We start from the raw sequence: 72,089 nt of genomic DNA on the forward strand, positions 1-72,089 counted from the left end.
ACAAAGGACTTCTTCTTTTCAGGGAAAATTAGGAAAAAGAAAAAGGAAGGGCAAAGGAAAAATATCTAAAATTATATAAACACACAGAATAGCTAAGATGATTGTGCTACAAATTCTGTAAGTCCTTGAAATAAAATAATTAACATTCATAGGACTGTACCAATTGTGCACATTAGTGTATGGTGATCTGAGGAAATCTTGAAGATCATTATGTAAAATAACAACTCTAGTTATGCTCATACCACCTTGTTTTGAAGGCCTGTATTGTCAGTGTTCTGGGCTCTTTGCTATTGTATACATGTCTTTTTCATTTCGTGTTTTTCTAGGAATGTGTTTTGTTTTGTCCCACATTGTTTTGTTTTTCCCTCTAATACAGAAAGGAGAGGTAGACATGTTGAGACTCATACATGTGTAGAACTTCTAAACAGTTTATGAGAGTCAACTATATAATGCATGATGAAATGAACAGCTACTTTGAAGAAAAAGAGACACTAAGGTACCCAGTGCTGATTCCGTAGCATCATGATGTGAAATCCAGCATACCATTATTCTTTATTCAGAGTGATTTTAGTCTGTTTTGTATTGTTTAATTGCAACATCCTTGAAGGTATGGACAGCTATTTTGAAGGGAATGAGAGACATCATGGCAGCCATGTTGATTTTCCTACAGTCTGATTTTGAAGACCTAAAACTCCTTCCTCATCCTTTTATGATCAGTTTTTTTTTTGTTATTCAGTATGAATTCACTGTGTGTGAAGATGTGGATTACTATTTGGAAGAAAACAAGAGACAGTATGATAGACAATGATCATCTCCAGTTGTCTTGCTTTGAAATCTGTGTCTCTTACATTGTTACCTTATGATCTGTTTTGTTCTATTTTGTTATGTTTAATTTTACCCTTTTAAAATAAAATTAAAAACATAAAGACTGAATGGCGTGAAAGAGGGGCATGGTGCAGGAAAGCTCTTCATGGTATGTTAGTCAGGAAGCAGAGAGAATGAAAGGCAAAGCTGGGGAGGGAGATAAACTCTTCCAGGCCTTGCTCCCCTCCTCTTCTGATGGGATCCTCCCTCCTCAGAGCCAGTCAGCTATAAACTCCTTTAATGTAGTCTCCTCCTAAAAGCCCCAGCTTATTGGTGCACAAGGCTCTTGGGATATATATTTATACGTAATTATTATATAATAACAAATCTTTAATTTTTGCTTTTGAGAGTTATATAAAAATTATTCATTTCCATGTTATTTTCTTGAGATATCCATCTGTTGCTTGTTTTATGCATTCTCATTGCCTTTGGAATTCCATTGTATGCATATACATCAGCACACTTTTATACCTTCTACTGTGGATGAACATTTAGGTTCTGTTTTTAATCTATGTAGTGTGCTTTTTTGTATACCCGTTATGTTGCTAGAGAAGCTGGAGAATTTTTCATACATATATTTCAATGTGTAATCTTTGATATTAATAGTACCTAATTATTTTTCAGAGTGGCTGTACCGTTATACTCTCAGTGACAGACTGCTTTCTTTTCTTTCTTCTTTCTTTCTTCCTTTCTTTCTTTCTTTCTTTCTTTCTTTCTTTCTTTCTTTCTTTCTTTCTTTCTTTCTCTGACCCAATCTAGTGAGGTAGAAGTGATTTTTTTTTATACTTACTGGGTAAATATGTGCCAAGGACTCAGGGGGTTCTGTAGGAGTCATAGTGGGGATGGGGTTGAGGAGGGGGCCCAGCACTACCCTGCTTCCTGCAGCATTTCTTGCTCCCTGAGGTGTGGCCACTCTGACCTTTCTTAGCTTCAGTTTGTCTCAGTGTGTGTCTTGAATGTTGGAGGCTCACTCACGTTTGAGGGTGAAGGACCAAGTGTATTTGGGAGCTCTGAGTTCAGCAGGAAGATGTGCTGGCTGTTTCCCTGCTAGGTGAGGTGTGCCTGTGCGCTGGTTGTGGCCTCCTTGGTCAGTACCTGTGGACCTGCAGCTGTTTGGATGGAGCAGAGCACAGCTTTTGACTTTGGGTAGCAGTTTGGGAGGAGGGAGGCTGGTGGCCTGCCCTGTAGTCTTGGAGCTCTGAGGGAAAGACTGGGGAAGATAACAGTATTTATTTAACCATCTGTGAGTTTTGCTGGGGTACCCATGTCTGCCATTCCATTTTCAACCTTATCAGGCATTGCCAGATAATTCTTCAAAGCAGCTGTTACTGAACTGATTTCTTTTTTCTTTCAATGCCTGAAGACCTCTCCTTAGAAGAGAAAGAGGAATTTTTGGACATTCAATGAAGAAAAAAGGAACTTATTAATGACATTGAGGTACAGATAAAACAAAACTCTTAGTTTTTATTTTTGGGTGAAATCCTGAAGAGCTTCAGGGAAATGTGAAAAATGGGTGTAGTGTGTGTATGTAAGAACTATGCAAAGAAAGAAAACAAAGAGTCATCTGAGCTAGCAATGCAGACTCTCCATGCCAGACCACACAGGGTTGGGCAGAAGTCACAATGGTGGAACCGGAGCCTAGACCTGTGGGTCTGGAGTCACAGTGGCAGCAGCAGCAGCAGCCTACAGCACCTTGTCTGCCACAGTCGTATAGTAAAGGCGGTTGTGGTGACACTTGCATAACCCTGGTCCTCTGAGAGGCTGGGGTCTGGCTGTTCCCAGTCCGGTAGCAGCCTGCACATGGCACTGGTTCCCAGACTGGCCTTGTTTGCTGATGCACGAATGGTGCCAGTTCACAGGAGAGGCTGGAGTCTGGCTGCTCCCAGTCCTGCGGTGGTCCACACATGGTGGAGTTTCCAAGACTGGGTTTGTTTGCTGCTGTGGCCTTGTTCTCTCTTCTCCCAGTCTGCAAATGGCCGTTGCCATTATACCTTTCCTACTAACAGTATATGAGGAGCATAAACATATTTGTTTACTTTTATATATATACAACTTTGTAATAGTACTCTTACCTTTCTTCCTTTACCAGTTATAGATACCCAGTCTACAGCCATGGATAGGCGGAGCTAATTTTCATAAAGAATGTTGTAATGGGTCCAGTTTTGTCATTGATGATGTGTCTGAGAATGGCAGGATTGAGGCCTCAATGTGACAGTGTAATGTCAGACAAGTCCTCTGAGATCACGTCACTATGAGAGAGCCTGAAAAGGAAATCTTGTGCCAACCTTGATCCTTTCCCAGGAGGAATCAATCTACAAAGGAATAATTAAATTTGCATATAGCCCACCCATAATACAGATCGCTTCAAATCTGTCAGTGACTCAAACCTCCTTTCTCAAAATGAGGGGCATGAGCCTCTGGAATGCAAATAGGAATTTCAGGTTTAAAAACTACAAGATTGTGTCTGACAGAATACAATTTAAGGTTTATAAGACAAATTGTCCTTTAGGCAATTGTACTTTCCAAATCTGATCTACAGCTGACATACAAGGCTAGAATCTTGCTCTGGATGAGCTACACATAAATGTTGATATACAAAATGAGAAATAATGTGCTCAGCCTGTTCTTGTAGATGCATTAAAATTTATGAGCCAGGCAAAATAGAACATGTAGGATTATTCCTTTCTATAAGATGCAAAATTTCTGGGGGCCTGTTCATCCATAGAGAAGGTCTAAGTTAGGGTAGATTAGGTATGTACATGAGGATCAATACTCTTCTCCCTGAGCCACAAGAATGCATACTTTAACTGCTATGACAGCAAGCACTGCAAAGAAAACATTGTGAGTGATTGAATCAAACCCTGTTGGTTAACTTGGTAGTGAGCCTCACAAACATCTGCGGCAAGCCTTCCCAGGACAGTGGATGACATGCTGGTGGGTTCATTGCTTGAGGCCTCAGTGGAGGGCTTGATGTTTCATGTGGGTGAGCAGGATTCTGGCTGCAGAGCAGCTCTGATGATCCTAATATCTCTCATTTGTTTGTGGAAATTCAAGCATGTCTTTGGCCCCAATTTAAGAGTGATGCTGGATCATTCCACACACATGTTTGGAGGTCACACCAAGCAGGATTCAGAAATGTAAAAATAATACATGCAGCATTTGAGGAGAAATGCATTTGAGGAGAATTTTGACCTTGTGTTTCCCTTTTCTTTTGTTTAACTAGTTGATTTTTTTATTGTAAGATGAGTACATTTGAATATTATTTGACTTTGAGAATTATAGGGGATCCCCATAATATGCTTTGTATCCCAGTTATCAATAAAACTCGAAATATATTTACAAGTATAGGCAGAGCCATTATAAGTTTTTATTTTTTATGACATTCCTAAGTAGCAAAGGCTGATACACAATGCTGTATTACATGTCAATTTTATTTACCTGAATGACAGGTGGCATGGATCATATGCAAGAGAGGGAGAGGGTACATGCATATGCAAAATAGTATCTATAGAGGCATGAATATATTTAAGTTTGTTAAAAATAAGTAATATCAATTTGCCATAGCTTTTTACTTGTTGAGAAATAGGCCTACGAATGAGCTGACAGGCAGGATATGACATCCTGATTTGTGTAGCTTGTGTTCTGGCAATTTTTAATTTCTTTTGTAGAGATTTAGCATTTGAATTAAAAAATTCATGGGATCATCTCACTTTTTCAAAAATGGAAACCACATTAACAAGAGCATCTGCATTATAATTAACTAATGGTAACAGACCTGGATGATTAGAATGTGCTTTAATATGATCAATAAATAATGGAGCGGTTCCACTTAATGTAGCTCTTAGGGGTTTTAGAAATAGTTGTAAGAAAGTATGCTCACAATGACCTAATTGTGGCTGCTCTTCCACCAATGTTGATAAAATCTTTAGCTTCTCCTGAGATAGGGATCATTGGGGGAAACCCTTTTTAGCTCTCCAGTTTTCCACTGAATTGGCAATGCAGAAATAGCTAAAGTACCAATAGTCTTCATTATAAATCCAATTCCAGATCTATTTTGCTTAATTAAAGGTTCAATTGGAAGAGTACACCCCACAAGTTTTTACCCAAACCTTTGTTTTCTTGATAACCCATCTTAGTCATCTTGCTAGATGGTGACACACACTTATTAGGGGCAGAAGTAATTAAGACAGTGCCCCATCAAGGTCTCTTGCCCCATAGATTTATGGGAATGGGTGCAATAAATGGTATTACCATGGCTCTCTGTCCAACAAGGTTGAAACAGTGAAGTTGCAGTGCACGCTGTGAGACAGACTGAGGGGAGCCTAAGCCTATCAGAGCTGTAAAAGCGGATCTCATCAGCCAAGCAGACATCTATTTACTATGGGGGATCAGCTCTTGTATCCATCAATCCAATAACTGTCCCACTTAACTTACTAGTACAAGTAGGCTTATGAACTAAAATATCTTGCAAAAAATAAATTTCCTTGCTTAAAGGCTCATCTCTTCCAGGTTGACATGCAGGATTAGGGGGAGGGGTTGACTGAATCTTAGGCAAGAGTATGGCATTTTTATGAACTTTTGATTTAAAATCTTTTTCCCGGTGTAAACTCTTCATGGAATGTAGACATGGATTAGACCATAAATTGGGCCATGCTCTAGTAGCAGATTGTATAGCTGAAGGAGTTGGTGCCTTTGAAGGTGATCTACAGTGCCAGCAGGTGGGTCCCTGTTTGCTACAGTTAAAGAATTTAATCATATCAAGTTTATCAACAATGGCAACAATGTTTTGGGATATAGTCTTGCCATGAGGGCAGAAACATGAGCAGTAGATCCAATATTTTGTCATGCATAAACATAAGCAGATAAATCTTTCATGTGAAGAATAGAGCTAAGACTCCTTTACACTCATTATTGGCATTCTCATACTCTCATTGGAGAATGAGTATTTTAGCTGCATTGTTATGAAAAATCTGCCTATTGACAATCCTTGGAACTGCATAGAAGGTTCTGTCAGACCCTCTAGTGTCTGGGTAAGTGATTTATTAGTTATGCCTTCTCTGAGACAGAAATCTATGCATGGTGCAGAAGTTCTTTACACTGCATGAAAAGAAGAGCCAGTGCTCATACTTGAACTTTTAACTCAGCATATTGTCTGCATCTCATAACATTTCATGCATACTAGCTTTAAGATTTTCATCTTCACTTTGTAAATTTGTTCCTGATGTGATTAGTGCCCTTAATTGTGACTCCAAATGTGCTGTGCTGATGATAAACACATGCAATTGAAATGGGTTACATTTCCTGGCACCATTTGAAACCTTTATTTGATATTATCTAAGCAGCCCAAGGTATAAGGGCCCTGGACACTATTGTCCAGAACGCTTTGTCTCAACTCTTTTAATAGTAAGAAATTAAAAGCATTATGCAAATTGTGTTGATAATTAGAGTTTTCTGGATCTGTCTCTTTAGTGACTGGACAACACATTGGTCATGCACATCTAATCATATCATGGTATTTTGGCTGTCTTGTGGCCAGAAAGGAGGGGGATCATCTGTGAGGTGATTCTTTGGTATGGGGGAGGCAGAGGCTATGGGAAGAGAAGGCAGAGAATAGGGTACAGGAGCATTATCTTTTCAAATGGATGTGGAAGGTGAAGCACAGTGTGTTAATAAAACATAAGTGCGCTGTATTTCTTTTTCTTTTCTTTTCTTTTTTTTTCTTTTTTGGTCCCAAGGATTGAATTCATGACCTCATGCTTGCCAGGCAGACATTTATGCCACTGAACTAAATCCCTAGCCTTTTGTGCTGTATTTCTTTAAGAATATTTTTTAGCCGAGGATTTAGCTCAGTGACATAAGTGCTTGCGTGGCAAATGCTAGGTCGTGAGTTCGATCCCTGGTACAAAAAAAAAAAAAGAATATTTTTTAAAAGTGAAATCACCTGAGGAGGAGCAAAGATGGTGGATAGATAACAACTGACTACAGAGACTCCCTGGGATAGTCAACTTAGAATTCAACATAATACAGAGTGGGGAGTCCCAAACAGAGGGAGATGAATTCTCTCATCCCAAGAAGAAATTAAGGCAACTTGTCGACCATCTGAGGTCCCGTCACAACTTGCCGAGCTCCCACCATGACTTGCCAAGGTCCCTCCGCGACTTGCCGAGCTCATTCTGTTTTTCTCATGGGATGAGTAATTTTTCCCTGTTCTGGGCAAAATACAGGGCACAAGATGGTGTCAGTTATGCCAAGCTACAACATTCTCCACTGATTTTAGTACATGAATCAAATATTTGATTCCTGGTCATCTTCTTTTAATCTAAAAGTCATTTCTTATCTGAATTTTGTAAATCCCGGTATCAGGAATGTATAAATTTAATAGATTGGACTTGGCCTTGGATATAATGCATTAAACAATTTATCATGCAGGGGTCAATAATGATGGCCAGTAAGAGGAAAACCAAGGGTTCTACCAGAGCCAGGAGTAAGGAGGTCAGCCATGGGATGGCAGAGAACAAATTTTTATACCAGTTTTGTTGATGATCTCTCTCATTTTCCCTATAAGCTAGGTGCTTTCTGAGCTGATTAAGATAGTCCTTAATAACTCCTGAATGGTTGATGTAAAAACAGCAGGATTCACCAAGGGCTAGGCATAGACCTCCCTGTTTTAGGAATAGATCCACCTTGTCAGTTCTGAGGAACACATCAGCCAGGGAATTTAGAGATTCCTCTAGGTGATGAACATTTTGTTCAAGTGTACCCAGATCACGGTCTTTTTCTTTGTCTATTATCTGATAATTTTGGTTTCCCACTATGACAGCTGTGGTTCCTAGTGCTGTGAACCAGCTATTCTTAATCCCAAAAGAATAGAAATTAGGACTGGGGCTCTTTTTTTTTATTCACAAGATTGGGTAACCCTATATGTTTCCTACCTCCTTTTCTAGAATAACAGTACACTTGGGAAAGAACATGAATTAAGATACAGAGTTTAGGGTTAGGTCCAGTGAAGACAGCCAGACCAGCACAAGGGATGAGGCTGTTTGTACAGGCAAGCAAGATCCTGGTGGGGAGACTGAATGTTGGTTACACAGTTGCATCATAATTGATTTGAAATGGAGAGTGCTTCAAATTTACAGATGGAATGCAAAGTCCAAACTCTTGAATATTTCCCAAAGTGAGGAACTAGGTTCCTGTCATACCAGCATGAAGAATCAGAATCAAGGTTTAAGGTGTTTACAATCTGGGTTCGGTTGTTGGTCCCAACAGCAACCCATGTATAAGCTACAGGGTAAGCAGTATTATACACATAAAGAGACTTAGAGCCCTCATCTTTGGAGCTTGACTTTTAAAGGGTGAGAGGACTTTTTGGGGGGTCGGGGCAAGGAGGATGCGAGGTTTTTAAATTTTATTTTTAAAGAGGGTAAAATTAAACATAACAAAACAGAACAAAAATAGTATAACAAATATAAAACAAACAAAAATAATATAACACTGTAAGAGACACAGATTTCAAAGCAAGACAACTGGAGATCTTTACTGTCTATCATATTGTCTGTTTTCTTCCAAATAGTTGTCCATTTATTCACATACAATAAATTCATACAAAACAAAATAGTATAAAACTGATCAGAACAAGATGACCAGAACAGGCATTTTAGGTCTTCAAGACCAGACAATAGGGAAGACTACAATGGCTGCCATAATGTCTCTCATTCTCTTAAAAACAGCTATCCATATATTCACGTATGTTGAAATTAAACAAAACAGACTAAAATCCCTCTGAATAAAGAATAATAGTATTGCTGGATTTCACACCATGATGTTACAGATCAGTACTGAGTACCTTAGTGTCTCTTTTTCTTCAAAGTAGCTATCCATTTCATCATGCATTATATAATCGATTCTCATAAACTTTTTAGAAGTTCTATATATGCATGACCCTCTGCATGGATACCTATCCTTTCCGTATTAGAGGAAAAAACAAAACAAACCAAAATAAAACAAAACAAATTCCTAGAAAAACACAAAAAGAAAAAGACATATAAATAAACAACAATAGCAAAGAAGCCAGAACACTGACAATATAGACCTTCAAAACAAGGTGGTATGAGCATAACTAGGGTTGTTATTTTACATAGTGATTTTCGAGAGTTCCTCAGAGCACTATAAAGTAATATGCACAATTGTTCCATTCCTATGAATGTTAACTATTTTGTTCCAAGAAATTACAGGTTATAGCCCAATCATCTTAGCAATCATAAGTGTGTTTATGTAATTTTAGACACTTTTTCTTATCCCTTCATTTTTCTTTTTCCTCATATTCCCTGAGATATTCTTTCTTTCCTTTAGGCATTCTCTTATCCTTTCACTCTATTTATTGAATTTTTTGTATTTTATGTACTCTTGCTATTTCTTATACTAGGGAGACTATGGTATTGACATGTGAGTTGATTTCACTTATGAGTATGGTCTCAAATTGCATCCATTTACTTATAAATATCTCAATGTGATCATTTGCTACAAATGAGCAGTACTGCATTGTATAGAAATGGCACATCTTTTTTATCCGTTCCTCAGTTGACAGGCATTTAGGTTGTTTCCAAGATCTGGCTATTACAAATTGTGCTATTAAAATTTGGCTATTACAAATCTGGGTGCACATATATCACTGTGGTATGATGTTTTCAGTTATGGCCAGGAGTGAAATAGCTGGATCAAATGGAACCTCCAAACCCAGCTTTTTGAGGAATCTGCAGACTGACTTCCAAGAAATGGTTGCACCAGTCTACACTCCCACCAACAATGCAGGAGAGTTCCTTTTTCCCCATGGCCTCTCCAGCATTTGTTGTTGGTAGTTTTCTTGATCCTGGCCATTCGTTCAGGGGTGAGATGGAATCTCAGTGTTGTTTTAATTTGCTTTTCCCTAATGAGTAATGATGATGAACATTTTTGCATGTATTTATTTGACATTTGTATTTCTTCATCTGAGAAGTGCCTATTCATCTCAGATGCCCATTTTTGGATTGGGTCTTTGAATTTCAGGGGTCTGATTTTTTGAAATTCTTTATATGTTTTAGACAGAAGTCCTTTGTCTGAGCGACAATTCACTAAGATTTTTTCCCAGTTTGTAGGTTTTCTTTTCACTATGCTGGAGATTTCTTTTGACATGCAGAAACTTTTTAATAAGACGTGATCCTAGTTATTGATTCTGGGAAGTAGTTCCCCTGCAGTTTGATTCCTGTTCATGAATTCTCTACCCCGTATGTCTTCAACACTTTTACCTAATTTATCTTCCAACAGATTTAGTGTTTCTGTTTTAATATTCAGATCTTTGATCCATTTAGATTTTAGTTTGGTATATGGTGATAGGCATGGGTCTAGTTTTAGTTTTCGGCATGTGGAGAGCCAGTTTTTCCAGCACCATTTATTAAAGAGACTGTCATTCTTCCAGTGAACATGTTAGGCCCCTTTATCAAAGATAAGGTGATTGAGTGTGTTTGTAGTTGTGGTTGTATTTTCTAATCTATTCAATTGATCTTCGGGTCTGTTTTGATTCCAGTATCATGTTGATTTTATTACACTTGCTTTGTAGTATAACCTCAAGTCGGGGACTGTGATGCCTCCTGCCTTGCCTTTGCTGCTTAGAATTGCCTTTGCTATTCTAGGTCTCTTCTGATTCCAGATGAATTTTAGGAGTGATTTCTCTAGATCTATGAGGTATGTTGATGGTATTTTCATTGGGATTGCACTGAATCTGTATAATAGTTTTTGGAGAATGGCCATTTTTACGATATTTATTCTTCCTATCTATGAGCAAGGGATGTCTTTCCACTTTCTGAGATCTTCAATTTCTTTTTCAGGATATTATAATTTTCCCTGTATAGATCTTTTACTTCTTTTGTGAGATTAATTCCTAAGTATTTCATTTTTTTGGATGTTAGTGTGAAAGATGTGGCTTCTTTTATTTCTCTCTCGGTGATTTTATTGTTAGTGTATAGAAATGCTATTGATTTTGGGGGCTGGGGATTTAGCTCAGCGGCATAAGCACCTGCCTTGCAAGGAGGCGGTCATGAGTTCCATCCCCAGTACAGATAAAAAAAAAATGCTATTGATTTTTGAGTATTGATTTTGTATCCAGCTACATTGCTGAATTTACTTATTATATCTAGGAGTCTTTGAATGGAGTTTTGGGGGTCTTCTATGTAGAATATCATGTCATCCGCAAATAATGGTAATTTAACTTCATCCTTTCCTATCTTTGCCCCTTTAATTTCTCTCTCTTGTCTAATTGCTCTGGCTAGTATTTCCAGTGCTATGTTAAATAGAAGTAGTTATAAGGGATATCCTTGTCTTGTGCCTGATTTTAAGGTAAAGGTCTTCAGTTTTTGGCCATTTAATATGATGCTGGCTGTTGGTTTGTCATAGATGGCCTTTATCATATTGAGGTAAAGATTACCTATTCCAATTTTCTGTAAGGTTCTTAGCATGAATGAGTATTGGACCTTATCAAAAGCTTTTTCTGCATCTATAGAGATGATCATGTAATTCTTATTTTTGGTTTTATTGATATGGTGGATTATATTTATTGACTTACGTATGTTGAACCATCCCTGCATGCCTGGGATGAATCCCACTTGATCGTGGTGTATAATCTTCTTGACGACTTGCTGCATCCTGTTTGCCAATATTTTATTGAGGATTTTTGCATCTGTGTTCATTAGAAAGATTGGCCTATAGTTCTCTTGTTTAGTTGGGTCTTTCTCAGGTTTTGGTACTAGAGTAATATTTGCTTCTAAGAATGACTTAGGAAGAATTGTTTCCCTTTCGATTTCATTGAAGAGTTTGAAGAGTATTGGCATTAAGTCTTTGTATTTCTTATAGAATTCCGCAGTGAATCCATCTGGCCTGGGCTCTTCTTTGTAGGAAGGGGCTTAATTACATTTCAATTTCATCAATAGATGTTGGGTTATTCAGCAGTTTTACATCTTCTTGACCCAGCTTTGGTAGTTCATACATTTCTAGGAATCTAGAATTTCTTCTGTGTTATTGAATCTATGAGAGTAGAGGTTTTTGAAATAGGTCTTGATGATCTTCTGTATGTCTACAGAGTCTGTAGTGATTTGCCTTTTTCATTCCTAATTGCATGAATTTGAGCTGTTTCTTTCCTTTTTAAAAATAATTTTGGCTAGGGGCTTATCAATTTTATTTATTTTTTCAAAGAACCAACTCTTTGATTCATTGATTTTTTAAATTGTTTTCTTAGTCCCTATTGTATTAATTTATGCTCTGATTTTTATAATTTCCTCCCTTCTTTTGGCTTTGGGCTTGACTTACTTTTCTTTTTCTAGATGTTTGAGGTGTAGCAATAGTTTATTTGTATTTATTATGTTTTCCTGATGTGAGAACTCAGTGCAATAAATTTTCCTCTGAGGACAGCTTTCATTGCATCCCACAGATTCTGGTAAGTTATATCTGTGTTTTCATTTTCTTGTAGGTATTGTTTAATTTCTTCTTTAATTTCTTCTGTGACCCACTGATTACTCAAGAGTGTGTTATTCAGTTTCCATGTGTTTTGGGATTTTTGCAGTATCTTTTATCATTAATTTCTGATTTCAATGAGCTATGATCCGATAACATGCAAGGGATGATTTCAACTCTTTTGCATTTTTTAAATATGTTCTGTGAGCTAATATATGGTCTATTTTAGAGAATGACCCATGTACTGCTGAGAAGAATGTGTATTCTGGTGTTGTTCGGTGGAACATTCTGTATATGTCTATCAAGTCCATTTGTTCACAGGTGTGATTCAGTTCTGTTATTTCTTTGCTCATTTTCTGTCTGGTTGATCTGTCCCTTGGTGTCAATGGTGTGTTAAGGTCTCCTGTTATAATTGTGTTATTGCTAATTTGATTTTTCATTTCTATTAATACTTGCTTTGTGTATCTGGGTGCTCTGGAATTTGGTGCATATATATTTAAGATAGTTATCTCTTCCTCTTTAAGTTTTCCCCTAACCAATATGTAGTGACCTTCTTTATACCTTAGGATCATTCTTGAAGTTCACATTATCTGCAAGCAGAATAGCTACCCCCACTTTTTTTTCTGTTCCTTTGCATGAAGTATTGTTTTCCATCCTTTGACTTTCAGTCCGTGAATTTCCTTTTGGGTTAGATGGGTTTCTTGCAGACAGCATATGGTTGGATGTGGTTTCTTTATCCATTCTGCCAGTCTGTTTAATTGGTGAATTGAGACCATTTACATTAATGTTTATAACTGTTACATATTGGCTTATTGTTGACATGTTATTTTTCTGCTGTTGCATCTTTCCTTTCTGTTTAGTTGTCTGCCTTGCTTAGTGATGTTTTACTATGTGTATCTAGACTGTCTTTCAGCATTCTTTGCAGGATTGGCTTGGTGTTCATGAAATTCTTCAGCTGTTCCTTGTCATGGAAATATCTTATTTCTCCATCCATTTTGAAGGACAGTTTTTGCAGGGTACATCAGTCTAGGAAGAAAATCGTTTCCCTTTAGGATCTAAAATACTTCACTCCATGCTCTTCTTTACTTCATTGTTTGTGTTGAGAAATCTGCTCTGATTCTGATAGGCTTTGCTTTATAGGTGATCTGCTTTTTCTCTCTGACAGCTTTTAGTATTCTATTCTTATGTTGGATTTCTGGGATGGTGATTACTATATGTCTGGGTATAGTTTTATTTTGCTTATGGCTATTTGGAGTTCTATATGCTTCACTAATCCTATTGTCAGTTTCCATTCTCATGTTTGGGAAATTTTCAGCTCTGACTTCTGTGAATAGCCTTTTGATATCATTTGTGTTATTCCCTTCTCTTTCATTTACTCTATTAATCTCATGTTGTTTTCCTTTGCATCATCTTGCAGCTGTTGAACTGTTATTTCCTGATTCTTTATTATTTTTAAAAGATCTTTCCTTTCCTGTTCACTAGCTGCAAACTTGTGTTTGAGGTTTGAAAGTCTCTCTTCACTTTTGTTGAGTTGGTTTTGACAACTTTTGATGGAATTTTTGATTTCTTGTATATCTCTTTGAATCTACTTGATGTATTCTGTTTGTTTCTTATATTGTTCCTCCAGGGATTCTATCTTTTTGTTTGCTCCTCTAATTTTTTAACTGTGTCTTCTTTAGATGTTTTCAGCATCTCTTTCATTACTTTTATCATTTCTTCTTTTACCTGGAAGATTATTTCTAGTTTGAATTCCTTTAGAGCTTCCTGGAGTTGCTTCTTTATTTCAGTTGCTGTTATTACAGGTATTTCAAGTGTATGGCATATATTTTCTTCTATGTACATGGCTCCTAGGCTTTCTTGGGATGGGCTGTAGGTTTGAGATTGCATTTTTATCTTTCATTTTGTCATTTTCCTATATTTCTGTATTTCAAGTGTTTTTTCTAGGGCTTTCCCTGGATGTTTTGGAAATCGTCTCCATGCCCTAGGCTCCTGAGACTGAATGGAGGTTCCTGAGCATGGTCCAATCAGGCCCTCAGGCCCTCCTGTGCCACCTTCAGTGTTCCAGGTAGCTGGGCAGGCATCTAACCACTGTGAATGGTGGGCTAAAGCTCTCCCCAGACAAAGACCAATGCCCTAGAACTCACTTCACCAGCTCTCAACTCCCATAATTAAATAAGGTCACTGGGGGTAATCTATTGAGGCTGCAAAACCTCCCAAGGATAGTCTAGTATGGTTGGGACCTGGGCGGGTCCTTGAGCTCTGGGAGCAATGATCTTAACACAGTCTCCTGGGCTTGGGATGGGGAGCGAACTCATCCTACCTGCCAGCTGAGTTTCCCATTCCAGATAAGGTTGCTGGGCTTGTCCTGGGCAGGCCTGAAATTGCCGGGTATTTGCATATATATTTATAGATTTATTTTGTCCCCATTTTAGGGCTTAAGTAAGGGCTATCAGTCCTGCTTGATGAGCTGAAGTTCCCAACCCTAAAGCTTGGGCCCATGTAACCTCAGTTTTGTTGGTCACTATAGCTCCTACCACTCGAGTACCTTGGTGGAGGTAACTGCTACCTCTGTGGAAAGGATGGCTTCAGGCTGAGTAAGCAGGACATCAGTCAGGTCAGCTTGCAGGCTTGAGACTGGGTCAACAATATCCATGCAATTGTAGATCAGCATTGAAGGATCATCATCTGGCAGGAGAGTCACTGGATTGAGAGCAGAAGTAGACAGGATATTGATGCAGTCAGGATCTGGTAGAAGAGCTTGGTACTTGACAGTGTGAGCCTTGGAAAGCCATCTAATGCGAGACAACTGCAATAGTGTCTCCAGCATGTGAAGTCACTATGTGTAGTCTTTGGCCAAAAGTCAACTTAGAGGCTTCCTTGGTGGCTGCAATTGTCCATAAGCAATTTGGTCACCCTGAAACCATGGGGTCTAGTTGCTGGGAAAAATAAGCAACAGGCTTCTTCCGAGGTACTAGGTACAGGGGTAAGACCCCTTTTGTGATCCCATGGCTCTCGGCTACATGTAATTGGAAAGGTTTAAGGAGAGGTTATTCCTCTAGCTCAGCCCAGGTTAAAGTTCCAGGTGGAACCCTCCAGTAGAGGTGTAGAGTGGTTGAGTCATGTCAGCAAAACCCAGGATTCACAAACAGCAGTAGTCCAAAGCCTCTAGAAATTTTCTAAGTTGGGAGAACCAGTCAGCAGCTCCCAAGATCTGGCCATGGTAGAACTTAGGCAGCTGTACAAGAAAGCAATTTGCCCACCCTCTTGGTTAGCACCTCCCTCCAGCATGAGCCAGGAGGAGAACCAGTCAGTAACTCCCGTGAGCCTACCAGCAAGTGGGATGAGAATCAAACATCCCAACCCTCTCCCCCATCTCATTAGCAACTGAAGACAGAGGTCTGAGCATCTCTTGGGAAGATGACCATATGCTATATAGTAAATATGGGGGATTTCCTTCTATCTTGTTTGAAGGCAAATGTTGTTTTCACTGTTTTGCTTCATTATGATTGTTTTGCTCTATTCAATGTTCTCAGGGCTGGGGATTTAGCTCAGTGGCATATGCACCTGCCTGGTAAGCTCTAGGTTGAGTTTGGTCTGTGATACCAAAAAAAAAAAAAAAAAACCCTCTATTCAATATTCTGTTTCAATTTGTTTTATAATGTTCTGTTTTTGGTTTGATTTCACTATACCTAATTGACTGGACAACTACTGTGAAGATAATGAGGTATACTATGGTACCTATTACTGTTGTCCTGGAATCCTGCGGTGAAGTTCTGTACCAATTTCACTGCATTGTCTAAGTTGGCTTTTTTCTGTCTTGTTCTGTTGTAGTTTTATTACCTTCAAAACAAAATTTAAAAAAAAAAAAGAAATTTTCTAACTGTGCACTTAGCTTTTGGGGAAGGGATTTTTAAGATGTTCAAGTCCCATGGATCTTCTTTGTTGTTGAAGACCTTCCAGGCTATCTCCACTAACGCTGACAGTGCCTTATCTTGGAATTTTTTTAATCTTTGAAGCTTTTTTTCTAATATCCGGGGCCAACTAGGAGACAAACGTGATATTTAGGATGTTTGTTCTCAGATGTCTCCTGGTGAATAGGTGTATAAATATGCCTCTAGCATATGCTCCCAGAACGTAGATGGAGCCTCGTCAGGTCTCTAACTTACCTTTGTGAAAGCTTAGACAGATTGGTTGGCTTCTGAGTAGCTGCCTTTACAACACCTTTAAGAGTCTGGTGATACTGTATGAGAGTCTCCTTACCTTGGTAAGTGAGGGGACACATGAGGTCCAAATGGGTTGGATTGGAACTGGGTGGCCATCTGGTCCCAGGACCAGTTTTTGTCCCAGGGTGAAGATGTGCTCTCATTTTTCAGAAGTACAGAGAGTCTGGAGAAGCTGTTGGCAGACTCTTTACGGGAGGGAGTCAGGAGAGGAGGATCCTGAGGCAAAGCTCAGGAAAGGGACATCCTCTACAGGTATGTGAGCGCTTCAGTTATCTGAGCTTGAGTTATCTGTGCTCACAGGTTTAGCATCAATGGCAGACAGTGGAGCAGATGCTGACCAGGTATGGGATGTAATAGTCGTGGTCTAGGATTTCTTCTTTGGTTGTTTTCATTTCCTGAATTAAATTGTGGTATTTTTGTCCGAGGGTGCATTTTTAGCAGCTGCTTTTGCAATTTTTATCTGCTTTATCACTCTGGTGAGTTTTCAGACCTTTTTGTTTTCAAACCATTCGAGGGCCTGTATGAAGGCTCATAGTTTAGTTTGCAGTACAGACCATCTCTGTGAAAAAACTTCAGCCAAAACAACTTTGTCCAAGGTGACCACAGCATACTTATCCTGTTAGACTCTAAAGAGCTACTTACATTCATTAAGGCCCATTACAGGACTTCCGGGAAGATGGTGGAGTGATAAGCAGCAGGGGAAACAATATTTCTGAGAGTCACCATCCGGACACTGGATCATGGGGAAGACAGGAAGGAAGGAAATGCGCTCCCTGGACCCAGGAAGAATCTGAAGTGTGAACTGAAGTCCACAGAGTGAGTGAAAAGAAAAAAAATCAGTGAAGAAAAAGGTGGTAACTGGTGGTGCCTTAGTCCTGAGATGGGACTCACTGCATGAGAGGAGCTGTTTGAACCCGGGATGCATGGTCATGGTAACAGTTTTGGCTGGTGACCCCAGAGGCCTCTGCCGAGAGATGCAGCATTGGAGGGGAGCAGTGGATGTGGGGGACTGCACTGGTTGGTGGTGAGTGCAGAGGACTCAGTCTTCCCACGGGGAGAGAGCGATCAGCTGGGATCCATCTTGGAGCCAGGCTGAGTTCAGAACCCTAAACTGCTGCCAGCTTGCCAGGAAGGCACTTGTGCCTCATCTGGAAGCTTAGACCAGAGGACATTGCTTGGACTGTGGCAAGCCAAATGAGTGTGGTCTCCATGCAAGACTGCTAAGATTATCTACTATTCTGCCAAAAGGTGCTGCTGGCTTTCCAGGATAGATTGATATGATTCAGGACCTTTGGGCAGGGGCCCTCAGGCTGCTGTGGCTGGCCATGTGCCTTTCCTTGTAGGATAAGAGCCTAGGGGCATCATCCCACTGGAAAACCTCAGCAGCAGAGAGGTAGAAAATCTACAGAAACTTGTGTCCCTTTTGTGCCTCCTTGGCCTGAGCCTGCAGGTACCCCAGGCCAAAAGCGTAACACTGCTTTGAGCACTAGTATCCCAGCCACAAAGGGCAGGTCATCAAAGCCTGCAAGACAGAGGCTGATGGCTGAGGGAAACCACGTGGGGTATCATATCTCTGCCCCGAGCCCTGAGGAAAAGGAGGAGTGGATGAAATCCATCAAGTAAGTGAGGCTGGGGAGTGAGCACGTGCACATGTGCTAGGACACACTCAGTTTACACTCTGACCCTTGTGTCTCCAGAAACTTGGGGGCAGTGCTGCTGAGCCCACCCCACAGTGTGAAGCTGCTGTGTTATTTGAGGCACAGGAGGGGCTAGAAGAAGAGAGGGGTTTGGGCTCTCCAGGGCCAGTGCTGCCCTCACCCAAACCTGCTCCTTTTCTTTCCCAGAGCAAGCATCAGCAGGGATCCTTTCTACGACATGTTGGCAACGAGGAAAGGAAGGATTGCCAATAAGAAATAGAGCTGCCTTGGCCCAGCAGGTAAACTACAACCCGAACCTCACAGCAGATGTGACTGACGGCTGCCCTAACATGACAGCTGGGCTGCACCTCCTCCAGTGACAGTGGTTTCCAGAGCCAGCTGTGGCACAGCTGCACACCCCGAAGCCTGTGCTGTGTGTGGCCTGCATCGTGGTCAGCTGTGTTTCTTCCTGGTGCCACCTGGCCCAGAGCCTTGCTTCCTACGGCACCACAGGATGGGAGGGAGATTCCCTGTGGGCATCTGCTGATCTTGCCACGTGCATCGGCCCACTTGGGCAGTGGCAGTGACCATTCTAGAAGCCACTGTTTTATATCAAAATGGAAATGCAAAAATTACCACTTTTTTAATTCAGATTTTTCTCAGATATATAGGATTATAGCTTTTATATGCCTTTTTATATTCTCAAGTTATAATGAAAGACACTTCCTAACAGTAGTATTTTTAGAATGGCAGCTATGAATACAACTCCTGGACACAAATATATACTGTGCACTGAAAAAAAAAAGTATATGCAGCACCCAAAGAGAGGGCTGTGGGGCACTTGCAGTTGGGTGGGAGCTGCAGGAAGAGGCACTAGTGTTCTCAAGGACTGGTAAACTTGGGGGCTGCAGGTGTGATAAGCCCTGCAATTCCCCTGCAAATACTTTCTAAAGCCATACATTAAGATATGGTTATGAGGGGGCCCAAGATATAGCTCAGTGGCACAGCACCTACCTGGAAAGCGCAAGGTCGCTGAGTTTGATTCCTGGTACAGAGAGACAGCGACAGAGACAGAGATAGAAACAGAGACAGACAGATAAAGGTAATTACAGTTTGGGGCTGTTTGTCATATAACTGCTGAATCCAAGGAAAAGGAATTCTTTCCCTGGCAGATCATCCATAGGTTGGGCCAGAGGAAACTGCTTGTACCTGACCATTTCTGGCCCATGCAAACAGCAGTTCTACCTAGTTTCATGGAATACATAGATTAGATCAGCTTTTGACCACGTCCACTGCTACTTGAAGCCTTCAACAAAATGCTTCTCTCTCTGAGATAATCAGATTTCTTAATATATGACTAGATATATAAACAAGTGGGAACAGTCCATTGTCTTCCTCTTGCAGTACCATGTTCTCAGACCTAAGCTACCTTTGCAAGAAGGGGGAGAGTGAGCCACAGCTGAAAGTGTGTGGCACTTAGGGTTTTCTGTGAACAGTAGAGGGCTCCAAATCTCAGTTGAGGTGGGCCCTCCTCCCCATACAACAGAGGGATTGATGATTCCACCATTGAGACAGTCAGAACTGGGCAAGGACGAGGACACGGCGATACAGTCTTCCTTCTGGGGAGCCCAAGCATTAACACCTGGGCCCTCTTTAGCTCCATACATGGGCTGCTTTGTGGTGACCCCTGCCCCAACTAGCTCTGTCTGTGGAGGCACATCCAGATTTTGCAATTTAGAGGTTGTTTTCCTGTGCAAAAGCAAGTCCAGGATTGAAAACCTCAAACTGAATACACTTGTGGTGGATTGACAACTGGTAGTCAACTTACAACAGCCATCTGGACTGAATCAGCATGGTGCTGGGTATGGATGGCCCACCTAAGGATTGTTGCCAACAGCATAAAAAGGGGAACTGAAGAGAAAGGAGTGTTGTTGGTTTTCCTGTTGCTGTTGGTTCTCCTGGAGGAACTTGTCAAGCTTCTTTCCTGACACAAACTTGGATGTTCTCATCAGAGGAGCTCAGGACCTTGTTATTGCTGAAAATGGCTACAGTTCACTTTGGAGGAGCTCTGGTCCTTACATTTAGCATTGCTTCCTGGCTCTGGTCAGGAAGATGGTGCGCCATTCAATCTCCTGGAGAAGCTTGTCACGCTGGCTTACTGATATGAACTCAGCTGTTCTCACTGTTGGAGAAGCTCAGGACTTCAATGTCACCAAGGATAGCTGTAGTGCTTTACAGGAAAACTCTGGCCCTTACCTTGGGAATTGCTTCCTGGCTCCAGCGCAGATCCATCAGCCCACTGGCAGACTTCCACCACTGCTTCCACCACTGGTCTTTGGGCCTTCCCAGCACAGATCCATGAAACAGACTTGCATATTACATGGTTGTTGGCTGTAAGCCTCCAGCTGTCATGGGCTTTAGGTCTTTACCTGGATTAATGCAGGACATTGTCATGAGATCCATGTCCTCAGCTGGATTCTTCGGGTCTTTAGTGTGCAGACAAATTTCCTGAACTTTTTTGTATTTCACTCTTTGGGTGATGTCTTAGTTACTTTTCTCTTGTTGTTGAGGCAAAATTCGGAAAGGGAAGGTTTATTTCTTATAATTTTGGAACTTACAGTCCACACTCAGCTGGCTCCAAGGCAGAGTGGCATGGTGAGGATGGCATTCATGGCCCCTGCAAAACATCAAGAGCAAACCTCAACGAAAGAAAAAAGGCACATCTTTTACCTGCCCTTACTGTATGTCAGTACTTACTGTATGTCAGCTCTGCCCTTGGGTGGATGTAGCACTTACACCAATCTCAGTGCTAGGCAATGAACCATTCACGAATGCTGGACCCAGCCTTGTCCATGATTGCATGAGTTTTTAGGGGCTAAGGGGGCATCCAAACACAAACCATAACAGGTGACTATTATGGAATAATCCTATAAATTACACATCCTGTATTAAATTATTAATTTAAAAAATTGTTTTCCTTGAAAACCCTGAAATAGCACTTATGCACAAACAAGTCTTCCCATGAGTTGCCTTGAGGCAGAGACTGTGCAACCCTGGGACCTTTGCCTCTGGGTGGCTGACCTTAGTGTGTAGTTTTATGTCACACCAGACTGCAGACGGTCCAAGGCTGAAACTCTATCATGCATTAGACTGAGTTTTTATTCCCATGCTTCCTGCTGTTTCTTATTGATACCTCAGACTAGCTTTACTGTTTAAGCAAGGCAAATTGGTCACATTGACATGCCTGATTACTATATATGCAACTATCCCCCATCCCTGTCTGCTGTGCACAAGTGCTGCCCAAACTTGGACCAACCATGATGCCACCATGCTGCAGGCCACACTGAGGACAACCCTGGCAGGGACAGCAGCAGGGGTGGATCAGCAATTCAGAGAGGCTTCCTCTCTGCTGAGCCAGGTACAGTCCTGGGGATATGGCACTTTGTTTTATGGTGTTCAGAGACATGAGCATGGAGTCATCTGGTGGTGAACCTTTCATCACCAGTAACCTGCTGTTCACTCAGAATTATGCAAAGCCCAGGTGCTTAGAATCTTAAGTGACCTGCCCTATTGAGTATTACATGAATCATCTAATTTCAGGTTTTCTTGTGACAGTATTAATCCTGTGTCTGCCTTGTATCTGGCCTCCACCAGGCCACCTACAAGTAGGACACCCTCCCCCCTAACTTCACTACAGGGGCAGTGAGGCTGCTCATCACCTCTTGACCCGAGCATCTGCACTGGGTCTCGGGTTTTCTCAGGAAAACTGGGCAGATGGCAGCTCCACAGCGCCCCTAGCTGTCTCCCTGGGTCCCAGTTATCATTTGAGGTTTATTTGCACTCACCCAGGACCCACACAAGCCCCATCTCCAGGTCCTGAAACAGTTTCAAGTAGCTTAATGTGACATCAAATGGACTAAAAGAACTGTTTATAGATGAAGCACAAAGCAGTGGTATTTTCAAGGTTACAAATTCACACATCTACACAGATGTGCTTTGATGAGCAGTTAGGTCTATTATAGACCAGAATCCACAAGTGGTGATTTATTTTCCTCCTCAGAAAACATTTCTATTACCTAAATATAGTTAATATGTATACAGTGTACATATACTGATTTCTGGAGTGTTCTGTTATTCAATGTATATACCCCCTATAACTTGCCTGAATATTCTATTGATATTAAAATACCTACAGATATACTGTTGCAAAGTGAACAGTCCAACTAAAGGGTGTATGTCTATTAAGAATTCCAAGGTTGTCTTCACTAAGTAAAAATCTCCTACGTTGTTAAAACAAGGTTTTCTAAGACTTGCTTCTTTAAAATAGAGAAGCACTGCATCCAGCAAACCACTCCCTGGTTCTCCCTGACCCATCTCCAAGGTCTGAGGCACCTACTGAGATACTAGCCAGAGCTGTGAAGGTTTTAAAGAAAGTGTTTCCAAAGTCAGAGGAGACATGGCTGGAAGCAAATGGGGGAAAACAGAAGTAAAAACTGACACAAATTGTTTAATTTGCTGCCATTTATATACTATATAAATTTTACATGCTGTATATTTACAGTGGGGCAAGTGCTTTTTTAATCTTTAAAAAAACAAAGATCAAACTTTAGACATCTCTGAACAACACAAGCTGTATAAACCATACAGATTATTCAGATAGAAACTGTATTAAATACAGTTTTCCCCACTCCGTCTCCTGATGCAGGACCAGTGAATTATAAGTGTATCACAGTTTGATAGCATATCCATATTAAAAATAAAATCACAGTATGATTTTGTCTGTAACTAGAAACTTTAAGGGACCAAGCTGACAACTCAGACTCCAGTATCATACAGGTGACGAGACACAGTATAAAAAAGTGTTATGTAATAAAAACGTACTGTAAGCTTTACAAACAATGTTTGGATTATACATTCATAATGTGAATACTCATCATAACTGGTAAGTTGATTGGAATAGTTCCACGAAGTTCAAAAACAGAACTTGTCTATAAAATACATTTTCAAATCTTGAATACAACTAAAATAGGAAGCAAATTAGTTTCTAGTATCAGACATTACAGAAAAGACTGCTCTCAAAAGTCTCGTTGAGAGCTTGTAAATTTTTAAATAAGTCTTTAAATTAAATACACGCACTGTCAGTTTGTACTTTTAATAATTCCATGGTTTCCCGGTTGGTCTTGCACCATCAGATGTCTAACTTGGAGGAACATTACATGAAATACAAGTAATCAACCTGAGTCTGTAATTAAGCAGCATTTGAGATGTTCTATTCCAGGGCATTATTTCAATGTGATTTATATACACTGTATTTTACAATGGTCAGCAGTCGTAGAAAGTGTTCATCCTTTTGGAATAAGGGCAATTAAGAAAAGGTAAAAACTAAAAAAAAAAAATTCATGGTAAAATCTGTACAGTATTTACTAAAGAAGCACCACGCAGATTTGAACAAATTTATGTTTATAATTTAAGCTGAGTTGGGATGGCTTCTGTGGAACATGTTGAATCTGAAAGACAAGAGGCACAGGCGTTAGTCAAAGGCAGAGGCCCCAGAAGCCAGGCCCTTTTTTGTTGTTGTTGGTACTACAAATCAAACTCATGACCTTGAGCTTGCCAGGGAGGAACTTGGGCTGCTGAGCTAAATCCCCTGCTTGAGGCCCCCGTTTCTGTCCCACCAGGTCTGCAGGTCCCCCTGATTCTTTGGGAAGCTTTTTCTGTGAAGCCTTCACTGCCTTCCTGAATGGCAGTAGAGAAACCCAGTGATGCCAGGCAGCTGCAGAATAAACTTTGGCGGTGCAGCCAGGAAGGCACCATCTGCTGGGCTCTACCGCACCGCCCAGCCTGAACTCCAACTGTGGCTAATCCTTCCCAATCCTCAGATCCTACTTTCTCTCAGGAAGTTTAGTTCCCTAGTGCTTTCCCTTGAGGACACAGACAATGCATGTTAATTAATTGCACATAAATCACCTCTAGATAATTGACCTGAAGTTCATTTAAAACCACCCTTGCTGATTGAGTGTGAGACAGAAGAACAGTCTGCTTTCATAGGCTCACTACACTGTGAAGGCTCTGCTCTAAATTGCCTGGATCTCATCGAGAGTGGCTTTGTCAGGTGAAGGGTGTGACCCAACCTCAGGTGACCTCTAGGCCCAGGTGCTAAACTGCTGGGACGGGCTTCTCATCCCAGATACTCATCTGATGACTGCCAATCCTAATGTGGAGCTGTGCTGGCTTCTCCCAGGGAGCGGGGAGGAAGGAAACAGCCCTGTCTTTCCCTTGCTGCCCTAGTCCTGCAAAGCTGATGGGGAGAAGAGGTCTCTGTACTCCCCAGTGCTGGCTCACCCCTGCTCTGTTGCCCTTTCCACAGCTTGACCTCAGGTAATTTGGTTTTCCTCACAATTTCAGTGCCTTCTCTGTTCCCCCTCAGTGCTTCTAGAAAGTAAATATACCGACAAGAAAAGTGCTTACCATAACTAGTGAATTTTTGTTTTGAGGCCATGTTTTCAATTACCTGGAAGGAAAAGGTTAGGAAACATTTTAATGACTTTGTATAATTTGTGATGCCTATACTCTGAGTATGCATTCAGTGATTACAAATAGACTTAGTTTTCTTGAAGTTTAACACTACTTGCCTGGCTCAGTCCCATGTCAGATTGAGCAAGTGTTATGGTTGATACATTGTGTCAACTTGGGAAGTTTAGAAGCTTAATGAACTGCCTCTGCAGGGGGACCAGGGTCTACACTTTGTAAATATCCTCTTCCTGTGCAAGAGGAGGGAATAGGAGCTGGAGTGCTACACCCAGCAGAGGGGGTGGTAGTCTGCTTACAGTATAAGGGAGGACAAAAAGGCTTGCTCTTCTCCTTTCCCTTTTCCGCTTGCTGCTTTTGCTGTCTGCTGTCACCTTGAACAGCTGCCCATTTGCCATGCTGCCCTGCCTTGGAGCCAGCTGATTATGGACTGAAACCTCTACTGAAACCTCAAACTGTGTGCTAAGTAAACATTTCCCTCCCTTAATTTTGGGCATCAGATACTTTTATCTCAGCAATGAGAGAAAAGTAACCAAGACAGAATTTGGTACCAGAGAAGTTGAGCTGTTACTGCAACTACACCTGATCACGTGGTTCAACAGCCTTTGGGAGTGGCTTGTGAGAAGTTTGGAAAGATTCTCAAGTGTTGCCTGAAAGAGCAGAGCTAGAATGCCTTAGGCTGTTCTGTATAGGAGATTCTGGTCACAGCTCAGAAGACGAGAAAGCTGTTAGAAATCATGCTGGTAAAGACTGGGCTCCAGAAGTTTTTACGGGAAAGAACTGTACTAGCTGCTGGACTCCAGATGATGTATGTTGTGGGTTGGCAGAAAGTCTATCTACATTTTGCTCATGTCCAGAGACTCTGCCTGAGACTAAGATTAAGGACAGTTGCCTGATTAACCTGGAAGAAGAAATTTCAAGGCAGTCAAATGTTGAGGCTGAGGCACGGCTATTTTAGGGGGCTTTTAGCCAGATTTAGGTTGTGAAGTAAGCGAAAAGAGCCCAGTAGGATGACTTAAAACATACAGGAAGCTCCAATAAAACTGTAGACTACAAAGACAGAGCTGAGGAAATCTTAATTGCCGAGTAGGAAAGGAGAACAGAAAAGATGGCCTGAAGGGACTGCAAAAGGCAGCAAATCTCCACCCTTTGCACTGTCAAAACTGCAAAAGTGAAAGACTTTGCCCTGAGAAGAAAGCCACAGAGTATCTTGTTCAAGAATGGGAGTGGCTGCACCAGGTTCCAGGATGGTGGCAGCACAGAGAATATGTTCCTTAGAATTGGATTCAGCATGCTCAGTGATATAGGCACCCTTACAGCTGAGAGAAGGAAGCCTAGCCACTGCTCCAACTGGCAGCAGACCTTGGCATCATTCATGTGGTGCTGGTTTTAGGTGCATACAGAACGCAAAGGTTTTGGGGTTAAAAAGGCTTCCACTCCAATTGAGAAGACCTGGGAGGCTAGGCAGTGTGCCCCTAAGAGGGCAGTGTGTCAAGCTGTGAGTATGAAGCTAAAGGTGCCGCAGAGACCCCATTAGTTTGGGAAAATCAGAAACATGGATACCTAGTATGTTAGGTAAGCTGCAAGGAGGGAGCATAACCAGCCGGAAAGAGAAGCTGTGGGAGCTATAACCACTGGAAATGCCACAGAGTATGCAGCCACTCAAACCAAAAAGAGCTCACAATCTGCCCGACTGCCTCAACTGGCACACATGGAACTATAGGACTTAATGTATGCCCTGCTAGATTTTGGGCTTGCTTTGGTCCCACTCCTTTATATCCCCATTTGTAACTTTTGGAATGAAAATATTTACTTGTGCCATTGAATGTTGGCAATGTTTAACTTTTCATTTGTGGCTTGCAGCTAAGAGTTTGCCTTACATCTCAGAAGAGACTTGGGACTTGGACTGCTGAAACTGTTAGGACTTTGACAACTCTTGCAGGACTAAATGTCTTTTGCATAAAGGGATATATAAGAGTCTTTTGGGGGACAGGGGAAGAATGTTATGGTTCTACTGCATAATATAATATGACACACTTAATACTTGTTCTTCAGGATTGTTAAATCTATGTTGCAAAGTTCAAGTTGTGGACTGATAATAAGCATGTCCTTGTATCTGGAAATCTGTTTAAAGAAATGTGTCTGGTTGACAAGGGGTGAGACTGTTATGGTTGATACACTGTGTCAACTTGAAAAGTTTAAAAGCTTAATGAAGTGACTCAGCAGGGGACCAGGGTCCTTACTTTGTAAACTTCCTCATCCTGTGCAAGAGGAGGGACCAGGAGATGGTGTGAGTGCTATTCTCACCCTAGGTGGTGGTAGCTTGTTTATAATATAAGTGAGGAAAAAAAGACTGTTTTGTCCCCTCCCCTTTTGCTTCTGCTGCTTTTGCGGTATTCTACCACCTTGAACTGTTGCCTGTCATGCCACCCTGCCTTGGAGCCAACTGATTATGGAATGAAACTTCCACAAACTGTGAGCTAAATAAAACCTTTCCTCCCTTAATTTTGAGTATCAGGTATTTTGTCTCAGCAATGAGAGAAAAGTAACTAACACAGCAAGCAAAGGCTAGGACACAATCACTGATCCAAGTGTCCCCCTGAAAAGAACATAAGGTCCCATAAGGACGAAGGGCCTGATTCCAGTGAAAGATGCCCCAGAGCCTGTCCCCAGGGAACAAGCCACACCCACCCCATCACACTTGAGTTCTTACACAAGGATGGAAGAGACTTCAGGACATGGCCAAAGAGATTAACGGCATTTGAATGGACTTTGCAGAAGAAAAATGAGTGGTGTAAGGTCAGGACACAGGAAGGCAAGTGCATGGAAGATGGTAGAGTGTCAGCCCTCAACCAGGGGCCCTTTCAGGAAACCCAGAGCCATACAGGCCCTTTGGTCTGTGCTCCCAGCATAAGTGTTGACTGCAAACCAGGAATCGGTGCCCCCACACTATGGACAGAATTGGCTACCACTGAGACACAATCTGACTGTAGCACATGCAGGGGATGAGTGGACTCATCCCCGAATATCATGCCAACCACCAAGTAGGTCACTTGCTGTCCCCATACTGGTAATCTCCGGGGCTTGACTTGCCCTGCCAGGATGAGGGATTCTGACAACAAAACTGAGACCCTGCCCAACACAAAGACTCACTACTCAAGTACTACACAGGTCAGAAATACCAATCCTCTTCTGCAAACAGCTGAAATGTTAATGTGAAACTCCTCTGAAAATGTACACAATTTTTTAAAGAGCAAATGTCACATTGCTTCCCTTCAGAACTGGGTAGCAGTGGTGAGACTGCCTCTGCCGTCCACGGTGGCCTCAGCCTTCCTCAGGCTCGCTTCTCTTCACACCTTCGACAATTGCATGCAGACCAAAGGCAATGGGAGGCATGGGCCAGACCCTCCTATACCCTCCCTTACACATTTCAGCTGAGTTTAGGACCCAAAAGGCCTCAGGGCAACCAAGGTGATGTATCAAAATCCCTGCAAAGATGTTTGTGGCCTTTATTCATTAAAGTGACCCTCAGTCTTTAAGGCAAGGCCTGGCAAACTTTCTTTTCTGTGAAGGGCTAGGCCAGGTGACAAATACTTTAGTGAGTGTGGTGGGTGTGCAATCTCAGCTGCAAGTACTCACCTGTGTCAGGAGCACCAACCTCCTGCAGATACTGGCTGTATCTACAGACACTGACATTTGGATTTCACACTTTGTTCAGGTGAAACAAAGCACTACTCCTCTTTGGAAGTTTTGAAAACATGAAAGCCACTCTTAACTCACACGTGATGTGAGACAGGCACAGGGCTGGCTTTGGCCTTCGAGACGCAGCTTGCCAACCTGTGCCCGGCCCCAACTACCATCACTTTCACTCTTAACAAGCTTCTCAGGGCTCCTCCTCAGGGAACCAGTCACAAAGGGGGAGGGGCTGCCCCCCTGCAATCAGAGCACAAAGAGATGCCAAATCACGGGAAGACACAGTTTACACGAAAGAATCTGGGATGCCCTGGGGCCTAGAGTCAGGAGCCTCAAAGGCATCACTGGTAGAGATGGCAGCTAAAATTTCTAATGGCCCAGGTCATCAAACTATGAGTTAAGGTACACTCTGGATGCTTTAAGGAATCAGGAGAGTAAAGTAAATAGTGCCAAAGCATCACTACCAAAAATGCTTCGAAAACAAAAGAAGTTCTCCCTTGCGAGCAAATACTCAAGACACTCAGAGTGCCTCAAATTCCAAGGGTCATAAATTCCAGTTCCATGTAACCATCCTTCAGTGCTAGGGATCAGTGTCAAGCATCCATACTACACAGGGACAATGAATCACACAGGGCTTGTGAGTCGAGGTGGAAGAGGCAGGAACCTTGTATTACTCGCGCACCCTTTCAAGCCACTTGAGGTTCCATCTCCATATGTTAATTGCCATTTCCAAAAAAACTTATCAAAAGAGTTTGTCTCTTCTTAATTCCACGAATCGCCTCTTACCCTGGCCATACTCCAACAGGTGGCACCTGTCGGCCCTGCTCTCCATCCTTAAATGCTTTGTTTTCTTTCGGAAAGATCCAATGCCCTCCACAGCCAGGCCATCAGTGAGCAGGAAACTGCCCTCAGGTCTCCGGAAATGGTCAACAGTCTCATAGCTTGAGGCCTTCGGTGAGTGCAGTCCTGGTTCTTTTGCAAAGTCTTCTGATTTCCCTGAGTGCCTCTTCTTTTTCTTTTTCTTCTTTTTGTGTCTGTGGAGATCAGCATCAGAGTACACTACTGGAAGATCTGGATCCAGCTGATGCCTGCAGAAGCAGCAGCCAGAAATTAGCAACCCAAACACCAGCACCACCTCAGACAGGACCTGGCACTATCGTGACCAATTATGAGGATGCTCAACATAGAGGCACAGGTAAATGCTTATCTAGTTAAAAATGGGTTCTCTACTTTCAGCTGTAGTAATTTTAAAAGCCCAAGATCATAATTTTGCCAACTTCAACTCCACCCCTAGTTCTCCCACACAGGCTCTGTGCTCAGGAATTGGGGCTGTCAGACAGGACACGGCTAGGAAGACTTAAGTGACATCTCCTGAAATCAGTGGCTGAAAGAAAAAAAAAGAAACAAAGGACATTTTGCCATGTGTCTCAGGCACAGAAGAGCCTTGTTATTTAACTTCCTTTTCCTCCAAAGTAACCACTGCCTATTCACATATGGCTTTGACAACCTTCTATTAGGATTTTTAATTTTAAAAGAAATCAACTAGAATACAGAGGAATTCCACTGATGCTCACTCATCTTGTTACGAGCCAATCAGTTTCAAGGCAGCTGTCAGAGCACTTGCCTTGTGGACGTAACTCTAGGTTTCACCCCAAACACCAGGAAAAAAAATTTTGTGACCATATTTAGCATTTCAAAAATACAGTCATTCAGGTTTTATATTGATAATTAAGAGATAAAGGCCAAGAAAATAAATGATGCCCCTCAGACCTCCACTCTAGACGTGCAGACAAATATCAACAGAATTGTAGCCTCCCATTTTCTGCCAATTGTGTAGTCACTGAATTTGGAAGAAAAAAAATGTAACATACAAAAATGTAACTACATCTGACAACCAATCTTGAAATCAGAGAGCCTGAAGTTACTTTTACAGAACTCACATTTACTCCTAAAAGTTATAAAACTGAGACTGGCAAAGAGACACATTTTAAGATACATGAAGTAAGACAGAGCTTAAAAGTTGCACCATTTTAAAAATGTATGGAAACTTAAGCCTTAAAACCCACGCAGCTGAGGAATTCAGATCTTGCTGGAAGAGCCCGCCCTCACCTGTAGTCACGTTCCTGGTGTTTGTCTTTAGATTTCTTTTTCTTCTTTGATTTTTTGCGCTTCTTTGCCTTAGGCTCCTCCAAGTCTTTGGGCAGGCTCCTGTGGGTTTTCTTTTCCACGTGACTGTCGCTACTTTCTGCACTCTCGTACCTATGTTTGCGTGACTTCATGCTTTCATGTTCATGAAATCGATCAGAGAGGCCACAGCCACTGTCATCAGCTCCAAAGGCAGCCTTTTCTTGGGGGTAGCGCTCAGGGTGCAGAGGGAAAGGGGGTGCGGCACCTGTGCGTGGGCTGTGGAAGTGGGTCCGCTCCCTCACCCGGGCAGGAGGCTCCCAGCCCTTCCTGGCCCGGGAGGAGTCCTTGTGTGGCCGCTTCACACTGGGCTCCCTGCCTGTGTACGGGGCGTACCTATCGGGGTAGTACCTGCACCGGTCCCACCGCATCTTCTCAGCATAGTACTTCTCTGGGAGCCAGGAGTGCTCATTGTCCAAGGGGTAGTATCGGCTCCAGTCTTGGTCAGTCCCGCTCCTGGTTCGGGAGTGGTGGTAGCTGTACCTGCTCAGACTGCGACGCTCACCGGGACTGACTCTCTCACCATAACACAGAGGGTGCCGGCTCCCGTTACAGTGTTCCACAGCATGGCATTCCTGCTTGCTGTGCTTTCTGGCATACGAGTGCCGCTTTCTGTGACAATGACCCTCAGTCCTACTCCGACTCCGACTCCGACTTTTCTGCACATGTTCCCCACTGGAGGAGCGGTCTCGCCGGTTTCGGTAATGTCCTCGGTCAACTTTCCTAAGGCTGCTGATTTTCTCTTTAACCGGAGGGTGATCTGGAACTTTCTGGCTGGCCTTACCTTCACCACACCTCTCCCCATGACTGTGCTCAGGGCCATCGGGATGGGCGACTGGGGTCCTGGGTGGCTGAGCAGAGGGCAGCGTGTCGGCAGATTCACCTGTGCTTCGGGATGGGGTTTCTGTATCACCACAATGGTCTCTGCTAAGGTAAACTAAAAGCTCGGACTCATGTGCACCTTCTAAATGTGTGGGGGGAGCTGGGCTCAGCTGCTTCACTGTTTCTGCTGGACCAGAATCCTGCAGACTCTCAGTTAACAATGCTTTGACCTCCTGGGGAGTTTCACTGCAGTTGTGTGTTAAGTTTTCAGTGTCACAGGGTTCAGGAAGTGGATCAGACCCTGTACTGGTTTTGTCATTATTACAAAGGTTGTTTACAATGGGCAAAGACTCATCAGGTTTGGCTGAACTATTTTCTGAGACAACTTCTTTGGTAGATTTAAGACTGCTGTCGGGAGAAAGCAAAGCTTTCTTGAACTTGCTGCATAGACTTGAGATCGGGTCCAGTTTCTCATGGGAACCAGCAGTGACACTGCCAGCCTCAAGCTCCACAGCAAGGTCCCGTGACTGACTTTGCTCTGTTCCAGGTGGACTGCATCCCGGCCAAAAGAAAGACAAAGCCAATAGTTAGCATGTCATGGCTTATGTTTACTAAATCTTTTATCATCTTAAATATAGCTGGCTTAAAGTCAATATCAGGCTACTGTCTCTGGACACCCAATTTTCTCTTTATTAAATAACAATTTTACCAACCCTACTTTTCAGCAACAATAATTTTGCAGCTATAGACTTCCTGTTTCCAGGTAAATTTCTAATTCTTAAGAACTAAGTCTAAACAAAAAAAGCCACATGACAATGGGCTGCTGGCTTTCCTTGTTCCCTTCTTTCTCTTAGCATCTCAGAGCAGCTATTTCCAAACAGAGCCAACAGTTCCTTCAATAATTAAAAATGGACTCACTGGGACTCTGAGAAAACCTGTAGAAAATGTGGGCCACCCTTTGCTAGCTGAAAGTCAGCTTCTCACACACTCTCAAGAGTAACTGATAGTTGTAGGAAACAATAAAACGCCTACAATGGATTAGTAAAGAAACAAGGGTAAAGCCACTGTGAAATGACAGCGCAGCCCCGCTGCTCTATCTTAAGGTCAAGTGGGAGTGAGCGTGCTCTGCCTCTTCACTCTTAACACTTCTGCACCCTGACTCAGGGTCTCAGGGGCCATCTGGGCTGCGCAGTGCCAGGAGGAGGCTCCTCCCCTGCACGTCCTCACACCCATGGGTGAAAATGCCAGTCGTGTTACTGCCACAGTTTTCACGGACACTACACTCCCCAGGTATCCAACAACTGTATAAGAAATGATCACAGTGTGATACATCTGAAATTTCACTGAAAGCTGTTCACCACAACAGCCGACAGTGCAGAAGGCAATCTGAATGCAGTATTCCGAATGATCACACCAGAAACCTGCAGGCAGGCAGTGGAAGCCCGGGATGCACTGCACTCCCTCAGCAGTGGTTTCACCTGCAGTTTCCACACCAAGCAACTGCAGCTGCACTTCAAATTCCTTTCTTCTTATTCGAGTTATCTTACAGATAGGTCAATTTATTTATTTTTCTTAAAACTGAATGTCGGGACAAATTAAATTCTCTATGAATTTCATTTCAAATTTATAAAGAGGCCCTCACAAAGTATCTGTTTCATTATGGGACCCTGTTTTCTCCAAACTCAGTTTGCCCTTCACATACTCATTCATCATTAAAAAGATGAAATGAGAAAGCACGTGGGGTCGGATTCAGAGGTGTGCAAGGGCACTGCTGGCCAGGGCAGGTGATGCAGACGAAAATGACAAGCAGTCACAGACAGCTTTCTCACTCTCCTCAAAGGCAAACTGACATATCCTGTAGGTTATTTTTCAAATCATCTGGTGGCTCAGGATGTTCACAGTAATACTTTTACAGAGAAAACACTGACACGTCCACTCACTGTTGGGTTTTATACTCTGACATTCACTTTCTTGGAATTAATTCTTACTTTACCTTGTTTCATCTGTTGATCCTTTTACTTTGTTGCTAAGTTTGAAGGTCTCTAAGATTTTGTCTTCCGGAAGAGATGGCAAAGATGCAGGTATTAACTACAATAAAAAACAAAGACATTTCAACTGGCTTTGAGCTCCATGGTGACTGAAAGCTGGCTGAGAGAAGGAGCCAAGATTAGCCTCAAAGCCAAACTTCCCCCCCCCAACTCACCTTTGCAGGAAGACCGTTTGCTTTAGAAAAGGGATTTTCTGAGTGTAAAGCAGGCTGAACTTGGCAACTAGAACCTTCGAATGACAGGCCATTTTCTTTGGGGTCACTGTCTGTACTATTAGCACCATTTAGAGTGATAGGTTCTTGAAGCTCATGTGATGGGGCCTCATCCTCTTCAGCTTCGTGGCCAGTAGCATGAGTAGTGGCTATTCTGCCCATGCCATTCTCCTTGGCTAGGCCCTTGGACTCCTCATCAGATTCTTCAGATGACTCGGCGCCGTAAGGGACCAACACACTGGAGCTCACCTTGGACTTGCCATTCATCACTGGCTTGGAACAGGACTTGCTCGGGGAGAGCGGTTTTGCTAGTTTACTAGAAACTGACATTGCGGATGTATTCGAGGTAGACTGTATCGCAGAACAGTTGGTGACAGTAGAAGGAGGAACAGGCTTGTTAGGGCCCTCTAAGGAGTTGCTATGATGGTTAGGTTGAGATTGAGCTTGGCGAACAGGCAACTTGTTATGAATACTGATAGTGATTTTTTGTTTCTTAGGGTGTTCTGGAATCACAGAGGGCCTGTTAACTGACCAGTTTTGAACAGAAGCAGAAGCATTAACAGGATTAGGCCTGTTGACACTGGGACTTCCATTAGGACTCGACATGGAACTGCTCGGCGTGTCTTTCGGTGGCCCAGTTCCATTCAAGTGAGGTGAATTCTGCAAGGGAGAAAGCCACAGCCGGGTCAGCACTGCAGAATCGGCCTGCTCTGGCCCTCAGTCTTCCCTCTTTGCTCTTGTGACTGACAAGTTACACAAATAACACTGCCCCTTTCTTTCATCTGCTCTACCCATGTGTACTTTCACAGGACCTAGTTTTCTGGAAATTAATCCACATACAGACACACATTATTTGTCAGAACACAGCTCTCCTGACATGAGTTAACATATGCTCTCCTTGGCTGGCTTTCCTCAGAGGCCACCACTATACAGACAAAAGTAAAGCCAGCATTCTGGCCTTCAAGCAAGGGAGAAAGCACACTGGCAGAAGGAAAGGCCGCTTCAGGACTGCATGTGAGGTCACGGCTGCCGCCGCCGCCCAGTGATGCCTCAGCATTGTACTCGTGCAGCTCTGTTGCTCCAAGTTCCATGACTACCACTGAAGCCCTGTGACAACACAGGGGACAGCTGGTTCACAGACAAATGGTGTTTGGCCTGGCGGTGTTTTATTAAATCTCTGAATTCACTGTGGTCTTTAAAAAACCAAACAGCTCTTAAAAAGTCAATTACACCTGCCCCTTTCCCTAGGAGCATACTTTCTGGTGTGCCAGTCCCCCGATGTCACTCTGAAGCAGAGCCCAATTCAGAAGCTAGCTATCAGCCAAGCTCACAAAGGTATTTAACTGAAATACAGCTCAATGTCTACAAAAAAAAAAGAAAGCATTCAACTAGATAATCTGATAATTCAAACCAAACTAAAACTAAGAAGCTGTAAACCCTAACAGCAGCAATGAATTAACACAATTCCAACTGAGCATGATGTCTTGGGAACTCTGAAAGGCGGGCCCTGCCCTGCAGATTGCATCAGGCCTCTTGAGCACACAAGCACATGTGCATGATCATACTCCTGGGGACAGAAGATAGAAAAATAGCACACTCCTCAGACAGCTACATGGACACAAAGAGACCTTGCAACAGGATCACTTTCCTGATATCTAACATAAGTTAAAAACTATCTGACCCCTGAATAGAGGCCAAGTCCACAGTGGGTGCTAACCTTTAATATATTCACACCAGGTGTTCCTCTCAATTATGCTATTCATGCAGATTCCCATATATTTAATATTTTGAAATAAAGGGCCTGCATAAAAATTTTTGACAAGAAATCCATGTATAGACAAGACATGACAACCACTGCAATGTTAGCTTAAGGGTTTGAGAATAGGCCATTAGAGCAAGGTAAAAATCAGATGACACTCCTTAAGTGTTACCTTCATCATGTGGGAGGGAAGCTGTGGTCCAATAAACCCTGATGCAGCCTGCTTGTTGCTGACAACCCGCTGACTAATGACTGGGCGGGGAGAGGACTGGCCAGGACTATGGGTGGAATGAGTAAGTTCACCTCCATTTTTCACATCATGGGACCTGGAGAAAAAGAATGAGAGGGCTTCAGATGATGAAGAGCATCTTAATACAGACTGATTACAAATTCAGTTCCTCTGAAAGAAACTGATGACAAAGAAATTGCTTCTAAGTCACAGTGCACAGAAACTAAGACACAGATGCACTAGCTGCTTTAGGGGTATAAGTCAATGTCAAGGTGCTCAGCTCAGGATACGAGGGCAGCTGTGGTAAAGGAAGGGTAAGGAAACAGTATTTTTAAACTCTGTATGCTGAGGATGCTGCTACTGGAGGGCTATTTTTTCTGTTTGTATTTTTAAGTTAAAAATACATACTACTATAGAAAACCTATACTGTCCAGAAAAATAGGAAAAGAAAATGTCGTTCCCTCAGAGATGGTTCACCTATTGATATAATAGATCATCTCCATGTCTTTCACTCAACAACAGTGTTTAACATTTCAAACTACTTTCCCTCTATAGTCACCACGTTTCCAAAGAATTAAAAAAAAGGTTTGTCACTCTTAGCAGACAATGGGCAGCAAAGCATGACACTGTCTCAAAAAAAATCACTCTTAACAACTGCAAAACATTTCAACACATCATTCTGTCATGGTCAAACATTTTAGGGTATTCTTGACTTTATCATACGTAAAAGTGACTCCTTGGGGGCTGTGGTGTGGCTCAATTGTAGCATTTGCCTAGTGTGCTCAAGGCTCTAGGTTCTATTCCCAGATAGACAGAAAAAGGGGGTGGGGGCAGGAATGCCATGGAGTATCCATCAGACTCTTTTTCCCAAAAGTGGAATTTGTAAATCAATTTGCAGCTGCAACAAGATCAACCCAACTGCTGGTCCAAGCCCAGGGCGATGCCTAACCAGAACTGTGCTCAGCACTGGGGAGGTGCTGGATGGACCATGCAGGGTACTCAGTCCACCTTCCCAAATCCTCCACCCTGGGCTTCCACATTCTCAGGTCTGCTCTGTTTATTGCAGGCAGCATAAGCCATCCCACCCCTTCAGTTGTCACCTTTCTCTTCCTCTGTGTCTGTCGGCACTGGAAGCTAGCTCAAGCTCATAATCATACATAAAACTGGTCTCCTGATTTTCTACACATGTGGCAGGGTAAACCTTAAACTCTGACTTTCGAAAAATAACTCAAAACATTTGAATGTGAGTGAAATGAAAAGAAATAACATTACAGAAAATGTGACAACTTGTTTTCATGACAATACCTGATATAAAAGAGCACATATGCTTGTTGGCTGAGTACCGATCTAATATCACTAGTAGACACAATGGAGTCATTCATTTGATACCACAGGCCATTGCTAGCCTGCAAAAGACAGTCAATGAGAGAGAAAGATGAGATTATGTTAGGTTAACAAGGACAGAATAAAAAGAATAAGAAAAAGAAGCATTCACACTTTAATTGTAAAATTCCTACCTTCCCCCCCAAAGAATACTAGAGCTTGCTGTCTTACAGAGTCTACGTAAAAGCGACAAGCAAAATTCTACATGGCTTACTTTTATGTAACAGAAGTAATGGCCTGCATGGCAGTTAAATCCTGTGTGGACCAGCACTGCATACAAAACATAAATGATGGGTTCTCCATTTGGTTGAGACATATATGGCCGAATATCAAGATACTCAGGGTATTTCACATCCTAAACAAAAATGGGAAAAGGCGAAAGGAATGTCATCTCTAATTGACATTTTTCAATTAGGTTATTTGTAATCTTTAACAGCTACTGGCACTTATGGTTCTACATAAAAAGTAATTAATAACATTATCTACATACCTTAGCAATTTTTCCTCCAGTAGAATTTGCAAAGCGTTTCAGAGAAAGTGTAAGAACATTAGATGATCTATGTATGGTAAATCTCTTTGAAGCTGGAACCATCTTTTTGCACCTTCAAGTAAACAAGGACAAAAGATTAATGTGTGAATTTTGGGGGGTTTTAGTCTTTCCCTTGCTATTTTTCTAAAAAACCCTAATTTAAGATTCCAAAACAAGGATTATAGATGAGAAACATCACTCTTCTCTAAACCAACAGTGAAAATATTTAAATTAAAAATACTGTGGGTAGCCAGATGGACACATCTGTACTACCAACTTGCAGGAGGCTGAGGCAGGAGGAACACCATGAAGTCTAGGCCACCCCTAACTACACAATGAGTTCCAGATAACCATGAAAAACAATGATAGACCCTGTCTCAAAAACCAACCCTAAGCCAAAATAAAAAACAGTACTGGGGAAAACTGCCTAGTAGCATGATAGAAAAAAAAGGGCAAATCTGAAATATCAAGATACACAAGGCATCAATGATTTGAAAAACAGATTAACTTGGGTTGGGTAGCTCAGAGGTGGAATGCTTGCCTACCATCCATAAAGCTCTCAGTTCAATCCCCAGCAATGCAAAAAAAAAAAAAAAAAAAATACTAGGTTAATTCAATCTTAAAAAACTGAAAGCTCATTGATTTTTCAGGCTGGTATGATTCTACAAAAGCACAGCCCTACACATATTCAAAAGGGAAAAGAAAACTAGGAAATATTCCTAGTTTTGGTGAAAAAAGCACTATCTTGCCTTAAATACTAAATATTTACTATAAAAGCTTAAGATACATAGCTATATAGCCTGGCTATAAAGTGGAAATTACTTAAAACATATGTAGCAAGGATTCTTAAAACAGACTCCCTAGACTGCCTACAGAAATGTATCACTGAATAATGTAAATTAAAGGTTGCTAACAGATACTATTCCACACTATGGGTACCCACTGTAAGAAAGATCCTCAAAAATAAATAAATAAAATAAATGAAAGAAAAGAAAAAGAAAAAAAGATACTCAACTCTTTTTGGGGTGCAGATGACCCCCACCCTCCCTGCAGTCTTGTCTAACAGGAAAGTCATGGAAAATGTTGCTTAACACTGTCGCAGCACTGCAGCACCCAGGTGGCAGCACTAGTTCCTCAAGGCCACTGAGCCGTCCATCCTGAGGCACTGCGGGCACTAGACGCCGCATGTTCTGGCCTCTGGAGCACAGGTGGCACAGAAGCTAAGGCCACCTAGCGGCCATTCAAACACGTCCCGCTCTTTAAAATCAAGGCTCCCTGTCACCCCAACTGGAGCAGCCAAGTCAGGGACTGCAAGTCACCCCCATCATACTTGCTACACTTGTAGGAGTTTTCTCCATCCAGTTGTTCTGGCTTCACAAATTGCTCCAATGCCTTGTTAACACTCGGAGCAGCCTGGGAGGAAAAAGAACAAATACCACATCACCACGAACAGTCACAATTTGTAAGAGATAGACAGAGCAAGCAAGCAAGCAAAGACTCAGAGAATCTTTGTTTTTAAAAAACCACTTTTATGGGAATGGTGTGTGTTTCCAGCTACTTGGGAGACAGAGGCAGGACCGCAAATTTGGGTCCAACCTGACCAACTTAGATCCAATCTCAAAAATTTTTTAAATGGACCAGGAATGTGGATAACTGGCAGATGGCCCTGGGTTCAATCCCACAATGCTGGAAACAAACAAACAAACAAAAGATTTCCTCTAGGATGATTACCTCCTCTCCACTTAAAAATTAGCAGGTTAAAGTGAATAAAAATATATAAGGAGGTGGCTCATACAGCTTTACCCAGAATACTGTAAAGTGGAAAGCAATAAGAAGCTATATTCACCTACTGGACCACCACCAACTGCCCAAACACACTGATGTGGAAAGTCTCCAAATAGATGGAAATGAAAATGACAAGTAGACAAATAGACTATGACATAATTCCTTTTGTAAAAAATTTCTTTTCTTCTTTTTTGCAATACTGGAAATCGAATCCAGGGCCTTCATACTGAGCTATATTCCCAGGCCCTTTCTTATTTTTATTTTAACAGGGTCTCACTAAGTTGCCCAGTTTGGGTTCAAACTTGTGATCCTCCTGCCTCAGCTTCCCAGAGTCCTGGCATCATAGACATGCACCACCATGCCCTGCTCATAATCTCATTTCTATTAGAAGTATTTAACCTATTCCACTGCAATGTATATCAAATGACTAAATGCACCAATGCTGAAGGGCAGCCTTTATATATTATGTGCAGTTTGTCCTTTTCATCATAAGCATGCATTACATCAGTGATCAGAAAAATAAAACCTAAAGAACAGAAATATAGTTCAAAAAATGCAAGATGATAAAATAATTTCTAATGAATAAAAATCATTTAGGGTTTGCTAACACAGGTTTCAAAACTCAGTTTTATTAAGAATTACTAAGTACAAGTCAACGAGTAAAAAAGATTTAAAACCTGACCACCACAAAAATTATTAAATTTACCTTTATCTCCAATGTAATGTCAAGATATGGATCAAAAGTATCTGAAACTCCCTTGCAATTTAAACATTTGACTGAAATAAAAATAAAATGCAAAAGATAAGCAAAGTGTAATCAGTATGGCAGCCGTACATACTGAAATTAAAGAATACAAATACAATTTAAAAGTTAAAAAAAAATCGAAATAGTTTAATTTTTTTTCTACTAGATTGGGAAAAAGTTAATCTTATACACGGTATAGGAAAAATGTCTCATAAATCTGGTCCCTCCTACACTAATGAATGGAATATAAACAGGTATGACCTTTTAGAACGACAATGTCAGGATGAAAATCTAAAATACATCTTACAACTTAAATTCTGATACTAAAACAGTTTATCATGTACACTTTTACACACACACAAAAGCTTGAGTACATTAGTGCTCAATAAGGCATTGATGGTAACAGCAGAAAACAAAGCTAAGTATCCATCAACAGGAAAGTAAAACAAATAGACACTATTCCAGCTATGAATAAACCTGTCAGACCTATATGTACTGAAAATGAAAGATTACTACTAATGTTAAGGGAAAAGCACAAATATTCTATAGGTGGCTCTCAGTGTGCCCATGCACAAGAAACTTTCAGAAGAATATGCTTTAAACTGGTAAAGGGGCTATCTCTGAGGAGGAGGAAGGAGTCTCTGATTTTCCTTATTTCTATTATTTGCATTCTAATATCACATGCATCTGTCACTTTATAAACTTGTGAACAAAAACTTACCTCTAGATCTTAGATATCCTCCAAATATCTGACAAACAAGTGTAGTGGCTTGAGTGTGTCTATCTAATCTGAAAAAGACAAAAAAAGAGATACAAGAATTCTGCAAAATTATGGATGTCATGACTAGATTTTAAAAGTTATGTGTAATTATAAATAATAAGAATTCAGAGAGGCCAGGGCTAAGCTAAAAGCTCAGTGGCGTAAGTGCCTGCTTGACAAACATGAGGTTGTGCATTCAATCCCCGGGACCCCTCCCCCCCCCAAAAAAAATGAATTTAGAGAGGAGATCTACAAAAAGTAAAAAATCAGTCTGCGTGGTCCCCAGAACAGACCTGCCTGGAAGAACACAAATGAGGATTTGGGGAAGAGGATGGAAGGAACTAAATTATGAAGAGACTTTGAAATCAAAGCAGGAGTTTGGTTCAGAAACAAAGCAGTAAGAAGATAATCTCAACATGCTTGTGACCCCAGGTGGGATATGGGAAGGTAGAGAAGGCAGAGTCTAACATCATCCAGCCCTGGACAGTGAGTGGAATGCAAAGGGAGCTATCTGTGCCAGGTGTGTGGGCAGTAGCAGGTGGGTTAGGAGTGTTACATAACTGTCTTGCCCATCCATCTCTTGAGTCTGCATTTAGATTTTAGGAAAAAGCTACAGGAAGTGGTACTGACAGACAGTGGACACAAGCAAGAAGGCAGCAAACATATCTACAAGGCCGATGGTCAACAGAGAAAATATCTGGCCCAATTATAAAGGAGAAACAGCGGGTACTTTTAGTATGCCAAGGCATCCTGACACTCAGAAATTAAAGAGTAGCAAAACCAATGCTCATTTCCTGGCATCTATAATTGGACAAATTGAAACTGTGATAAGTACATCTTTTTAAATTTTAGTCATTTTAAAATAATGCAAATAGGTGAAGAAGAGGCAATGCAAGCCAAAAGGAAAAGCAAACAGATTTATGTACTTTTAACATGAAAGGCAAAACAAGCATTATAAGCAGAGATGTAAACTGAAGAAATGACTTGTACTCACTTATTGCTGCCATTTAAACATGCTTTCTGCATAGCATCAACAGTGTACTGGAGAAACTCATGAGCATCTTCTTGGTTTCCAAAACGGAAGTGCCTAGCTATACCTATAAATTTTAAGTAAAGACAAGGCCTTATCATTACATATTAAATGTGCAGGCTGCCAAGTTACATTTTATGTTACTCAGAAAATCTTTAAATAATTACACTTAATAAGCAAGAAGCACTAACACAAGCACCACGCACTTTCATCAAAAGCCCATAGGAGATGCAGTTCCTGAGAGTCCAGGAGCAGCCACAGAATAACTCTTTACCAAGTTAACACAATTCCACTTGAATAAAGTCAACATCAGTTCTATTGTCTCAAGTTCATCCAAAATGTTACATTAGTGCACTCACTGTAAATATGACACTCAAATCCATAAAACACTCTATGCAGAACATAAATATCCAACCTATTCAATCCTGTACCAATAGCCACAGAACAAATTATATTCTCATTTCAATGCTTCTAAATGACTACGCAGTTGCAAAAAGTTTTAAAAATTATAAATAAACACTAGCACAAGTATATGAACAGCACAAAACATATTAGACACTGACTTTTATATGTGTAGGAATATATTTACACACACACATATATAGCTTAAATCATATAAAATTGCCAATATTCCACCAGTTTTGACCTATAAAAATAGCTATCCTATGATTCAACAGTATGTGTGTATATATACACACATTCAAAGCAATGACACTTTCCTAAAGACTATGCCTAAAGACTATTCATGCCTGCTATGTATGTGTCTGAAAATAAATGTATAAATCATCAAAATAATCAAAATCTGCCCTGACTAAAATTTTGTCAGAACCCAATATGTTTAAAGACTTTTGCACTCCTTGCTCTGGTTAATCAATTCCAAAGGCCAATTTAACCTTTAGCAGCTTTTAAAGCAAAAGGATTATAGCTTATCACAGTAAAACTATGCGTCCCTATAATTACCAAGCTAGATACCAAATTAAGAGTAGAGGGCTGGGGACATAGCTTAGTGACACAAGTGCCTGCCTAGCAAGCAAGAAGTCATGGGTTCAATCTTGGTACTTAAAAAAAAAAAAGAAAAGAAAACGAAAAGAGGTTTATGTTCATACACATTTTTATTACATCTTGGTAAATGCCAAAAGCACCCAGAGCTTGGTGTGGTGGTGCAAGCCTGTAATCCCAGACTGGAAGAGGAGGATCTTAAGTTTGAGGCCACCCTGGGCTTAATAGTGAGACCCTTAATGAAGGGAAGGAAGAGGGTAAGTACATAGAAAATACTTAAGAAAATTTCACGCAACCTATTTAGAAATTTAAAATTAAATAGATGGGAGGTTAGGGCAGGAGGATCATCGTAAGTTCAAGGCCAGACTCTACTACATAGTGAGACCCAGTCTCAAAAAAATGAAAAAAGTAAAGTTTGTTCATAGTTATACTATTGCTATAAATTTTTATTTGAGAGTATAATTACCTTTATTTTGACAATTCTTATCACTATGTATAACACAGGATTAATTTACCAAACTAAAACTGACTATAAACCACTTCCTGAAACCTGTGGGACAATGTCAGAGTGAGACCACTCAGCGCAGAAATCAAGCTATATGAGAAAAGTTCTCTAAAACCATTTTGTTAACAGGCTGAGTTTTAACCATTTAAAATTTGCTTTTATTAAACTAAATATAATCATCTTCATTGCATTGTCATCTCTTTAAAATTTTAAAAAGTTTATATAATAAATGTTTTACTAAACATCTGTTACTCATTAAAGACATATCCACATATAATAAAATACATGTGGTTTATTTTGCAATAAACTTTGGGCTTTTTTTTTTTAAACCATCTAAGCCATTAAGACTAACCAGCTAAAAGCCAGACATGACAGTGCATGCCTGCAGTCCCGATTACCCAGGAAGCTGAGGTAGAGATCGCTTGGGCAATAATAGTATCCCTCACCCAAGGAAAAGACTACTTTGCTAAAAAATACTTCTCTGGTTGATACTTACGTTGCATTTCATTGATAACAAACATGGGTTTAATAACATCCCCAGGATTACTGAGTGCCTGGGTAATATGCGCTTGCATTGTACACATCATACAAAATCCTTCTGCATGACCTGAAAGATACATGACAATGTCCCACATTAGCAAAATACAACTAGGCAGTAAATCATAAATGAAAAGCACATTCCTGAAGTAAAACAACAGTAGCAGCTGCAAGGTGTATGTACTGACCTATCTACTTCTATTTTCATTTCATTCTCTAAAAAACCTAAATGATAAGTATATATTGGCTATAGTTCACTAGAGGAAAACAGGCTCAGAGTTAAAAAACTGCCCAATGTTACAAAGTTGGACTTAATTTCAAACATTGTGGTCTTAGTGACTCTATACTGGAAAATAACATTTTTTTAATACTGCCATTAGTTTCAATGGTGAAAGGATGTCTCCCATAACAGGAGTTAGAAATATCTACATATTTTAACATTATGGCTTTCCTGGAAACATGTTAGGATCTCTACTACACTTTTTTCTTCATTTTAAAAACAGTCTTTGAAAAATGAATCCTACTCAACTATTTCAAAGAAAAAAAACATTATGGTAGCTACTGCTGACATCCGGTTGTCTTGTTGGAGGTGCTGTGCTGCCTGCATTATTCTGTTCTGATTTGCTTTGTTCTGTTTCTGTTTTGTTTTATTCTCTTTAAAAAAAAAAAAACATAATGAATCACTGTTAGTTCACGCTCGTGGCATTATCAGCAATTAGTGGTTAGAGGCCAGGAGTACTACTAAATGTCTTGCAAAGTATAAGATATCCCCTTACAGTAAAGAATTACCCACGCCCAAATATCAATAGGTTCTGCCTAGACAAAAGTTGTTCGGAACTTACCAATAAAGCTTTAAAATCCTTGAAAGAATCAAACTAAATATAGTTATCTAAATCCAACAATGCAGAATTGTTGAATGAAAATGAGAATCTCTGAGATGAAAAATATACTACAGAGGATTAATAACAGATCAGACACCATACAAGAAAACATCAGTGAATCTGAAGACATTCATTATGGATAGAAGACACCCATACTACATCAGGAGAAAAAAGAAACTTTAAAATAATAGTAACAAAATGGAAGTGTATCAGTGAGCTGTGGGAAAATTTCAAGTTGTCTGTGATATGCATTTAATTGCAGTCTGAAAGTAAAGAGATGGAACAAATATGTCAGAAATACTTATCTACAAAAGATCAGAAAAAGGGAGATTCTGAAGGTGATTCAGTAATTATGTATTTTGACTAAGGTGATGCGGTGGTTTACATGAATGCTATACATGTGTTTAAGCTCAAAGAACTTCACATACAAAACAGTTATTTTATTCTGTGAAATGTTTTTTTAATGATCAAAAGTTGTTCTAATTTCATGAGAATAGTATATTCACAGATTTAAGAACCTCAATAAATCCCAAGTACAACTGCCTAAGATGAGTGATGAAACATTAAAAGCAGTAAAAAAAATTTTTAAAACATGCCAGGGGTCAGGAATATAGCTCAGAGGCATAAGCACCGCCAGGCAAGTGCAAGGTCCTCAGTTCGATTCCTGGAACTCTACTTCTCCCCCAACAAAAAAACCTTCCATATAGAAAGGAAGGAAAAATTGACAATAGACTTCTCATTAGGAACAGGACAGACCAGCAGGTCATGTAGTAACATCTTTCAAGCATTACAAAAAAAATATGATGTCAGTATCTTTCACTAAGATGAGATTTCCACATCTGGGAAGATGAAACAGAAATAGTTTTCCCTGTTTCTTCTCCACATACAACAACAAAATCCTTGGAACTGTAGTCAACAAACATAAAAAGACTGAAAGGTATAGAGAAAAAGAGACATACTAGGTATCTCAGGACTCCACCAAGTCACGGTGTTAGTTTCTCTAGTTTTCTTTGTGCCTCAAATACTTCAGACTTGGAACTGAGGTAGTCAGCAACAAATGCACAGAACAAAGCCCCCACAGAAAGCCTGCCTGTTCTATGCAACCAAAGCATGAGGCAGGTGCAGCCTAGTGTGACAGACAAATTTAGAAAAACTTGTTTTACACCATCTCTTGTGTGTACATATGCAGCCCCCTGCCCAAAATGTTGTATCTTTAAAAGCCTAACTATCACTCTTAAAAAAAACCTTTCTGGCTGCGAAGACACCACTCCTCCCAATTCTCAGAGACAAGGAATGGTTCAGCCAAGAGTGTACCCTTGCTCCGCAAATGTAACAGTACAAAACCATACTCCCTTTTGTCTGGCCTGTATACTCAGGGGGCATGAATCAGCCCATGTCCGAGTCCCAGGCAACTAAGGACCACCTCTGTGGCTTAGAACCCACCAGAACTATTCAAATGAGTGGCACCAATGATTAACCCTGTCCTGCTTTGCCTGTGGAAACCTCAAGAAATGCTCTGCCCTAATGCTGTCCTCTCATTCCTGTCTTCTACTTCTTAAGTACTCTAGTGTCTTTCTACATGGCCCTAGGTAGCACACCATGCCTGCTGTCTTCAGGACCTATAAATACATTAAAATATACTTTTTGTAAGCCTCTCCTGTGCCTCCACCTGAAACTGTTCCTAACTGACCATTATATAAAAGAACAGCCACACTCTGCAGGGGTACTGTGACTACAGCTCTACCCACACCTGCAGAGGCCTGGTGGAGAGCCTGGACTTCACTTGCCAGGCTCTAAGGCACCCAACCCACCCGCTGGCACAGATCTAAGGGAAATGGATTAGGAGCTGGAACTTTCCTCACAGTGTCTGTAGGTCCCCCCAGCTCCACGCAGGTGAAGGTATGTGGAGCCAGCACGTCCACCCTCACCCAGTAACACAGAGGTGTCCCCTCTAACCCCATCCCTCAGGGTCACAGTCAGGACTTGCCGTGTGGTAACAAAGCTACTCCCACTGCAGCGTCAGTGGGGACCCTGCAGAGATGCAACTTCCACTCTCACCCACAGCAGCAAGGGCCCCAAACCCCACTCTGAGTCAACAGAGGCCGGGTAGAGAACCTGGACTTCTACCTCAGCCTGAGCTCACTTCCTCTGCCTGAGCAGTGTCAGAAAAGCTGGGTAAAGCGGAGGTTGATAGACCCAGGGTCCTATAATATAATGCAGACACCAAGGAATGAAATGAAAACTCCTTCACTGCACCAAGAACCCAAAATTCCTCAAACAAAAATTGTAACACTTCCTGACCTAAGTGTAAATAGAAAAAAAATCTTTAAAACAATTATAACTTAAGAGAGAGTAAAGGGACAAAAAGAGACACTTCTAAACTTTCCTCAAACTGGTAAAATGACAATACCAGCTGACTGATAAATTATATATGTGTGATGTAATACCTACAGTAACTACTAAAATAGCTACACAAAGAACTACACTCAAAAACACTAATAAAAGTAGTACTCTAAAAAATATTTAAGTAATCCACAGAGGCAAATGGGAAAAAAAAGACAAAAAACAATATAAAATGACACACTAACCTTGGTATATCAAGAATTCTCATCTCTAATGTTCTTCACAAAGCAATTAAAAGACACAGATTAGGGGTACGTGGTATGCACACCTGTAAATCCTGCACTCTGGGAAGCTAAGCCAAAAGATAACAAGTTAGAGCCCCGCCTAGACAACTTAGTAAGACCTTGGTTCAAAATAAAGGATTGAAAACAAGTTGGTGATATAGCTCAGTGCAAAGGCCCTGGGTCAGTTCTCAGTAATAAATAAACAAATGACATAGATTGAAAAAATGGATTAAAAACATGATCCAACCATAAGCTGTCTGTAACAAACCAAATTAAAATGTAGTCCTACAGGCCGGCTGAAAGAGAAAAGGTGAGAAAGATCCATTATACAACTATTTCTCAAAAAAAAAAAGACCAAAGAAAGAAAGTCTGTGCTAAAGTCAGACAGTTAGACTGCAGACCAAAGGCTCTGAGTTCAATCTCCAATACAAATGAACGAATGAATGACACAGATGGACAAAATGTACAGAGAAGGGAATATAATATATTTAATGTAACTGATGCATAATATATTTAAGGGTCAAGACATTAAGAAAACAGCAATCCTACAAGTTGTAGAGGCACTGAGCCCAACTATCTGGGAGGCATAAGTGAGAGGATCACAAATTTGAACCCAGCCTTGGAAACTTAGCACAACTACTTCAAAACTGGAAAAGGATTGGTATGGCACTCAGTGGGACAACACTTGCTTAGCCTGTAAAGGCCCTGGGTTCAACTGTCAGCACAACCATAAAAAAAAAAAAAGAAAAAAAAAGACAGACATAGCAATCTTAAGTGTATTTATACTAAACAAAAAAGCTGAAAAATACATGCATCAAACTCAAAACAGAAAGGAGACAAATGAACACCCACATTTAGAGATGGAAAGCTCTACATCTCTCTGAGTCAATGACTCACTGAATAATTCAACAGAAAAATCATAAAATATATTGAAGAATTCAACAATAGTCTCAGTCACCAAATCAAACCAACATTTATAGAACACCCCATCCACCAAGAGCAGAATACACATTTCAGAGGTCTCAAAAAACTTGCCTTAAGGACCAGGGATATAGCTCAGTGGCATAAGTACCTATCCTCAGTTTAATTCCCAGAACTAAAAATAAAATTAAAAAAAAAAAGAAAAAATTTGTCTCCTCTATTCACAATGGAATCAAAACTAAACATCGGTAAGAGAAAGTAAGAAAATCTCAAGTAACTAAAAACTAAAGATATCTAAATAATCCAAGGATTAAAGAATAAGTATGAAGGGAAATTTACAAGTACACTGAATTGAATTAAAAAATTAATGGACACAAAGTAGTGCTGAAAGAGAAATCTGAAACAATTACCAGTATCAGGAAAGAAACTAGAGATATTATTAGTAAAGGATAATGAATCCTGGATACTTTACACACACAAATTTAGAAGAAAAGGACCAACTGCTCAAAACAGCAAACTATTACACATTATCCAATATAAAAAAAATATTTTTGGTAGTCTTATACTTGCTAAGAGAATTCAATGTTGTTAAAACTCCCAAAAGGAAATGTTCAAGCCCAGATGGTTGCAATGGAGAATTCTAAATATTTTAAAAAGAACTAACAAGTCTATAAAATCTTTAGGAAAAAAAAAAAGAAAGAAAAAAAGTCAAAAAATTAGTTATAATATAATTAAAAAATTATATAGCGAATTTTACCCTGGCAGCAAAATCAAATAAAGACAGTGCAGAAAAGCAAAATAAACAAACAAAAAAACTCTTGAACAGATATGGGACTATTAGCAAATAAAACTGGGCAATCTATAAGAAGAATTACACACTATGACTAGAGGTTATTCCAGGTATGCAGAGATAACAGAAAAATAAACCAATGTAATTCACTGTATGAATAGACTAACGAAGAAATATCACATGATCATATCAATTTGATGCAGAAATCATTTGACAAAAATCAATATACACTCACCATAAAAAAAAATAAGAATCACAAAAATAGGAATGGAGGCAACAAATTCAGTGCTTTCCCCCTAAGATCTGAAGAGAAGCAAGGATGTCTGTTCTTAACATTCTTATTCTAAGAGTCCTGGAAGATCTAGCCAGTGATACAAGAAAATAAAAGAAGGGAATAAATAAAGCTAACAGATCAATAAAGTACAACTCTACTGATTAGTATATGATACGATATGTCTATGCATGTAGACAATTTCAAGAATTGATGCAAAAAACAAAATCAAAATAGCCTATAGCTAATAAATGACTTCAGCAAGGTCACAATGTATAAGATCAACATGATGATGACTTCAAATGAAATCAAATGTATCTCTATATTACAGCAAGATCTGCATTAGACATCAAATTAAAAATAAAATGCTATTTACAATTTAAAACAAAATAGCAAAACCAGATAGACAGTACAAAAAAGCAAAATAAACAAAAAACTCTTGAACAGATATGGGACCTATTAGCAAATAAAACTGGGCAATTTATAAGGAGAATTACATATATTCTCCTTATGGGAAAATAAGGAAAAGGGGAAATCTAAAAAGACAAAATATATACAGGACATGCACACTTTCTCTTGTCATCCAGGTGCCAGAATTGGGTTTTCAACCACACTCTACTTTCATTAAGCACAAAAGTGATAGTAAAGCTATCTGTGGGAAATGAATTATGGACTTAGAAACCGAGGGCAAACAGAATGCTCAATCTATAATTTAAAGCCCCTGGTGTAGCAAATACCTATAGACAATGAGGTTCTAGGTGATTTTTTTAGTTTAAGTTTTTTTGTACTTGCCAAATACTTTACAAGTATTTTACTTTGCTCTTTAGATGAAACAGCTGTAAAATAATCAGTTTAAATTCTCCTTTCAGTAAAGAATTATTTAAGAAGAAACTAAGGGGGTCTTTAGTTTGTTTTATCCAGATCATTGACAAATAGCACCAGAGCATACATACAAACCTGAGTACTAATTCAGAGCAAAGAATAGGGAGACTTCATTTATAAAGAATGGCAGATAATCAGGATATACAAATGGTCAAAAATCTCAGAAACAAAACATTCTAAATTCTAATTTCACTGGTCAATACCAGGCTTCTATTTAAAGACATCCTCATACATTTTAACTGATTCTCTGGCCTGTAGGTTAAAGATTAAGCTCTCAAATGCTAAAAGGAAAGCTTTGTATGAATTCTTCCAGGTTGGGGGCAAAAAAGGAGAGTTCTCCCTTTTGAGCTCTGAAGCCTGAAAATGAATGAAGTCTTCCAATGAATGACAGAGGGGCATGATTTCTTAACCCTGTTTGTCCTAACTGTTAATGTCAGATATCATGTCACATTTTTAAAAGTGTAAGAACTAGGGGTGTAGCTCAGCAGTAGAGCACTTGCCTGGCATGTGTGAGAGCCTGGGTTCAATTCCCAGCACAACGAAATCAAAAACAAAACCTTTTTTTGTAAGTATAGAAAACTAGGAGGGGGTTAGAAATGAAGATAAAGTAGGTTTCCTTTCAAATTCTCCCGGGTCAAATGAGATGGATATGCTTCTTATGCAAGCTAAATACAAATCCTAGATTCCAAAAGAATAAACCAACTGTTTAACCATCACATAACTTAATTCTTTTCATTTTAGAGCGAAAAGAAGTGAATAGGTTATCATACCACAGTTCACAACACTTACATGTCTTGGAGTGCTCATGTGATAACATGTAATTGGCGAGAGGTGGTGTGTATGTCAAACACTGCAAAGCTGCATTGGCAAAACAGGTGTTGCCCAAATTCTGAAGCCCAGCGCCAACTCTGTGAGTTTGCTGCCACTTAAGACAAATCTTCTCCGAGGGAAAAAGAATTTTCTGTGGCGGAGCAATGCCATCACCTAGGGCTACAAAAATAAATAGCAGATTTAAAAACAAAACTTGGCATGTTTCTAAACCAAATAAACAGCAATACTTGATCAACATTCTAAATCTGTCACTGCCAGAAATACAGGGTAGAAGAGACATTTAAAGACAGAACCTAGAAAAAATAGCATCCAAAATATACAACAGATATTGTGAAATGGGAAGAAATTGTTCAAAATGAAAAAGGAATTAGGATAGGGGAAAGGGAAAAGGGGAAAGGAAGAAAGGAAGAGAAAATAAAAATAATACAAGGTAAGTTATATTAATAGTTTCTCTTAGTTCATTGAAAAAAAAAGTCTGATCTAATAATATTGTTCGGAGAACTTTTTATGCCTCTATGGTGTACTCTGAGTAACTAACTTTAAAGGCATCCATACTCAATGTATTAACTTTTGTTACTCTATTATTTTGTTATGAATTGGTTTTTTTCCATAAAATAAAAATGAAGAAAAACCTAGAATATGAGAAGCTAAATGATTTAATTCCCTCAATAAACAAACTGCAAGTTGGGCATGGTGGTGCACATTTGTAATCCCAGCACTCAGGAGGCTAGGCAGAAGAATACTTGCGAATTTGAGATCAGCCTGGGCTACAAAGTGAGCTCAAGGCCAGCCTGAACTGCACAGTGAAACCCTGTCTTAAAAAGACAAACAAATAAATAAATAAATTGAAAACACAAAAAGTGGGGAAGTTTACAAATTAAAAGAAATTTCATAGACATATCCACAATGGCAAAATGCAAACTCCATGCAGATGTTGCTTTTGGTGAATAACTACTGAAAACAAACTACACAGCTGCCCATGAGAGTGCAAGTCTGTAATCCCTGAGGCTGAGGCAGCAGGACTGCAAGGTTTATGCCAATCTGGACAACTTAGCAATTCAGCAAGATCCTGTCTGAAAATAAAAAATAGCTTAGCATTTCCTGGGTTCAATCCCTGATACTTATTATTAGAAAAAAAAATTACATGACAACCAGAGATATCTGAATATTGACTAGATTTGTTTGCTTGTTTTGGTACCAGGAATTGAACTCAGGGCCTCAAAGGCCAGGCAGGCTTTGTGCCACTGAGCTACATTCCCGGCCCCTTGACTAGATTTTTAAGGGAGACATTTTTAACTTTTAAGAAGTATTCTACACATATACACACTAAGATACTTATCAATGAAATATAAAATACTGAACTTGATTTAAAATATTGGGAACAGGGTCAAGTGGGCGATCTGGCCATAAGTTAATAAACGTCAAAACTGGCTGATGACTTCATCAGAGTTCATTATAATTATTTTTTATAGCTACTTACCACAATTAATAGAATACATAAGATACGCCAATTCTCTTGAATATTTGTTTTGGATGTCTGTATTCAGTGCCACCTCCATTCTATCACATCAGCTGAGTCCTCTCTAGGTGTCACACAGTTCTGGTTTGGATGGTTGGAACTGAGGTCATCCCCAGTTACCATTAAGAAAACAGGCTTTGTACCAGACTGTTACTTGTAAGTGTACTATATACTTGTGTCCTTAAAATGTTGGTACTTGTTAAAACTTTCACATAGTTTACTAATGTGTGTTAAGAGAACTCAAGTGATGTTGAAAAACAACTTACTGTACTAAGAAAGTTCAAAATCACCAGTAGCAAAACTAATTTTCAAAGGATGGCTAGTTTCTTGGTGTTATGAAAGGCAAAAATGGCTTATAGGTGATTCTCTACTTGAATAGATATTAAAAATTATTTAAATAGGTTTTGGCTTTATGGGAAATAGAGAACAAAATTAGGAAAGGAAAAATGAGCCTGTAGAGAGTAAGACAAGGGCAGAGTAAGGAGAGAAATGGAAGCCCCAGCAATGTGACAGAGCTAGAGCCTTGCACAAAGATGGCCTGTGGGAAAGTATTGACGGTGAAACCAAAGCACCTTAAACCTCTGTAACATTCAATTAAGTTGTGCTTTGTGACATAAGCATAAGCTTCCCCTTGCACATACTCTAAACACCTTTAACAAACCACACCACCCACTCCCACACCACAATATCAAACTTACTTAGAGGACTCAAAACAATACCAGGATCAAACTATCCCAAGCTGGATGTTTCGATTAGAAACCAAGTATAGTATTACCTTTCTTTGCATTTCAAATCTTCAAAATTTTATTCCAAGTCTTAAAAGTACCAATTGAAAGTGCCAATGTTTCATTTATGGGGCAAATTTTAACAATGTAACTGTGTTTACATTATCTGCTTTTTTCCAAGGAAAGATAGTGTATCTACTAAGGAAACATAGTAACTACTGGTTAACTGAAACTATAAGGCTTGCTCATCTCCATTCTCTCCAAGACAGTTTATCCTTCCAAAAATTAGAAATGAAAGAAACTATTAGTATTTGAGTAACTTAAAAAAAAAATACCTGCTATGATACATATGTCAATAATGAATGCCTACTCATCAAAGAAAAATAATTTCTATCATATAATATTGGCTACCCATGTGGCAATATCTCTTACAAAACAAACCCCTCTCTGAAACTACTGACCCACCAACAGAATTTATACAGGAGTTTCCTGAAGTGATAAAAAAATACCTTGATCCTTCGGTGGTGATGGCTCTGACTTATCAGGTATAGCTGAATTTGAATAAACAGCACCAGGTACTGGTCCTAAAGAAAGTGTATGATTGGAAACATCACTTAATGAAGACACAGCACTCCAGCCGGCAGAGCCTGCATCCATGTCTCCAGTCGAGACTGCCTCGGAACTGCCTGGCTGATTCTGACAGGCTGATGGGTCTGAAGATTCAACTTTGTCAACTATGGTCATTGTTCAACTCTGCAAAAATCAAGAAGCACACATCTGTTTCAAAAAGGGAGAAAAGTAATCTACTCACCTTGCCATTTGATTTTGGAATGTTTTCTAGCCATTTTAAATTATTTTCCAGAAAATCATCCAAATATAAAACAATGACTTCTCTCTTTCTCTCGCTTTCCTTTTTGTTTTTGGTAGTATTGGGAGTTAAACCTACATGTGTCACTCAGGCCAATCAAGCACTCTGCCCCTGAACTACATCCTCAGCTCTCTATCACCTTTTAGTAATTTTCTTAGGACATTTAGAATCATGTTAATTCAAAAATGTCAATAATTTTATTTCAGAATCTTGCATTTTTCAGCGGCATAAGTGCCTGCCTTGCAAGCAGGCAGTCATGAGTTCGATCCCCGGTACCGATAAAAAAGAAAAAGACAAAAAAAAAAAAAAAAAAAAGAATCTTGCATTCCATGTCTCCTAAAAGTATGTTTCAGTTTTTAATCTGGTACTTCCAATTTCCAATTCTATATACACTCATATTTACTAAGTACCTACTTCTACCTTTCGGTTTAACACTACGAACTGTTACTGATACAGCTAAATTACCAGTTCACATATACTTTCTCAGAGAAAAATCTTGACAACACAAAGAGCAAAAGTAGCTTTTATTTTGAGCCTAAAGTCCAAAATAAGAATGGGGCATGATGGTATACTCTATAATACTAGCACCAACTGAGACCAGCCTGCGCTATGTAGGAAATTCAAGGCCAGCCTGGAACATGCAGTAAGATCCTGTCTCAAAACAACAAAAAAGATAAAATGACATTGTATGAAATACATCACACTCTAAAGAAATTATAATTATAGAAAGTCTCATCTTCGGAACAAACTTTTTTCTGAAGAGATTCATTTATATGGTATTACAACTTCTTAAAACTTGTAGGACAAAAACATAAATACAAGTTACAAAAGTACTTAATTACAATTTTCTCTCTGAATCCTATTTTAAAGTTACTAATTAAACACTGTGCTGGGTATCGTGTTAATTGATAGGCAAATATTAACTTGTTTAATTTTCATAACGACACTATGAAATCAGACAATAATCCACAGGGTCTATAAAATGAAGCAATTATAGTTCAAACTAGTCAGCGACTAAGACCAGGAGAAACCTCCTAGCTAGACCACCTATCCAACAGAGTACTTTTAGTGATGCTTCCAAAACTGCCTACGTGGCCAAATCCAGGTGTGCCACTACCTGCAGAAAACCCTTTGGGAGTGCCCCGGCCGCCCAAGCACAGTGCTTTCTCCCAACACCTACACTTGGCACTCTGACCTAGTGACCTCCAACGTTTCGCGTGTCATGTTCCCTCCATACAGAGTTCATGTTTAGTCCCTGCTCTCTCTGGACTGTGCACATGCTATTCTTTATCTACTCTCCTCCTTGTCTTTCCCCCTCTGACCAGTTAACTCTTCTACTCAACTTAAAATTCATTTCCTCTAGGACCCTTTCCCAATAAATCCTTTCCCTAAGATTGAGTTGGAAACCCTCCTAAAAGCTTCTCCAGCACCCTCTGCTGATTTCTATGGCAGCCCTTCAGTATTTATAGCTCTTTTACTTGGTGATCTCTATTATGCTTTTATATCTCCTGACCTGGTGTAGAGAAAGCTTCTCACACGTATTCAACAAATGAATGAACAGATATTCTGGAAAGAAGTAACCAGCATTTGTTTTTTAGTACCAGCTTATGCTGAGTAATTTATATACAGCACCTCATTTAATCCTTTAAAAACCTGCACTCCACATATGCTGAAGTTTGAGTTGCCTTTAAAATATCCATGTATTTCTCACTTCAGCAAACACTACTGTGTACTTGCTGCTCACAGTAAGTTGGCAAAAAAAAAAAAAAAAAAAAAACAGCACTAAAGCAAGACTATCACTGAAAAAGTAAAACCTTAAAAGTTTGGGACACTACTGTACACACAGACAAGAAAATGTTAGTTACATCTCATACTAAAATAAATGATTTAAAGCTTTAATTGAAACTGTAAGACTGTTATTCACAAAGAAAGATTGAGTCTTTCTAAAAAGTTCACACTCTCCTCACCTAATGGTCAGCAGATATTATGGAAATGTGGGGACAGGAGTTAGAAAACAAAAAAGAGGGCAAAAAAAGGAATGGAAAAAAGTGACAAAAACATTAATCTAGCCTTATTTACAATAATATAAAATAGCAGCAAAATATTGCTTTTTCCTGAGGTAAACATTACTTTCATACAATGATTAACAAAAAGCTCAGCAGCATAAGCGCCTGCCTTGCTAGCAAGCAGTTAGTTGTGAGTTCGATCCCCAGTACTGATAAAAAAGAAAAAAACAAAAATGAAAAAAAAAAAGAACGAAAGAAAGAAAACCACTCTTAAATGGAAAAAAAATTAAAGGAAAATACAATTTGTCAGTGATCATATTGGTATTATAAGGTTGGAAATACAAACAAAATTAATTCATTTGTATATTCAACCAAAGAAATCTTAAACTATCAGGTATCAAGCTAAATTCCATTTGACACAGAGATAACCTTTCTTACAACCAATGTTAAGATTCAAACAGTTCCACATTCTTTACTGGTAGTAAGGCTTCTAAATACTGCTATAAATATCAAGACTTTTAAACAACTACTTCAATTAAAAGTTTAACATTCCTCTCAACACTTTCTAAAGATATACCAAGTTACAAGAGCATGTTTTAAAAAACGAGAACATGAATCAAAGTTTGACGCAAGTTGAAGAATGAGACGAATCAATTTCACAAATGTTTCCTTTCAGTACAATCTTTTATCCAACGGCCTTAAAACCCCTAGTCCCTTACACAAGGGTATATATTTTATGATGACCAAATGCTAGAATGTATTATTCATTTTTCGTTTTTAAGAGTACGACTATTTAAACAAACATTGTGGCACTCCATCTCATTGTGGCACTGAAATACATATCAACACATTTAAACAGAAACTGTTACATTCTAGTTCTTCATAAACAACGTAATCCAGGTTTTCGCACCATTTCCGTTTTATGAGAGCCAGAGTTTTAAAAGGACACAGCCTGGATTTTAATTATAGTTAAATAAACAAAAGACGATTAGCATTAAACCTTTACAAACCAGTTAACATTCATTCAATGATACAGAAAAGAAAGTGAAACTGACCCTAAGTAAAAACAAATAAGCGAAGCACCAGCTATCACTATTCATAATCCCTGTGCACTTTGAATGAGTGGCAAAGTAAGAAGTGATCTTTTAGACTCCAAAAACCTGCGTGAGAACCTGCAAAACGGTTGCTTCTTTGAAAGAGGCGTCAACAACACAGTTTTTCAACCACTTTCACTACTACAGGAGTATATTTACTTGGAATAACCAACACGTTTTCCCATAAACAAGAAAGTCCTAAGCCTCCCACTAAAATATAAGAGCTTTCCAACAAAAGTAATCTCAACTACATTCATTGTAGAGATTAAAGTCCTACATGATAAAACTTCTAGATGCTCCTCCGAACTACCCCCACACCCGCAGCCTCCTTTCCAGGTAAGTTGGCTCTTCCTGCCCGTAAGATAAAGAGCGCCAGGAAGGCACACATGCTTTCGGGGACACGCCGCCCGCCAACCCGCCTGCCTCCCCTCCGTGCTCGCCTCGCCCGGCGTGGGCAGCTCGGACACCAGGCGTGGACCCACATGGGGGATCCCGCGCGGGCTGCCGGGCAGAGGGCGCCCCGAGTGGGAAAGTTAGCTCGGGGTAGGGACGCGGTGGGGGCGGGGAGGCCGGCCCCGGGCTCCGGGGACGGGTGGTGGCAGCCACGCGGGGGGCGGCGGGCGACCGCGCCAGCACACGCCCACCCCAGCCCGCAGCCGGGAGCCCGCCCGGCCGCTCCGGGGCAGCCCGCTATCCCGCCGACTGGCCGGCCGAGGGGGCGGGATAGGGCCCGCGGGGGCGGGAGCGCCGTGTCTATGGCAACCGGGGGTCCGGCCTGCCCGTGCCCCCCGCGCTCCCCGCGCCCGCCCACCGCCGCGGCTGCCGCCCCCTTCTCGCGGCCTGGCCCGTCCACACCGCAGCGAGCTTCTCCCCGGCGCGGCGGGGTCCCGGGCGGCCCGCGACTGCGGAGGGGGCGGCGGGCGAGGGGCTGCGCCGGCCGAAGGGCGGCCGGGCCGACAGCGGCCGAGGCGAGCGGGGCGCGCGGCGAGCCGCACGCCGGCCTGCGGCAGGCGGGAAGGAGGCGGGCGCTTACCTAACCCGGCTCGGCGCTCGCTCCATCCCCCTCGGCCGCCGCCGCCGCCGCACACAGCCCAGCCGCCCGGCGGGGGACAATGACGTGCCTCCATCCGGGCACCGCCGCCGCCGCCTCCGGGTCAGCGCCGCGCCCGTAGCGCCCCCGCCGGGCCGCCAGGGGGCGCGATAGGGCCGCGTCTGCACGCGCCGCCGCCGCCCAGGGGCGGTCTTAAGAGAGGTTAGGCGCGCAGCTAACGGGCCCGGAGAGCGCGGGCGGGGCCGCCGCTGAAGGACGGCGGGCGCAAGTCTGGTTGAGCGCGTCAGCAGAGCGCCGGCCGCCGACCGAAGAAGCGCACTGATTGGCTGAGCGAGCGGCGGCGCGGGGAGGAGCAAGGCAGGGCCTCTTCCGCCCGGCGATTCAGGGAATAGTTGTGCGGTGGCCTTGGCTGCAGTCCTCGTTTCGAGCTCTCAGGCCGCGGAGTCGCAGTCCCAGCCCCTGAAAAGCAACAGGCTCGATGCAGACGTCTTCCCACTCGTGTGCTTCGCCCTCCGCGAGTGCGGTGAGCGACGAGGGCCTTGTGGTCTGCGGGACCCGGCCGCTGTTCGACAGGCTGCACGCAGTATTCCAGGAAGGGGAGACTCTTGAATGTGACTACAGAAAGGCGCAGACCCCTGTTTACCCCGCCAAGAGTTCACTCCTAATTCTAGCTTTCTGCAGTCTTTGAGGGCAAGTGGACGGATTCTTTCACCCCAGAACTAGTCATACTTAAGACTACTAATTGGTCGTTGACCACAAGATCCAACAGAACTGATTCATGTTCATATCTCCCCTCCATACCTCCGACTCCTGTCTCCATCTCCTGCCTGCTTTGATTAAGCATATGATGCTGACTGTGGTCTCCCTGTCTGTCTGCATTTTTCCTTCCCTAGATGATCCATCACATGGCTAAACCAGGGAATGTGGTCCACACCCTACCCAAGTTAATCTTTACTCTTACCAGCCTGTTCTGACAGTCTCCTCTCCCTTCCTGATACTCAGATTCTGCATTCATGTTCTGGGTAACATGATCTTTCAGAACCACAGGTCAGAGCCTTCCTGCGCCCAAAAAATAAGAGTGTGAACTCCTTAACCTTATGTTGACAGGCCCAAGTTGCTTTTTTTTTTTTTTTAATGTGTTCCAGCCATAAACGGTTTCCTAAGAACCTCAGTACCAGCCCACTCCTACACATGCTGATAGAAAGCCTATCTATTCCTCCTCTTCCACGCTGCTCTTTCTGAGCGCTCCAATCATTACTTCCACTATAGCATGGTTTTAAAGTATCAATTACGTATTTGGAGCACAAGCATGTTGAGGAAACAAAAGGGGGAGGAGTAAAATTTAATCCTCCAAAGTTCACTGACCACTTTCAGCATTAACATCACAACTCTCTTCATAAAGAATAGTTATGGAATTTTGCCTTCACAGCCCTTTCAACATTAAGAGATTTTTGAGAAGGCAACAATCAGCAGTGCACTCAGTAAACCTCCTTCCCTTTTCCGAACAACTCTCAGCGATTAAATCCGAATGCTTAAAGAACTGGAGCCAAATGCTTCATATTTGTCTCAACTTTCTGATCTTTCAAAATGTTTCCTTTGGAAGTCACATTAGAAGTTTGATGTTTGATTTCATTTTACATTTCACAAGTCTATTGACAAATTGCCTCTTCCAAGATCCCCTTAAAAACCTTATCAACTGGCATGCCTTGGCTCCTCTCTACCGTGCTATCCTGCTGTTGGCCCTCCACTTTTCCCCTTCACAAAAGACAAGATAACCACTGTTGATTTCCTATTATCTTGTTTTGAAGTACTGTATCACTCGCATTGTTCTACGCTGATTAGCTTTATTCTGTTTGGTTTGGTTTTATTCCCTTTAAAATTAAACAAACTTTATTAGGGTGCCTGAACAGCTTGGGTAAGAAAAATAATTTTTTAATCATCCCTTGGAATATCTACCTACTCTCTTGGAGGGGAAATGGTGCCCCCCCTACTCTACCTTCTCCATAACCTCGAAGCAAATGGAAGAGTTCCTTTTCTCAGTGCCACTTATGGGCAAACTGACAAGAATGGAGCAGTTAAAAAGAATATGAAATCTCTGCCTTTAAATAAATAGCTGGATCTTTCGTTGAGATAGTTGGCAAACCTGTGCCAAAAACCTGCTGTCTTCCAGACTAGAATAAATTTTACTTTGAGAAAATTTCACTTTGCCTCTGTTCTTATAAGCTGTGTATCCCATAGAAATCAGTCGGCCTCTTTACAAGACTGTCTGCTGAGGATTCCCTCCACCACCTACCTGCCAGGAAGTCAAATAGAAGACAAATATGGATGAATTCATTTTTCTAAGGACCTCTACAAACCACGGAGTCTGCATTAGGTGCTGGTTAACCCCAGACTCAGATCCTTTCTGCTGGCTGATGTCTCTAACTTCTCATACCTGCTGGGAGTTGTGGCTGCTAATAACTCACAGCAAACCCTTTCTCTTGAGGCCTGTACTGAGCTAAAGGGAGTCTAACTTCCCATTGAGATGATACTCTTGCTAAACTCTCCTCTGTCCTCACCTCTTAATACTTTCTCCCCAGAATGCTCTTACAATATCATGAACACCTAATTCTGCCCCAAGCCCTACTTCTAAGAAGCCTGGCTTATACAGTGGGTACCAGGAGTGGTCCTCAGGAGAATAAGAAACATAAGTAATACACAGGATACTAACAATTCTGTATTCCATGTTCCTACTGGAGGGGAACTATGACCAGATGTGGGTAAAAAGGGATGTGGCCTATTCAGTCTCTCGGGTGTCTGAAGATGTGGGAGGAACTAATAATTAGAAATGTGAAGTTGGGTATTCCTGGATGTTTTAAAAGGGGGAAAATGACAGTCTTCAATCAATTAGTCATTAGTATAAGGCAAAGCGTGAAAACCAGAAACCCTTCTACACTACCCATTCCATTGTCTTCTGTAGTCAGAGGATGGGCAGCCCTGAAGAGTACACTCAGGACTTAGTATAAAAAGAGCAGAACTTTAGGAAAGATTGAATTCTCAGCCACCAACAGCCTCCAACATCAGAGTCCAGGCTCTGACAAGGAAGAAGAGACATAAGGCTAACTATGAGAAGTTTAAATCAGACTTCACCCCACTTTCCCTTCTTAAAGAACAGGGCCACCACCCCAAAGTGTATGCACATCCCTCAGATAAGGCAAATACTCTACAAGACAGTGTATTCTCTCTGCCTCCACATGGTGCTTGGCTACCAGATCATTCATTAAGATCAGGTCCCAGTATGACTCAACAGGAAATATCATTGCTGGGGGGAAGAAATAAAACAATAAATTGAAAAAGCCATAGAATCAAGTTCATATATACCAGCAGGAACTGGAAATTAGGCTTGGAAGGCTAGAAGCCCGCGGCAGGGATGGGAGTAGATAAGAGACAGTTGGTCAAAATAGGAGCATTGTCCCATATTATAGATATAACACTTTTGTCAGGGGTCCTGGTTCTGATGCACTGTAGCGCGTGGCATACCTGTTCTATGAAGCTGAGAAACCATGACTTTGTTGTTAGATAGTGGCAGAAGGCAGCGATGGGTTCAGGGAAGAGGATGTGCTAAAATGAGTGCTATCCGCTGACTATATTCCATGACAAGGCCTGGGAGACACTTTACCGTGACCACAGGATGAGGCTGGGGAGTGGAGTGAAGCCAGCACCAGCTTTTTGATAAACAGTGACACATGGATGTGGCTGTCATCTGCAAGTGAGGGCTGAGAATAGAGGGCGCCACTGCAGAACTGGGCTGTCCTGTAGCATAGAGGATGATAGGGTCCTGGAGTGACAGGAACCAGGTGGTAGCACTTACTCAGCAGAAGCAAAGTGCATGTGCTTGCTGCTATGGGCACCAGTGACAGCAGTGCCTGACTTTGAGGGATCCACAGGGATGGCTAACAGGACATGGGGAAAGTAGACAGGCAGTCAGCATAGTCACGATACAGAGGTAGTTGAAGAATATATCTTTCTATATAAAATCTGGATGTACTGTAAACAAAGATCAGCTGTTCAAGTGGAAAGAAACAATCACCTGCCAAGTTTCCTGAACTGAGTCAGTTCTCAGGTCCAAAACACCCATTCAGGAAAGGAGAAGTCAGAGCTATGCACTGCAGTGATTCTCTGAATTTGTCTCCAAAGATCTCTGGCCATTTAATTTACTCAATAAGCATAAACTAGGAAAGGGAGAGTCCTCTGGTATCTCTAGGATATTGGTTACAGAGTCCATGTTAATGCAGACACATGGAGACCATAAACACTCGCAGGCTACTTTATTGCTAGCGGTCAAGTGATGCATTGAGTCTACTGGGTCACTGTCTGGTTCCCAAATGCACCATTCAAATAGTCATACTTAAGAATTTCAAAAAAGCATACATTGGTTCCTTGACTCAGAGACTAAGAGATATTCAAGTAGGGAAAGGAAGTGGAATCCCCTGAACAGCACTCTCTGTCAAAGAGAGTAACACCCAGGAGAAGGGCAGTGAAGAGTACCACCCTCAGAGTTGTCCAGGATGCAAGGCTGGGAATCTCCACCACTGCCCCATTTAATTATCAGTGTGACCACTGCAAACACTGGATGCATCAAGGAGGATGACGTGAATTGATGCAGACTTAACCAAGGGCTAGCTTAATTCGACCACTACCCATTCCATCCCTTTATGTCCTATAATCATAACAGAATACAGTGGTATTTAGAATCTCTTAGCTGACCCTTGAACCAGGCTCTTTACCTCCTGTGGATTTTACTCATAATCACTACGTACAAAGAAGAAATAATAGAAGTGCCAAAACATAGACTAATAACAAAGAAAACCCTGTCAAATTTTACCACAAAAAGGCAAAAAAAGGGAGGTAAGGAGGGGAAAAGGAAGAAAAGAATAAGGAAGGGAGACAAGGCAGAGGCAGAGAAAAGCACCTTCCTTTCACCATATAACAGGGTGCAGCTGACACTATCAATAGACTTGTCCCTGCAGACCACGTGGGAAGACAGTCTTTGGAGGCTGCTGTTGTTAAACAGACTAGGTGTGTATCCTGGCTCTTGTTTTTATTATTGAGTCCTTCAAGTCTTGCTGTAGACTTCCAGGAAATGAAAGGCTAATTAACTCATCCATGTCCCCAAAACCGACAGAAGACATGAAAGCCTGAAAGTTTTCAAGACAGGTTAGAGTTATCTTCTGAGGAGCTGGTTCTCTCCTGAAGACAGCCTGAAGCTGTACAGTATCTGCCCCAAATACTGTTTTGGGGTGACAGACCCCAATCCGTCCCTTTATGGATTCCAGAAATATTAATTTGGAATCCAGAATAGGCCTCGCTTCGGAAGTGCTGTACCTACTTTCCAGACTATTTTGTTGGGAGTTCAGAGCTGTGCCTGCTTGGTTATCCACAGAGTCACCATGCTTCAAATGAGGACAGTAATAGCAGGGGCCACTGGGTGGACTGCACCTGAGTGAATGGAGCTCAGGAAAAGGTTTGTAAATGCGGTGACACTGGAAATGGGGCCTTGAGGATTAAGTAGGCTTTTTTCCCCAGGCAAATAAAGGCTGCCAGCATTTCAGGACCCAGTGCCAACTGGAAGCAAAGTTTTTCTCCTCAGAATTCCATTGTGCTTGGATTTTATGAGATGTACAGAAATGAAGATGGATAATTCAAGTGGTAACAAGGACAAGGTTTGGCAGCTCATTTGATTCAGTACATTTAGGGTTTTAAAGGAAAAAGGAAAAATAGATGTCAGTCCCACTGTCTGGCTGAATTTATAAGGAAAAATATCACTTCCTAATGTATGTGTGCTGTCTTAATGAATAAAAATAATGCTGGAAGTTTGCCCACTGACACGTCACCATCACACCAAGACATTCTACCTGAAAGGAGACAAAATTATCTTTATTTTCATGTTATACTTCTATTTATTAAAAACAGAAGATGAGCACTTCACATACAGCTGGCTAACCTGAGGAACTAAATTTTAAATCTTATTTATATTCATAAAAAGGTTGTTCACAGGAAAGTATAAACTTAATTTAATGTAAATATTTAATACCACTGAACTGTGCATTTAAAAATGTTTAGGATGTCAAACCCTATATGTATTACTGCAATAAAAAATCAAAAGAGGCTACGGCATTAGGATCAAAACCTTGAGCCTACTCTGGGCAACTTAGTAACTTAAGAAGACACCAAAAAAGAAAAACAAAGAAAGAAATATCTATCTACTTCTATATATATTTGATCTATATCTGTATCTATAGCTATATCAAATATATATATATATATATATATATATAAAACTGGGGATGTAGTTCAATGCAATAATAAACATAAATATTCACATACTACAATTATCTAATTATAAATAACAATGAAGATAATTTTAATCATAGGTGCAGAGATGGGAGCAAAAAGCAGAGCAGGGAGAGGACAGTATTATGGTCGGAACTGAGTATTGGAAGGGAGAACTATGAATGCCATTTTACAGAATAGAGGTAACGTACATCACCCACAATCAAACAATCAAAACATTGTGGATGAATGGAAGGGTTTTCTAGCCAAGTAGGCTTGGTCCTGACTTATGGTAAAGGATCAGGATGCATGCAGTTCTATGTTGCAAGAACCCCAGGTGCTTTGGGAAGAAGGAGGAGAACATGGGTCCAGCTAACCTCACTAGCTGAGAAATAGGAAGTAGTCAACAAGAGACTGTTGGTTCTGCTGCCTTCATATATGAAAATACAGTTTGGATAGAGGAGGATACTCTGCTCTGTAATGACCGTTAGCAGTCTATAATTTATTTCTTTTGCAACACTTTCATTTCCATTAACCTAGGTTCTTCCCCTTTGACTTATACTTGTGCCTTGATCTCCTTGGCATGGACTATTTCCTATCTGAGACCTGGAAGTACATTAATGTGTTCCTTCCAAGCCTCATTCCTGCGCCCTCCTAGGCCTGCAAAGTCTTTTTCATCTTATCTCCACCTTCTGCCCTGGTAGGACACTGCAGGTGTCATGGACTGGGACTGAGAGAAAATAGGAGAGAAGAAAACCCAACTGTCTCACTCGCCTGAAGGAGTTTATGACAAAAACTGCACCCTCAGAAGGAGATTCAAAGGGTGAAGGCCCTGAGGAACTCTGCTCAGCAGGGTCAAAGACCTTCTGACTTAGGGTTGGATGTTGGTCAGTGGTACTGGCAGAAATATAGGAACTAAAATGAAGGACTGTCATTAGGAAAAGACATTTATGCCAGCTAATACTTGATAGATGACTATGAGCTGACATTTTTCCTCAATGTTTCAAACATGCTGCTTACTACTGTGCCCAGAATTATGCAATAGATTCCAAAACTATTTCCATTTTTACAAGGCAGATGTAAATGGCATTGCTCAGAATCCAATAATTAGTATCTTTAAAGCACATGTTCCTCAGTGGGTTTTGGATAAATGGAAGGATTTCCTAGGCAAATGAGATTTGCCCTGAGTAAAGGTGAAAGATCAGGGTGCAGGACTAGGTGGCAGGAACCCCAGGGTACTTTGGGAGGGTGTCTAGGATGTAGGCCCATCTCACCTCAGGAGACAAGAAATGGAGAGTTGTCAACAAGATAAAGTTGGTTCTGCTGCCTTAAGGCAAGTAATGTTGGTTCAAGGGCTATTACTCTAATCTATAAAGATTACCTTTAATCATCTATGACTAATGTGTTTTTAAAACACTTTCCCTTTCATTCACTTAGGGATGTCTCTGCCCCATCGGGAAGATAACAAATGTGTTTCTGCTAAAGAGTCCCTGCCCTCAGTGAGCTTTAAGCTATCTATGAAATTCAGCTAGGAAATCAGTGCTATCCTCAAAGAAGATGAGAGAAACAATGAAAAGGTCCTGGGGTGAAGGGTGAGTGAATGCTTTTTACTTTTAAAGTCTCACTGAGATTTCACTGGCCTAGGAAACACTGGGAGAGCCAGCCATTTCTTCCAAGCAAGAAAAATCCCACCAGAGTCATTTTTTTTCCTATACAAACCAACATTGCCTGAGTTTATTCTCCTACTTTCTGAGTCTCTACCGTCCTTACCTAACTCCTGACATAAGGTATTTCCCTAATATTTCCCCTCTCTAAACCTCTACTGCTACCATCTATCAACCTCCCCAACCCCAGCACAGTGAAAGTATCCCCCTTTGCCATTTCTAACTGCCAACACTGCTTTGGCTTGCTGTCCCTTCAGAAAGCCCAATAGCAGCTCTGGCTCAGCCTTTCCTTCATCCTCATCTGCTGCCATGTGTCCCATCAGATGCTTCCTTTTAGTTCTACCAAACATGGGCAAACTTCCTCTGATAACTGTAGGTAGATACATGTCTTCCTTCCCTCATTCCTCATTCCTGTCCCTTCCTCTATCTGCAGACTCTTTCTCTTTGTATCTATAACAGTTACACTGTTAGGAAACTGCAGGTTTCATGGACTGGGGCTGTGAGAAAATGGGAGAAGGTAAGCCAAGCATCTCACTCACTTTAAGGAATTGATGACAAAAACTGCACACTCAGATTGTGTCTCACTCATCTTAAGGAGTTGATGACAAAACTGTGCCCTCAGAAAGATCTCCACAAATGGAGATTCAAGAGATGAAGGCTCTGAGGGGCCCTACCCACCAGAATCAGAGAACCTCTGACCTAGGGATGAATGTTGGTCAGTGGTATTGGCAGGAATCAGCCTCCTAGGACAAAATAGAGACTGTCTTTAGGGAAAGAATATTTATTCCAACTCACATTTGAGACATGACTATGTCCCTCCTTAACATACATCTCTCCTTAACATTTTAAACATGTGATTTATATTCCCCATAGGACTATGGGGTACGTGCCACTAGTATTTCTATTTTATAGGATACCTGCAAATTACACTGCTCACAATTGAATAATTAGTATCAAACAAAAGTTCATCAAAAGGCTGTGGATATATGGCAGAATTTTTCAGCCAAATGGGCTCAGCCCTAAGTTATGGTGAAGGAGCAGAGTTAAGTTAAAAGTAACAGGGGTCCCCAGCTACTTAGAAAGGTGAAGGAGAATGTTGTTTCAGCTCATCTCAATAGCTGAGAATTGGGAGTGCTGGTGAGAGACGGTTGTGCTGCCTTCAGGCAGGAACTATGGTTGGTCTGGGAATGATATTCTGATCTGTAAGGATGACCCAACTGAACAGTCAGTTACATGTAATTTATTTCTCATCAAACACTTTCATTTTGATTCACTTAGGGCTGTCTCTACATATCAGAGAGACAACAAAGAGTGTTTCTGCCCAAAAATTCGTGTCCTCAGGGAGCTTTCAACCCACTTTCTGAATCCAAGCAAACAATTAGTGATACTCATTAAGGAAGACAAGGAGGGGAAAACAAGTATCTGAGCCAGCAATTAACATTTTAAAAAATTTACTTTCTGTATTTTATGAAGTTTGAATGCCTCAAAGACTCTTGGTCCTGGGATATACTTCCTTCCCAAAGCAGCTGAATCTTCCAAATATGAGAAATCCCACCAGAGGCATTGTGCTTCTTATAGAAAACTACATTTCCTAAAACTATATGTCCACCACCTTCCTCAGCAAACTCTCTCATACAAGATATTTCCCTAATATGCCATAAATCATCTGGGGCCATGTGTCATCATGTAGTGACCTTCCCAACAAACAAGTTTCATTGGAATTATTACAATTTTCAAACAAGCTCTGGCTCGCTGTGCCTTCAGCAAAGGCTCTGTCTCGGCTTCTTTCCTCATTCAGATCTTCTACCCAACCTAGATGCTTTTCGATCCCCTGAAAGGCATGGGCAACCTCTATACTAAGACCTGGATGTAGATAAATGTCTTCCTTCCAAGTTTAGTACTTGTACTCTTCTGGATCTGCAAACTCTTTCTCGTCCCATCTCCAACATCTGCCCTGGTAGAACACTGCAGGTTTCAAGGACTTCGGCAGTGCAAAAACAAGACAGAAGAAAAGCCAAGGGTCTTACCTTAAACAGTTGATGACAAAACATGCATCCTTATGAGAACCTCCACAAACAGAGGCATTCAAGAAGGGCCTTGCCCAAACAGTCAGAGACCCTCTGACCTGGAGATGGATGTTGGTCAGTGGCACTGGCAGAAATCAGCTTCCTAGGAGCAAAACTGAAGGACTATCATTAGGAAAGGATGGTTATGCCAGCTAACACTTGAGAGGTGATGATGTCCCAGACTCTGATCTTTAAAGATGATTCAACCCAACAGTCAGTTATATATAATTTATTTCTATTCAAATACTTTCACTTTCATTCACCTAGGTTTGCCTCTACACATCAGAGACACACACAAAAAAAGAGTATTTCTGCCCCAAGTGCCTGTCCTCAAAGAGCTTTCAACGTGATTTTGGAGTCCAGGCAAACAATTAGTGACACTCATTAAGGAAGACAAGGTGAAGAAAACAATGCAACGATGCAGGGTGGAAAGTGGGTTTTTTTGGGGCTGGGGATTTAACTCAGCGGCATAAGTACCTGCCTTGCAAGCAGGCGGTCGTGAGTTCGATCCCCGGTACCAATAAAAAGGAAAAAAGACAAAAAAAAAAAAAAAAAAAGAAAGAAAGAAAGAAAGAAAGTGGGTTTTTTTTTCTTTTGAAGGTGGTTTTTGACAGTGTTGAAGATTGAAATTGGTTCTCATACAATCTAATGAAGAAATTTCTGATCTTTTCATTTTGTATCTTTTAATTTTTAAATTGTCTATGTTAATGGAGAATGAATCCAGAACTTCTCATATGCTAGGCAAGTGATCTGCCACAGATTATACCCTATATATTTCGCATTTTGAGAAAAGAGTATTTTGAAGTTGTAGAAATTTTCCTTCCTCTTGCCTCTCTGTAGCCGGGTACAGGTGTAGATGACCTCATCTGGCCAATTCATAATTCAAGTGACAGCTCCACAGAAGCTTCCTCAGGGACTTTTACTACGGTCATGAAGTCTGATGTGCTTCATCTCAGCCTTCTCTCTGCTACTGTCTTTTTATTTATTATCTCTCTGTGGTTATGTTTGATCAATCGATTGACTGATTTAGGTTGGGATCACACTCAAAGCCTTGCCTATGTGATTGTTATTTTTATGTTAATTGCTGGCTTAGATATTTGATTAAACAATATTTTTAGAAAGCTGTGTTTGAATGAAGTTAACATTAATATTAATGGCCTTTGGAGTCAAAATGATACATGGCTGTATTTCTAGCTGCTGGATGATTACAGGTTCATGGTCAACCTAGGCAACCTAGAAGAACTCTGTCTCAAAATATAAAATAAATAAGATAAAAAAGTCAAGATGAACTCTGTATTAGAATTCCCAATTTTAATCCACAGAATCCAAATAACTAAATAACTTTATCTAAAATCTGTATACTAGCAATATCTAATTATGAAAATACTCTTAATCATAGTTTTATTGAAATACTAGTAAATTTAAAAACTTGAAAAATGGGGGCTGGGGATTTAGCTCAGCGGCATAAGCGGCTGCCTTGCAAGCAGGCAGTCATGAGTTCGATCCCTGGTACCGATAAAAATGAAAAAGACAAAAAAAAAAAAAAACTTGAAAAATGTACATGACCGAAAACTCTTGCCCAAGTGTCTTAAAGAGATACCCTGTGTTGGGTTTATAGTTCAATGGTAAAACACCTCCTTAGCATGCAGGACCATTTGTTTGTACCCTGTATTTCAAAAATACAAATACAAATATAAAGAAAAACTTACTGATAAAGCAGTCTTCTGTGTCAGACATAGTGGCACATACTTTTAATTACAGCAACTAAGGTGACTGAGAGAAGAATATGGAGAGTTGGAGCCCAGCCTGGTAACTTAGTGAGGTCCTTGTCTCAAAACAGCAGTAAAATAATAAATAAATAAATAAATAAATAAATAATTCAAGTGTGTTTAGTCCCGTCCTCCATCAATCAACTTCTAGTATCTTAGATTTTAGAGTGCTGGAGGGAGTCTTTATTTCTAAAGATTTAAGGTACACGGGCCGGGGATTCATCTCAGTGACACAAGTGCCTGCCTGGAGAGCGCGCAGTCATGGGTCTGATCCCCAGTACCACACACACACACACACACACACACACACACACACACACAAGATTTAAAGTACACTGTAATTGATCCCAAAGAGATCATTTCTGAAACTTAATAAAATGCTTTATACATAAAGATTAAAATGAGTTCATAAATAAAATGCAGTTATTCTTAAAAGGGTTTTTGTGACACTGTTAAATGCAACATGGGCAATAAAACTATCCGTTAATACATCCCACATGTAGTTATCTATAAGTCCATTCTCTTGAAATCCTTCTACTTACATTAACCTAGCACTGACTCTGAATGTCAAGGAGGCAACATCGGTGTTTGTGTCAAATAGCACCTACTCTCAGTGAGCTTTCATGCTGCTTATGGAAAACAGGTAAGGAATTAGTGACACCCTTGGAGGAAGAGGGAGGAGAAACAACATGACAGTGCAGGGGTAGAGGAGCTGGGGACTACAAGTAAGTGAACCTTTTAGCATTACAAATCATAGACTATTTATGAGTTGAATGCAGGGCCTTCCCACTGAGCAAAATCCCAAGTTATTCTTTTTATTATAGTTTTAAAATGAGGTCACACTAAATCACTGAGTTGCCCAGACTGAGCTCAAACTTATGACTCTCATGCCTCAACCTACTAGAGCACTGGGATTATAGGCATGGGCTACCAACTTAACCCCTTTAGCTTTTCCATAGGGTAGGTAGTTGTTTTTTTTTTATCTTTTTATCTGTACCAGGGATCGAACTCACAACCAATGCTTGCAAGGCAGGTGCTTATGCTGCTGAGCTAAATCCCCAGCCCCCCAGAGTAGGTATATTACAGACAAATCTCTTAGGATTTTTTTATGTCTTCTTCATTCTCCTTCTACTTTTTCCTCTATCCTCTTCTCTTTCCTCTCCTTTAGCCCCTCTTCTTTCTCCTCCCCTTCCTTGACTTCTTCTTCTTTTCCACCTTCTTCTTCTTCTTCCTTGGGATTTAAGACAAGGCCTTTTACATGCTCTAATGCAGAGACCACCAGGCCCTCTTTCAGCACCTTATTGTACATTTCTTTCAGCACTTTAATTATCTCATCCACTGCTTGCTGGCCTTCATGGATTCTGATGAGTAATTAACAGTTCATCAAGTTCAGTTGCATGTGATAAGTCATTTCTGGAACATTTCAGTCCAGATTAGGCAATTTAGCAAGCACTTAACAGAGGTAACAAAGTTAAAATGAACTCTTTAAGGTGATTCTAATACAATGAGTGGCATCCTCCATTGGAAAGGGAAATTTGGATGCAGACACCTACAGAAGGAAAATGTCATATGAAGATGAAAGCAGAGGTCAAGATGATATGCCTAATCACCAACGCACACTAAAGCTTGTCAACTAACATTAGAAACTAGAGAGGCAAGGAGAAGGTTTTCCCTCACAGTCCTCCAGGGCTGAGGGGTCAGCCCTGTCTCACCTTGACCTTAGTCTTTCATTCTCCAGAGATATGTGATGGTTTATTTCAGCCACCCAGATTCACTGCTTACTTATGGCCACCCACTGATCTAGGGAAGTAGTGAGGTACCCCTGCCATAAATCACGTGCCATTAGAGCCTTGAGGGGTTAG

At 40.9% G+C, this 72,089-nt stretch overlaps 1 protein-coding gene across 3 annotated transcripts; it reads right to left on the bottom strand.

Moving 5' to 3' along the window:
* Window positions 1-22,705: 22,705 nt before the first annotated feature.
* On the bottom strand, window positions 22,706-58,544 carry Usp42 (ubiquitin specific peptidase 42). 3 transcript variants are annotated; one of them, XR_010042333.1, is made up of 18 exons: window positions 58,399-58,544; window positions 53,907-54,150; window positions 51,112-51,312; window positions 43,910-44,020; window positions 41,874-41,976; window positions 40,841-40,908; window positions 40,081-40,151; window positions 38,920-39,002; window positions 37,551-37,662; window positions 37,275-37,415; window positions 36,983-37,083; window positions 35,621-35,774; window positions 33,633-34,349; window positions 33,423-33,517; window positions 30,533-31,981; window positions 28,370-29,511; window positions 24,671-24,713; window positions 22,706-23,709 (listed from the first exon to the last, which is right to left on the bottom strand). XR_010042333.1 is itself a non-coding variant. In XM_063234145.1 (18 exons), exons 2-17 carry the CDS (start codon window positions 54,139-54,141, stop codon window positions 24,706-24,708), a joined length of 3,951 nt encoding a protein of 1,316 aa, XP_063090215.1. In that variant the 5' UTR covers window positions 54,142-54,150; window positions 58,399-58,544; the 3' UTR covers window positions 22,706-23,709; window positions 24,671-24,705. The 3 variants fall into 3 exon arrangements, 1 of the variants encoding a protein (XP_063090215.1); XR_010042334.1 differs by lacking the exon at window positions 58,399-58,544 and adding an exon at window positions 57,643-57,751; XM_063234145.1 differs by having other exon boundaries at window positions 29,210-29,511.
* Window positions 58,545-72,089: the final 13,545 nt, after the last annotated feature.

The sequence above is a fragment of the Cavia porcellus genome, unplaced genomic scaffold, assembly GCF_034190915.1.
Source record: "Cavia porcellus strain 051 isolate PalLab524CR breed Dunkin Hartley unplaced genomic scaffold, mCavPor4.1 scaffold_23, whole genome shotgun sequence".
Classification (NCBI taxonomy): Eukaryota; Metazoa; Chordata; class Mammalia; order Rodentia; family Caviidae; genus Cavia; species Cavia porcellus.

What these genes read in the sequence shown, in the direction of transcription:
- Usp42 (XM_063234145.1), bottom strand. Translation starts at nt 54,141, where the DNA reads ATGACCATAGTTGACAAAGTTGAATCTTCAGACCCATCAGCCTGTCAG. An exon ending in ACATGAGCACTCCAAGACAT is followed by an intron (nt 44,021 to 51,111) that starts GTAAGTGTTGTG and finishes TGTATCTTTCAG; the next exon opens with GTCATGCAGAAGGATTTTGT. An exon ending in AACTCCTACAAGTGTAGCAA is followed by an intron (nt 37,663 to 38,919) that starts GTATGATGGGGG and finishes GTTTACTTGAAG; the next exon opens with GTGCAAAAAGATGGTTCCAG.